The sequence below is a fragment of the Bubalus bubalis genome, chromosome 2 (genome assembly GCF_019923935.1).
Source record: "Bubalus bubalis isolate 160015118507 breed Murrah chromosome 2, NDDB_SH_1, whole genome shotgun sequence".
Lineage (NCBI taxonomy): Eukaryota > Metazoa > Chordata > Mammalia > Artiodactyla > Bovidae > Bubalus > Bubalus bubalis.
Window position 1 is genome coordinate 24,452,679 of NC_059158.1, and position 67,422 is coordinate 24,520,100.

Sequence of the window (67,422 nt, forward strand, 5' to 3'; positions counted from 1 at the left end):
CATCAGTTCTAAAGCCTCTCTGGGTTCCTCCAGTAGTGTCTGCCCTGGTAAAAAGCAGGGCCAGGAATGAGGGTGAGGAACAGAGGAAGTCAGAGGGGCAGGTGGCCACGTGGTGATGACCTTCGGTGCAGGTTCTGGGCTCTGCAGCTGGCTGATACTTGAGCAGGGGAGTGGCCTGACTAGAGCTGACTTTTTCAAAGGTTTACTATTATAAAATACACATAACATAAAATACACCATCTTAACCATTTTAAGTGTACAGTTCAGTGATATTAAAAACATTTGCGTTGTTATGGAGCCATCACCACCATCCATCACGTAACTCTTTTCATCTTGTAAGTCTGAAAGCCTATACCTTTTAAACCATACCTCCCGGTTCTCTGCTCTCCCCAGCTCCAGCTGACTTAGGATGGGCTGGAGGAGATGAGGCCTGTGTGTAAGAGGCTGATCAGGAGATGGCTGGAACCACCCAGGCCAGAGGCCATGAGGATCCCCGTGTGAGAAAGAAGGGCACAAACAGGAAACAAATTTAATAATTAAACAAAAGCACCTCCCTGTGCATGAAACGTGTACTGTGCCAGGCCCCGAGCAAGCATCTGAGGAGTCATTTCCTCTCCAGGTGACTTGTCCAGCTGGAGTCAGCAGCCCACAAATCTGAAGCCCTTTTCTGCACCCATTTTTCATATGACTGAAGCTTCTCCATTTTCAAAATCTCCCCCTTGGCTCATTCATATTTACTCTCCATCAGTCCCATCTCCACTCAGAGAAATCCTTTTTTTTTTTTTCTAGAGGTTAGAGTGAGTTGTGGGTTTTTTAATATTTATTTATTTGGCTGAAACTTGTCTTAGTTGCAGCACGCTGGATCTGCAATCTTGGCTGTGGCCTGCAGGATCTTTAGCAGCATACAAACTCTTAGTTGTGGCACGTGGTATCTAGATCCCTGACAAGGGATCAAACCCTGGCCCTCTGCATTGGGAGCCCGGAGTCTTAGCCACTGGACCACCAGGGAAGTCCCTGTACAGACCTCCTTGACCAGGATATTCTGTGAGTGGACAGAACTAGAAACCCTGGCATGTGGCCAGTCTTCCCGAGGGCTGGTGTGCTCACTGTCAGGTGTGACAATCTGGGCTCATAAGAGTGTCTTCTGGATGTGTTCACCAGTTTCCTGACAGCAAAAGGGGAAAGCCAACCTAGAAAGGGGTAGAGGGAATTCCCGGGGGGTCCAGTGCTTAGGACTCAGCACTTTCACTGCCAAGGGCGCAGGTTCAATCCCTGGTCGGGGAACTAAGATCCCGGAAGTACCCAAAAAATGGAAAGGAAGGAAGGGAGGTAGGAAGAAAGAAATAAAGAGGTATAAGCAAGCAATATGGGACATCTTTCCAGTGGAATGAGAGGAACATAGGAGACATTTGGTCTTGAGGGAGAGAGAAAACTATTAGCCTGGCTGCTGGTCTTCAGATGACATGAAAGTGGGTGAAGATGAACTTGTCAAAGGAAGGATTCCAGGTGGTGATTAAGCCATGGGAGCTGGAGAATCCCGCTTTCACCTGCTCTGTGCAGTTTGCCCGCCTTTGCTTGCTATTTCCAAATGGTACCATACCTAAGTTTCCCCCTCACTGGCTGTGACCTTTGGTAAATTACCTAACCTTCCTGAGCCTCAGTTTCTTCTCCTATAAAATATAAATAATCAGAGTAAGTGCATCCTAGAATTGTTGTGAGAAGTAAGATGACCCTGTAACAGGTTTTGTTCATGGTATATATGTGATAAATCAATGCCATTATTGAAAATGTGCATAAGTGAAAAACATCTAAGAGAACAGTTTAAGGAATGAACTAGTTCAAGTAGAAGCCAACTCTCCTTTCTTGATCTTGGGATAATTCTCTTGGGTATAATTCCCAGGGGGAAGCATCACACCACACTCAACAATCAATTGTGATGTCAACTACAGACACTGCCTTCTCTGTGATGCCAGCAGGACCTCCTGAACTGAGACGACATCCTGCCTTCTAATCTTCACAAATGCTCCATTTTCCAGTCTCTATTATACTTTATTATTATCTTAAACTTCATAACAACCTTGTGAAGTAGATTGGGCATCTGCTTTCACCCCATTTTACAGATAAGCAAACCAAGGTCTGCAGAGACAAGTGATCAGCTAAACTGACACAGCTGAGAGAGCCGTCCAGGCACATGGAAGGGGAACCTCATCTTCCAGCTTCCAGACAAGCACACTCTACTATGGGACCTTCCCTCCTGGGGCAGAAGAAATGACTTTACTCCAGTCACCACTTCCACCAGTTAACCACCAATAGAAGCATAATGGAACTTCCCTGGTGGTCTAGTGGTTAAGACTCTGCCTTGTAATTCAGGGAAGTAAGGCTCTGACAAACCTAGACAGCATATTAAAAAGCAGAGACATCACTTTCCTGACAAAAATCCATATAGTCAAAGCTATGGTTTTTCTAGTAGGCATGTATGTATGTAAGAGTTGGACCATAAAGAAGACTGAGTGCTGAAGAATTGATGCTTTTGAACTGTGATGCTGGAGAAGACTCTTGAGAATCCTTTGGACTATAAGGAGATCAAACCAGTCAATCCTAAAGGAAATCAACCCTGAATATTCACTGGAAGGACTGATGCGGAAGCTGAAACTTCAATACTTTGGCTACCTGACGCAAAGAACTGATTCATTGGAAAAGACCCTGATGCTGGAAAAGACTGAAAGCAGGAGGAGAAGGGGACGACAGAGGATGAGAAGGTTGAATGGCCTCACCGACTCAATGGACTTGAGTTTGAGCAAACTCTGGGAAATGTGGAAGGACAGGGAAACCTGGGGTGCTGCAGTCCACAGGGTCGCAAAGAGCCAGACACGATTCAACAACTGAGCAACAACAAGAAGCATACAAATCAGTACATGAGCAGCAGCTCTCACTGCAAACCTCAGGACATTTATTATATCACAGATTGCTGGCCAATCCCACTATTTTAAATAGCAACAGCTTAAAGCAAAGACCAGTCCAACAAAGCTGACCACAGCTACCCAGGACCCTCCATCAGCACCGAATAGTAGACAAAGTCCACTTCCTCGGCTCTATGTTACCCTGTCAGCCTTGGCTCACTTCCCTATCTGGGCGTCAGTATCTCCACCTGTATAATGGGCCAGCAGTGCCAAACCAGTAGAATTGTTTTGGGGATTAGCTGGAGGGTATTGTGAAAGCATCTCATCCGGAGTCTGGCACATAGCAGGTACTCAATAAAAATTAGATGGGTTTTTGTTAATTGCATATTATACCTGAACACTCCCTGGACAGATAATAAGAAATATTTGGTTTGAGTCACTGACTCTGTCACATGCTAGCTGTGTCACCTTGTGCAAATTGCTTAATCTTTCTGAGCCTCAGTTGCTTTATCTTACTTACAACACCTTCCTCAGAGTTGTTAATGAAGGTTAAAGAATGGAATGTACAGGGCATTCCAGACTGAGAAGGGCTTTGTTGGGGAGATGTCAGTGAGGGTCTGGGAAGGGCACGGAGGCAGTCCAGATGCTACTGGATGGGTAGCATCTGGGAGTCTGCCTGCAGGCTTGTGGCTCAGGAATAAAGTGGAAGTAGAGAAAAAACAGAAGTCGGAGAGAGTGTTGACTCAGTGTTTGCTGAGCGCTGACCTTGGTCCAGACGCTGTCCATGGTGCTGGCAGTTCCTCAGTGAACCAAACAAAGCCCCTTTTTGGCCGAGCTTGTGGGAACAGAGGAGGGGAGTGCTGACACAGAGTTTAAAAATCCCTAACAGCCCAGTAGTTAAGACTCTGTGCTTCCAATGCAAGGGGTGTGGAATCGATCTCTTATTGGGGAACTAAGATCAGTCAAGCCATGGTGTAACCAAAAAAATAAAGAAAAGTGCAAATAGAAGTGACTTAGAAGGAGGCGGCCAGAGGGAGGGACAGAGAGAAATGAGACCAAGCCCGAAAGAATGAACTTGGGCTTGTGGAAGAGACAGGTGCTTAAATCAGAACCAGAATCGCCTGCCCCAGCACTGGTAGAAACTGAGAGTCTAGGGTGGGGAAAGGATTGAGGGAAGAGGTTGATGTGATAGAGGGTCGTGTGGTTAGTGATGGGAAGACATGGGTGGACACCAGGGATTGCACCTTCTAGAAACCTCATCACCCCCACCAACTTCTGTTAACTTCCTTCTGCACTTTCTTAGAGTGAGCCTTCATCACCGCACTCCAACTCCTGTACAAGGATGCAGAGCTCCTGGGAAAACCAGAGGGAGGGCAGTGTGACCAAAAGAAGAAGCCATGTCATCACGTGGGACTAAAAGCATCAAACGCAGCCGCAGGTGGCATTGTTGGCTCCACATTTCTCTGTTCCTGTCCCTTCTCCCTTTCTTTCTTCTTCTATAGAGATCTGACCTTTGTTCAGCAAATGCCCTAAGCCCATGATTCTTTGGGGCACAATGTACCAAGTGATGCATGTAAGGGAGGAGATCAGTGCCTCCTTCACTTCCAAGAACCATGACTTTCTGGGAAGAAAGACAAGTGCAGACTAAATGACTTTCTCTGACCCTCTGTGTCTCTGAATGAAAGGGCATTCACTCCCCACTTGGACCTCATCCTTCCCTCCTGCCACAGGTGCCATCCCAGTTAGTCCTGCTGCCCCTCCTCCCCCTTTCAGAGTCCAGAACAGTGGAGCCAGCTCTCCCACGTGACCCAGGTGAGACCATGAGGCCCTACCCTCAGACACCTGGGCTTTGATCTCTTGCAAAGGATGGGGATGAAAAGAGAGCATCAGGAGGACCCTGGGGGGACATGGAGATGACTAGAAAATGGGGATGGACAAAGCTCCAGTTTGCACCCAGAAACAAAGACACTGAGAAGGAGTGGATTCAGTAAGTGCTGTGTTTTATTGGAGATCAGTGCAGGGAGAGCAGGGAGGCAGTGACAGTGGGGATGATGCTAGAAAACAACTGATAGGGTCTTGATTTAGCTCATGCCACAAGGGGAGGGAGCCGGACTTCCTCCTCTGACTTCTAACTGAGGTTTTCCCCGCCCTGTCACCCTCCTAACTCCACTGTGACCCAGGGTTTTGAGGACTGGGGAAGCCAGCTGGGATGCTCCAAGAGGAGCCAGGAGGACGAAGAACTCTGGGAGGAAACTGATTAATACCTGGGTATAGAGGAATATTCCCCCAGCTGGTACTTGGGTATTGATGAGTGTTACCCCAGATTCCCACAGGGTATGGCATGGGCCTTGTTCCCCATCCACTGCCAGGACCTCCACCTCCCCAGGATGCACTGGGATTCAGGGTCCCCCAGGGGTGACCAGGCAGAAGTGGCCGTCGTACTCTGTTGATGAGAGCCCAGAGTGGGGATCGGGCAAGGATGTCTCCCGGGGAGCCCAGCACATTAGGACGGAGTGGCCGTCTAGACTCAGAGTCCCGGTGGAAGAGTGAGGACTCAGGTGAGGGGTCTCCGGGGTGTGCAGAGGGCCCTGCAGGCCAAGGCCTGCTGCCCATGGGGAGGGCAGCCACCCTAGAAAGGTAAGACAGTTCTCCGGGCAGCACTTCCCCGACGGGGTCCTCAACCGCAGCTGCCAGCATCGGCCAAGGGTCTTCCGAGGGCCAGGAGTCCATGGAGAGCAGCCCCCCAGAGGGGGGCCACCCCTGCACCCCAGGACCTCCTACAGGTTGAGAGCCATGCGGTGGAGAAGGATTGGGCTTCAGAGCAGCCCTGGCCAAACCATTAGGCCCAGGGGCTGGTTTGGGCTGAGGATGCTCGGCATTGGAGGGGCCGGTCAAGGGAGATGGTCCCAGCAGAGGCAAGCTGATCGCCAAATCTCGAGGAACTTTCTCCTCCATCACACCGATGCTCCGGGCAAGGAGGCCTGGGGGAAGGGGAAGAAGAGGCAGCCAGTGGACCAGATGTTTGGTCCCAATGCCCTCCACTGCCTGATTCCCTGAGCCCCTTTGTTTCAAGTCCCTTCACTTTCCCTGAGCCAGCTCTTACCTCCTCAGGGACCCAAGTGTACAGCCTCCCACCTTTACCCCTTCCCTCAATCCCAGTTCCCCTGAGGCCCCCCTGTCTGCTCCTGTCCAAGGAGCGGCACAGCCTCTCTACCTGGGAGATGAAGACAGACCAGGAGCAGCCCCAGGGGAGCCCGCTTCCCCACCACGCGGCCCTGCATCTTGCTCTGCGTCTCCCTCAGCCCCTAGACATCCAGTCCTTTATCCTGTCAGTGGGGTGGGGGACACCAGAAACAGGCTGAGCCAGTGGTTATGGAGACAATAAATCCCCACATTCCACCCTCATTTCTAATTCATTCTGTGGCAACAGGTGCCACTTGAATGACCCAGGGAAGCTAGGTGTTCCCACCCTGCTCTTTTCCTCAAGCTCCCCACCCCTTCCAAATCCAGGTGTTCTGGCTTGCGGCTCATCGCTGGTTGCCAGCCGTAGTCTTCCTGGTTCCCTATGCCAAGCACATGAGGACCTTTACCCTTGGGGTCTCCATCTCTTCACTTCTTAGCAATAGAAACACTCGATTCTCTTTCTGTTTGGGATCCAGATTATGCCTTCCAGCACTTTCTCATGTATCCCCAAAGCTCCATCCTCGTGATCTCGAACTGCAGGAGCTTCTGCGGTACAGAAGTGGCCCCCATCTGAGGGGCTGCTCCTAGATAAGACCCTGTGTCTTGGGAAATAGACCTGGTTCCCATCCTTAAAAGATGGTGGTATATTGGCTTCCTACGGCTACTATAACAAGTAACCACAAACTTAATGTCTTACAACACAAATTTACTATCTTACAGTTGTGAAGATCAGAAGTCCAGGTAGAGCCTTTCTGGAGGCCCCCAGGGGAGAATCCATTTCCCTGCATCTTCCAGCTCCTAGAGGCCACCCGGGCTCCTTGGCTCGTGGTCCACTTCCTCCATGTTCAAAGCCAGGAGTAGCAGGATCTTCTCATACTGCGTCAGTCTGACCTCCTCTTCTTCCCTCTTTAAAAATCCTTATGATTACATCGGGCCCACCCAAGTAATCCCAGATAATCTTCCTATTTTAAGGTCATCTGACTAACAACCTTAATTCCACCTGCAAACAATTTCCCTTTGCTATGTAACCTCACATACTCTAGTTTTTAGGCATCAGGACATGGACATCTTAGATGATGGGGAGGGCACCATTCTGCCTACCTCAGATGGTCAAATATGTCCACAGAATACAAGAGATACAGTGAGAAAGAGACAGCAAGAGAACAGATATTTCCAGCTAAGCAGGAGGAGGGCATTGATATGCTCTTGTCAAGTAACCAGGAGTTGATCATTGTTAAGGCTGAGTGATGAGAATACAGGGGTTCATTAACTATTTTGTCTACTCTTAAAGCTGCTTGATATTTTTACAATAAAAAGTGTTTAAATGCCTTTGTTACTCTATTGCTTGCTTCCAGGACACACCCAGACTAGGCTTCCCTTGTTGCAGGAAGTCTAAATATTAGCTGCTAGACTTTACCATTTCATGACCCCACGGGCTACAGCCCACCAGGCTCCTCCGTCCATGGGATTTTCCAGGCAAGAGTACTGGAGTGGGGTGCCATTGCCTTCTCCAAAATATTAACTGCTAGACTTTACCGTTTCATCCTCATCCCCAGGCCCTGCTGGCTGACTCCTGGAAGAGCTTCTTTCCAGATCTGGTCGGTGGACAGCATTGTAAGTCAACTATTTGTTGTTGTTTAGCCACTAAATAGTGTCTGACTCTGTGACCCCATGGACTGTAGCCCACCAGGCTCCTCTGTCCATGGAATTCTCCAGGGAAGAATACTGGAGTGGGTTGCCACTTCCTTCTCCAGGGTATCTTTCTGATTTTCCAGGCATTGAACTTGAGGCTCCTGCCTTTTCAGAAAGATTCTTTACCACTGAGCCACCAGGGAAGCCCAAAACCTGAATAGCCTAATGTAAATATTAGTAAATATTAATAATGCTTAATTTTTTTTAGCTAGGAACTATATTCCAATAAAAACTTTTTAAAAAAAGAAAAGATGCTGATCTGGCCAGTGGGTACAGGACAGCAGCCTTTTGGGGTGACATCCATCAGTTTTACAAAACTTTTTGACCTGGATCACACCAGAAACCAGAGGTCCAGGTCAGAGGCCGCAGCCCTCCCACAGTGGTGGTCAAGGGTTTTGACTCCTGTCGTCGGCTGCAGTCCAGGTTATAGTAACCAAGGGCAACTCCACAGTGATAACACAGACAGCACTATTCTGGAGCCCTCCTCTGTCTTCAGTCAACCCTGCAGGTTGGCTCACTGCTCCAGGTCACTTCTAAGCAATATAACATATTTCTGCTGGTTCAGGAATCTCAACAACAGTTCTAAATTTGGGGCCAGCTAACACCATCCTCAACTCAGTAGACATGAGTTTGAGTAAACTCCAGGAGTTGGTGATGGGCAGGGAGGCCTGGTGTGCTGCAGTCCACGGGGTCGCAAAGAGTTGGACATGACTGAGCAACTGAACTGAACTGAATACCATCCCAACAGGAGAGAATGAAGAGGCTCCTAGGGCAGGGGTCAGTTCCTTTGCAGCCAAGCCGAGGCTCTGGGAGGTGCCCTGTGCTTCGGGTTGAGGCCCTTCCTGTAGGGATAAGCACAGTCCACTGTCCCCTCCTTGGGGTGTGAGAGCTGCCTCGGCCTTGGCGTCTCCCCTGCTGTCTCCAGGACATAGTCACATGGCCCTCGGTACATTCTCCACAATCTTGGTGTTCTCTGGGGGAGGCCACCTCTCCTTCCCACTGTAGCGCTCCCCTCTCACCTCTCCAGCTCTCACCGTAGACCCACAGCAGAGGCAGCAAGAGAGTGAAGGCGGAAAGGACACTGCTGGCCGTGTTCTACCCCGGCTAGGGCCTGTCGCCGTAGGCCGGTGAGTCACCCTGCTGGGCTGCACACCCTGCGTGCTGCCGCACTCTCCGTCTTTTACTCTCTCCACCCACGGCTCCCAAAACAGCACCCGCCTGGGCTCCTACTCAGTCCCCAGGAATCTGGTCTGGGCTGTTGTGTTCCAGCCTTCCCAAGGCTCCAGGTGTCCCAGAAACCCAGGAAATCGATGCTCAGGACACCCAGAGAGGATGGCGTCTGAAAGATGAGGCCAACTAAAGGTAGAGGAGAAGACCCGGGGGTGGGGCGGGGAGGGAATCATTAGGGCTCTTCGTAAGGAGAGGGGAAGACCCCCCGGTGAATGGGCAGTGGAGAGAATGGATTTCCTGTGGAGTGCAAGAGAAGAGACGTGGGAGGAAAGATCTGGGAGACCAAGGTTGCTTGACCTCCTGCTTTCAGTTCAATAAACATTTATTGTTTTCCTCCTTTGTGGGAGGAGATGTAAGACGTAAGAAATACCAGGGCCAATTTACAAACGAAAGTGGGGGACACAGGACCTTTAGAGGCAGAGGAGAGCATCACCCAGGTCCTAAGAGGAAACCCTGGACACCAAGAAGGCGAAGAGTCTAATCTAGTTCTCACAGTTTATTGAAACATCTGTGCTGGACCCAGTGAGAGCAAGGAGGCTGTCCCAGTCTCCGCAGAGAGCCTGGTATCTCCCCAACACAGGGCGCGAAGCATCTGAGTGCTAGACCAAGATGGAGACTGAGAGACAAGGAGGAGTGTTTGGGAACTCACAAAGGGCATGGTGAGCTCTATAATGGAGGGCGGGAGTGGAACTGGGAGTGTGAGAACCCAATAGCATATCTCGCTGGTTGACCAGATGGTGGAATGAGATCAGTGAAAAATGGTCATTGTTTTCAAATAATCGTTTGGTTTGTGCTTTATTTGGCAAAGCAGGGATGAGGGTGGGGAGGGGATGACTTTTCCGGGCATCACAGTTACTCTAGGAGATTTCGGGGGGTTCCCAGTTAAGAATCTGAATGGGTAGGGGTAGCCAGTAGACTATACCATCTCAAAGAAATGGCAGAGGAAATTCTGGGGAATGGGAATCTGGCAGAGGGTGGGGCCCTGCAGTAGAAGGAGAGAGAATGAGGAAAGGGATTTGGAGCCTACAGTTTGGGGAGGTAAAAAAAGAAGAGGTGATAAGGGAGAGTCCGCCACTCTGGGGCGATGGGGGAAGTAGGGGCAGCTCTTTTGGGATGGAGGAGGGGAAATTGAGCTACCCCATGCCTGGACTACCCCTGAACTTCTCCCACTTGGGAGATGGAATGTGTGTGTGTGTGTGTGTGTGTGTGTGTATGCCTGCACACACGTGGAGGCAGAATCTGCTTTATGAACTGTTAGGTAGATCTCCCTGGGGTAGGAAAACTTCAGGGTCAGCTAGCTGGGGCCCCAGAGGCTTCACCTGGGCTAGGATGTCCCGGATGGAGCGACAAGGGGTCTTTCCAGAGTTGCCAGGACCACAGGGCTTGGCACCAGCTGAGGGGTCAGGTTGGGGAGAGCCATTTGGGCCCCCACTCAGTGTCGAGGAGGAAACAGAAATACAAGGGTGACCAGGAGCGCTGGACTTGCTGCCACAGGGCTGAAGGATGATTTTGCCACCAGATAGGGAGCTAGAGCTGCCCCTGAGGGAGCCAGTGCCTGGTGGGGAGCAGGGCCCCTGAGAAACACCACCACAGGGATGGAAAGATGAACTAGAACTGCTGGAAATGCTGGAACTGCTGGAGACTCCAGAGCTGGAGAGGGAGCAGGGCCCCTTAGAGCCCGAGGAGCCGACCACACAGGGCTGGACCCCACCAGAGCCCACTGGCTGGAACACCACAGTCGAGGAAGCTCCAGATTGGTAGATATTGGAGCTAGAAGAGCTGTGGCTGGGGATGATGGGGTTGCCAGAGAAGTACTTGCCCTCAGAGACGGGGGGCCCGGCAGCAAAGGAGGGCACCCCTGGAGAGCCTTTGATGGGGCCTTCTTTAGTGAAGTAGCCCACCGGGTAGATTTTGCCCCCACTGTAGGTCATGCCTGGGACCAGATAGCTGTTGGAGGAGCCACCCACCACCTCGTAGCTGCCATACTGGTCCACAGAGGTGATGGGGGGGCAGGGCTTTCCTGGAGGGCCTCCGTTGAGGCAGGGGACCCTTTGACCCACTCCGGGGCCACCAGGGCCACCAGAGCCATGCTGCTCCACCACCACCACTACTGGCCTCTGACCCCCGGACACAGAGTGGGAGCTGGAGCTGTAGGAGCCAGAGTGTGAGACGATGGGCCCCCCGCTGCAGGGAGAGTCAGGGATGTCGGGACCACAGGGCCGCAGCTTGGAGCTGACCTTCTGGCCCCCACTGCTGGACATCCAGGAGGTTTGGGAACCAGAAGAGCTCAAGCCTCCTCCTGACGAGGAGCTGATGCTTCCTGACGGGAGGGAGCTCGATGCACCTTGTAGAGTAGAGCCTGATCCAGAGGAGTAGCTTATCTGGGAATACCCTGTTCCTGGCTTAAATAATGAAGATCCAGAAGAACCACCATGGGCAACAATGGATCCGGTGGAGCCACTGCCGGAGGCACTGCTGGAGACACCGCTGGAGCTGCCACTGGGGCCACCACTGGGGCGACCACTCACGCCACTGGAAACACCACTGGAACTGCTGGAACTGCCACTGGGGCCACCACTGGGGTGACCACTCACGCCACTGGAACTGCCACTGGAGCCACTGGAGCTTCCACTGGAACCACCACTGGAGCTGCTGGAGCCCCCCTTCCCCAGGAGACAGGGGTCATTGGGGGAGGTGATACGTGTGGGGTCCTTGCAGGGGTCTAAGAAGGTCCCGATGCTCTTGGCCAAGGTCCCTGGTGAGGAAAGCAGTAGTTAGTAAGGGCCAGAGAGACTGGGCTTTCTCCCTCCCCTCCCAGGCCCACCTCAGGCATCTGACACTCTGATCTCTCCCAAGAGGAGCCCAGGGAGAGAGTCTGGGGTGGAAAAGGTAGAGAGAAGTGGCTTTCATAGCTGAAGAAAAATGAGGTGGCAGCTTATTCTGGGAGAAGAGGCAGGAGGGAAGCCGGAGATCGACCAGAGAAAAAGAATATGAGACTCCAAAACGGGAGGCCTCAGAGGAAGATGACAGGGAATGAAGAAGTGGCAGGAGCAAATAGGTCTAAAAAACAGAACACCAGAGAGACAGAGAGTGGGGGAGAGTGAGGCTCTGAGAGGTGGGAGAGATCTCGGGACCAAACAGAAGGAGAAGAAAGACAGATGACGGAGGACTGAGAAGCGAGGGGAAATAGCCAAAGGGACGCTGAGGAACAGGGAAAACAGGGGAAAGGAAGCAGGGAAACAGGGAAAGGAAACAGGAAAATGGGGAAAGAGGAACAGTAGAAAGGCAGAGGGACTGCAGTAAAGGGCAGGACATGCGGGGACCATGGTTCAGTCACCCGCTTCCCTCAAAAGGCCAGGCTCGGGTGCAGGATAGAAACCCTGCTTCCCATCTCAGCATGCCATGCCAGCAAGCCTGGGCGGGGGCCAGACATGGGGCCACGTACTGTTGCTTCAGAATCTGCTGGTACCCACGCAGCAACAGGACACTGCACCCGAGCCCAGCCCAGGGACACGGAATGAAACCCTCCCCAGGCCTCTGACCTCCATCAGTACCTCGGGCCTGCCTGCCCCCAGGCCTACATCCGACTGTCTTTCCAGAACTGACCCTTTGTTCCTCACCCCGGCTCACCCTCCCCTCATCCTTCATCTGCTCCCCTCCTCGACCTGCTCGGTCCCGAGAGCCACGTGCTTCAGCTTATATATTTGGAGAGGCCAGATCAGCCCTGCCTTCCTCACAGCGTTACTGTGACCACTGGATGTGATCATCTATTAGAAACTGCTTTACAAAAACAGACAGCATTATCCATGATTTATTACTCCTCCCTCAACCCCCATGATTTATTACTCCCCCTTCAACCCCCACCAAAAACCAGGTCTCCACAATTCGTGCAGTCCCCATTCTCTCCTAAAAAAGAAATTCAACACATCCACCTTCACACCAACCCCCGGCTCTGCCCCCTCCACTCCACTGCACCAATCAGCCAGCACCCCACTATCCTCCCCTGCTCCCCCATGCCACACAGCTGTGGTCACCCAGTAGAGAGCCCAGAGTCACCCAGCCTGGGGTTTGGAGCCCAGCTTAACTGCCTTCTAATTTGTAATCTTGAGCCAGTTTCCTCAGCTCTCCAACCTCTGTGTCCTCCTTTGCAGAGTGGGAATAACAAATCTCTCACACAGTTCTTCTACTGATTAAAAAAGCTAATGTACTTAAAGTGCTAGTACATGCAACTTCCCTCGCAGTCCACTGGTTAAGACTGCTGTGCTCCCAACGCAGGGGGCACAGGTTTGATCCCTGGTCAGGGAATTAGGATCCCTCAGGCCTCGCAGCATGGTTAAAAAATTAAAATAAATATAGTGCTAATAGTGTCTGGCATATAAAAGGGCCTCTATGAATGGTAGCAATTATGACTACTAAATATCCAATCTTCATCTTCTAGCACCCCAATAATAATATAATTACAACAACATCCATCAACATATAACCGTCTAGAATTTCCACAGCAGTGTCACATGCATTACTTAATTAGAGACTCAGAGAAACTAGAGCAAGGTGTTAACATTAAGCTCATTTTTAAACTTTCAGAAAGGGAGGCTCAGAAAGTTTAAGTAGCTTGCCTGAGGTGCCAAGGCAGTGAGGAGCAGCCTCTAGACTCAAGCCTCAGGTTCCAGAGCCCCAGCCCTCCCCCCAGTCTCCCCTCTCTGAGTCCTCTCCTGGACTCTCATCCCTCCAGCCTTCCCTGACCGGTTGTCTGCGCGCCTGAATCTCCCTCCTCTCCCCACTCTCCCCACTCCCAGGGCCCCAACCTCCTACCTTGCAGGAGGAGACCAGCCAGCAGCAAAGCCAGCACCCCTCGCCCTCCCACACACCCTATCTGGGATGCTCGTGAAGAGCCCATCTTGGACCGCGTGGCCTCCTGACTGACAGCAGCTCCTGGACACCCGGGGCCTTTATGCCAGGGCAGGACATTCTCGGGACAGGAGTCACTGTGGGGAGGGCAGGAGGGGCGGAGGGGTAAGTGCCTGGGGGAAGTTGGTGTGGCCGGGAGGAGCTGAAGCAATCAGTTTGAGCATCTGCCTACTCAGCAGCAGGGCCGGCTGCAGTGTGTGGAGTGTGCCGTGGCCGAGGGGCCAGCTGGCCGGCCGGCTCCGGCTCCTCGTTGCCTAACCCGGAACCAGGCGCTCTGCCCCAGCGGCCGCCCACTCTGGGGCGGCCACTCTCACCACGGGGCCCAGTCACCTGGCTCCCTCACTCTCCTGCCTTCCCCAGTATTGGCGTGTCTGACACCCCATCCTCTCTCCATGCACAGATGTGGGCATTTCAACTTGCCCTCAGGTACCAGCTGCAGCCCCTGCCCCGCCTGGGATCCCACCCACAGCGCCTGGATCCGGCCCTTTCCTGGGGACCCATCACTCAGCTTCCAGTCTCCTCCTCCCTCCCCACCTCCTGCTGTCACAGCCCAGGTCCCATGCCTGCCACACTCCTATTCTGTGTTCCAGCAGTGAGTGGGCCTTTGAAGTCTGCACTCCAAAACCAGCCCCCTGATCTCTCCCTTCTGGGGGGCTCCAGGGACAGCACGTGGGCGCTGGACACCAGGGCCTCAGCCTGGGGACCGGCCTGGGCTGGGGACCCCTGTCATAGCTGGGCCTCGGTTACTCACAGGCCACTCACAGCCCCTCCTCCAGGGGTGACCCTGACTCCAGTGGGTGAGCAAGAGGCTAATAAGACTAATTGGGAAGGTGGTGGCCCTGCCGCCCATTAACTGGCTGCCGGCCTGAATGAGCGAACAGGAAGCAGCTGGCTCGGCCTGGGTAGGATCCTGGGTAGGACAAAGAAGGGTCACCGGACTCCCGAGTCCCTGAAGATGAAGGGCAGGCCTGGAGGAGCAGAACTCCAAGGTCTGCTAAGAGGGGGGCGGTCCCTCTCCCCTGTACTCCCCACCCTCTGCTTTTAACCCTGGCCCCACCCCAGCCAATTAATTGCTCACTGGTATTGCCCACAGTATCAGTATCGGAGGGAGGGACCTGGGAGTCTGGTCAGGTTCTCTGCCTCTGTCCCAAGCCCACCCAGCCCTCTCCCGGCCCCCTCCTCTGGACCCTCAGTCCCACACTACCCGGTCTCCTCACAGAGGCAGCTGTTCCCCTGGAGCCCCGGGCTCCTCTGTCCTTTTCTCTGTCTCCTGCCCTGGTCCCGACCCAGCCCAGCACTGTCTACAGAATCTTCTGCAACCATGGAATTGTTCTGACTCTGTGCTGTCCAAAACGGTAGCTACTTGCCAAGTTGCGGCCACTGAGCATGTGAAATGGGGCTACTATGATTGGAGGGATCGAATCTTTTAAAGATTGATTTACTGTTGGCTACGCTGGGTCTTTGCTGCTGTGTGCGGGCTTTCTCTAGTTGCAGTGCGTGGGCTTCTCATTGCAGTGGTTTCTCTTGTCGCGGAGCATGGGCTCCAGGCACGCAAGCTTCAGTAGCTGCGGCACATGGACTCAGTAGCTGCGGCTCCCGGGCTCTAGAGCTCTGGCTCAGTAGTTGTGGCACTGGGCTTAGTTGCTCTGCCACACGTGGGATCTTCTCTGCCCAGGGATGGAACCTGCGTCTTCTGCATTGGCGGGTGGTTCCTTACCACTAAGCTGCCAGAGTGGCCCTGAATTTTTAATCTTAATTTAAATGTAAATAGCTACATGTGCCTAGTAGCTACAGTCGGTTGAATCTAGCCCTTGAGTGTCTGCCAGTACCCAAAATGAGAGTGGAAGGGAGGTGGGCTGTGGGGCTAGCGAGACAGCAGTCCCTGAAGAGGGTTGATGCAGTGGGGAGGGAAAAAAAAAAAAACCCCACTGGTTTCAGAATCAGGATGACCTGGGTTCAAGTCCCAGCTAACCTCCCAGCTTTGGGCAACTCACCCAAACTCTCTGAACTTCAGTGTGCCCATTTGCAAAATGGGAGTATTTTAAACGATGCCTGTGTCCTCCACCGGGGGAAGGCGACTAGGCTGGGCTCACCGACAGCCCCAGGCTCTCTCCAGTCCAGCTGACCCCTAGGAGTCTCCTCTCTGCCCCCTTCCCCTCCTACAGGGCAGCAGACATTGCACACAGGGGTGCTGTTGAAAATGCTGCTCCTTCCTAGACTCTCAGGCCCCACTGGCTCCAGTTCCAGCGGGCAAGGAGGGAGGGGGCCCTGGGAGCAGAGAGGGGAGCGGCCGAGAGAAGAGGAGCCTCGTGGGTGGCGAGAAGAGGAGGAACAGCGGGCTCTGTGGGTTATTCTGTCCTAGCGCAAACAGAGGTGGTGGTGTTTGTCCTGTTTTTCCCTCCCGTGCCTCCTGACCTTGGCGGGGCTAGGGCTGGAGGAGGCACTGTCTCTCTGGGCCTCTCGCCAGATCTCCAGCCACCCACACGACACAGTGGTGTGGCCACATTCCTCCTCCCGACTGCTGTCCTCCTATCCACGCTCCCACCCCATCGTGCACCCACGTCTGCCCCATCCCTCCACCGCCTGCCACACGTGGGCCCTCTGAGCCCTTTCTTACTGAAATCAGCCCCGACGTGGTTTACTTTGCTGCGTCCCCGGGTCTCCCCATTAACCCCTCTCTCAGCTCAGGCAGCAAAAATCTGAAGCTGATGGCAGCCAGGAGGGCAGGGAAGGGCACTGACTGAGAGTGCCCAAGCCAGGGCCACCTCAGGACGCTGACCGGTGAGACGAGGCCCACGTGGCATAGGTGGGCCCGCTGTGTTCTCCAACCGCTGAGTCTACCCCTCACCTGCCAGCAAGTGCCCTGCCCAGTGGAAGGAGTGAGTGAGAGAGTGTGCGAGGCAGGGGACAACTGCCCACCAGACAAGGTCAAGCTTAAAGCACGTGCCGCCTGTAGGGTCCCTGCCCCGTATCTGAAGAAGGCAGGCTGCGTCCACTCCAAGCCTCCCCAGGCTCCCCTGTACTGTCATGTTCTGCATGGGGCTCGGGTTCAGTGTCCACCGTCCTAAACTGCAACGCAGGTCGGGGATGATGACCCGTCCTTGCCCTTAAGGAGCTGCCATCCAGCTGCGAACTCACAGCCTAGGAGGAAGGCCGGCCTGGAGAAAGGGGGAAGGCACTTGGCTTTGAGGAGGTGGCAGGACTTTCCCTGGCCCTTGAGGAATGAGGAGAAGAGAGGGAGCAGGCGGCTCAGACTCGGGGCCCTGGCGGCGCTGAAAGAATATTTAGAAGGTGCACTGGCTTGAGTTGGTGTGGGAAGCATAGACACAGAATAGCAAGCTGGAGGAATGGACTGCGTGGACCTGCAGGGTGGTGACCATAACCAGGTTAGAGGAGGGCGTGGGAACTGAGGGGTCTGAGTGGGAACAGCCTGGGGAGAGGAGGTTTGGAGTAGAGAACCACGGTTTCCCGATTGCAGACTGTGGGCCAGACATGGTCCCACAGAGCCAACACCTGCTCTGTTTAATCCTCACAACAGCCCTGTGGATGAGTGTTTTTTCTCCCCCATTTCACAGATGACAAAACTGAGTTTAAATTATTTGCCCAAACCAGCTGATAATAAGCAAAAGAGTTTGGAAAGGACTCAGACGCAGTCCACACAGGTCTCATTTCTTCATGCAGCTGACCCTGTGCCATAAATTAACGGCAGTGGTCCATGGAGAGGCTTCAGCCAATCCTTAATCCCTGTAAGAATATGTGCAAATTCCTCTGCCATCAAAGTCTCAGAAGCTAAATCCTGAGTGAGGAAGTCCCTCCCACTCAACCTTTTCTTCTCTGCATTTCACCCATGGGCCTGAAAGTCAGGCCAGCAGTCCTAGAATGAGTGTTCCATGCAGCGGTCCCCAGTAGAGCTAAGGCTTACGCTTGAGTGGGGAAAAGGAGTGAGAAAAAAAAAAAAATAGGGGACTTTCCTGGTGGCCTTTTGGCTAAGACTCTGTGCTCCTGATGCAGGAGGCCCGGGTTTGATACCTGGTCAGGGAACTAAATCCTGCATGCCACAACTAAGAAGCTTGAATGCCACAACAAAGATCAAATAAATAAATATATATACTGTTTTAGATAGGAAGAGAAAAAGCCTGAAAGAGGAGGTTATTCCCTGGTGGGGAGAGGTGGAGAGGCCAGCAGGGCCACTCTGGGCTCCAGTGCCTGTGGGCTCTCCCCTCCTTTGCTCCAAAACCATGTTCCTCCCCTGCTGTTTCCTCCTCTGGCCTGGTCAGCACCTGTGGAGGACTTGAACTTGGCTCTGACACAGAGCCACTCAGCCCTGCTTTCTCATGGGCCTGTCTGTCCCGCCCTCATTCCTTGTGAGTGACTGGTCCCCTTGAGCCTCTCTTCTCTCCCATGGATGAGCTTTTTCTTCTGCGGGACGCAGCACACTTCCATTAACAGAAAGCAGAGGTCACGTGGCCCTGAGGAGGAAGTCCTGGGATTTCCCCCTGAACAAGGATTCATCTGATGCTGGGGTGGGGTAGGCAGTGCTGTGTCAGAAAATCCCCTAGGTGACTCAGGAGAGCTCACCCCTACGTGAGAATCACTGCCCTGGAGAGTGGTCTTCAAAATACATTCCATGGGGGATTCCTCAGTGGTCCAGTGGCTAAGACTGCTTGCTCCCAATGCAAGGGGACCAGATTCGATCTCTGGTCAGGAAACTAGATCCCACATGCAGTAACTAAGAGTTCGCATGCCACAACTAAGATCAGATGCAGCCAAATAAATAAATATTGTATACATATATATATATATATTCCACGGTGTGGTCCCTACTCAGCCACACCCTCCCTTCTCCCCTTGGCAACCTGGTCCATCACTCTCTCCATTAAGACCGATCTGGAACTTGGCCTGGTTAGCACGTCGGCATCCCCTTTTGCTCCTCTCGGCCCTGTTCTCACCCTCCTGGCAGCTCCACTCTTCAAGAGACTCGGGTACCAGAGCAGGGACATGGGAGTGAGGGCTGGGGTCAGAGCCAGGACTTCAGCCAGTGAATCCCACAGAAGAACTTGGCAGGTGGGTGCTCTGCCCACCAGGATATCTGTCCCCCCCAGCCCCATTCTTTCCCCTTCCTCCTCCTGCCCTCCTGCATGAATCAGGGAGTCAGCTGAGTGATGGTCATGCTCCTTGAGTCCAAGACTTCACAGCTCTGTTTAAGCCACATCTGATTTGGCCACTGGCCCTCCTGTCTTGTGAGGAGGTGAATGTGGAGGCTGTGATTAGCTCTCGGAGTAACAACAATATTTTTCCTCTTCTCTGTTCTGTGGAGCAAGCGCTAGGGAAACCAGGGCTCATCGTCCACTCATTACGCTCAGCTATTAAATAGTCATTCTTTCCACTGTTGCCATTCATGCATTTTATTGTTATTGGTCACCCAGAATTAGAGACCCAGCTCCCTCCGGATCCAGCAGGAGAGGGTGAGAGAGGGGACCTCGGAGCAACCTGAGTGTGTATTCGGGTGAAGCTGAAGGATTGTGTCAGAGGGATGTCTAGGCAGGATGTGGCCCTCGGAGTTTCCAGGGTGGGATCTGCAGCGGCCGCTCTTCCCTCCTCCTTCCCACTGGTCTCAGTCTCTCACACTTGGAGCTCCTCCCAGGCAGGGAGCATCTCTTCCCCCACAGTGTGCCTCTGGAGCCTGAAGTATCACCCGCGCATGCAGGTTAGCACAGCAGGAAACACGGAATCCCATTGGAGAGGCTGGCATCTCGTGTCCAGCTCTGTTCTTGGGGCACCAGGACTAGAACCAGAAAAGGACACTGACTCCTCCCTGATGGCGTGTAACAATCAGCTCGTCACCAACATCTGCACGTGCCGGATTTATCTTAATTCTCTGCATGCTCCTAGGAGACAAAGTTTATTGTTTATCCTTTGCAGCTGCAGACACAAGCTCAGGGTATTAAGATGATGGCTACTACCAGAAGCTGGGGACTTTACCTGGAATCCTGATGCTGTAGCCTATACTTAGCACCAAGCTAGTTTTTCCTCTTCTCCCCGGATATTTACATGACCTGGCAGTGTCTTCTCATTTCATTCGGTCCTTTGTGGCCTGCCACCTCCTCAGAAGCCCTCTCTTTTTTATTTAAAATTGTACTCCCGCATCTCCATCCCCACACTCAAGGCCCATCATTCTCTATGTGCTTCCTCTGCCTTCATTTTCTCCATAGCTCTTCTCAGGACATGATTTCCTATCACATACATCCTGTATGATCTGCTCATTGTTCACTTCCCCCACTAGAAAGTAAGCCTCGTGAGGGCAGGACCCTCCTTTCTGATTCACCACTGTTTCCACAGCTCCAGAGCACCGCCTGGCTCATGGAGGAAACTCAGTTCATAATGAGAGAAATAGATAATGAAGGTGTGGACCCCTAGGGCAAGCATCCTGGCCTGAATTTTCCTGAGGGCCCCCGTGCCTACCTCATTTAACCTCATGTGCCTGACTCACCTTAAAGGACTCACCTTGGCGACTAAGAGGGCATTAGTGGGGCCGGACAGAGGCGGGGGCAGTGGTTGATGTTCAAGGAAGAGCAAGGAAGACTCTGGAGGGAAACACCTTGGAGGAGTCTCTATGCTGCCCTCCAGTGGCAGATTGTGGAACACCACAAAGGAGGAATTGAGGCTCTCAGCCTTGCGCAGAAATTTACAGATTACTAAAGAAATCCCCTAAAGTTGCATCCAAGTGCCACGCAGAGATCAAATGGCAGAATAGGAACAACGAATCAGATCACAACACAATGCTCTCACCACTACACTATCCTGTTTTACCTCCACCACAGGAGTTGAGGTTATGCCATAAAAGAGAAGGATATTAGCTGGAAAAACCTTTGGAGGTGGATTTGGTTTAATTCAACAAGTTATTGCCATGTGGGAGACCTGGGTCCGATCCCTGGGTTGGAGAAGGAAATGACAACCCACTCCAGTACTCTTGCCTGGAAAATCCCATGGACACAGGAGCCTGGTAGGCTACAGTTCATGGGGTCACAAAGAGTCGGACATGACTAAGCGCCCTCACTTTCTTTCTTTCTAACAAGTTATTTGAACCAGACGCCTGGTGGGCATTTAATTAAAGACTAGAGGGATAAAATGTACAGCAAGAAAGCTTAGGAGGAGGAGGAATGTGCTTAGTTGTGACCAACTCTTTGCGGCCCTGGGGACTGTGGCCCACCAGGCTCCTCTGTCCATGGGGATTCTCCAGGCAAGAATACTGGAGCTGGTTGCCATTTCCTCCTCCAGGGGATCTTCCCAACTCAGGGATCGAACCCACGTCTTCTGTGTCTCCTGCATTGGCAGGTGGATTCTTTACACTGAGCTACCTGGAGAACTACACCAAAACAAGTCATCAATCAAATGAGTGAAACATGAAATTGGCAGAGGAGTTAGGACTTCCCTCCTGGGCTCGTACCTTATTCATTTAACTTTCATCACATTTTATTGTCATGATTTACACCGTAGTTTCCTCTTGAGATGCAGAGCTCCTTGAAGGCAGGGAGGACTGAAACGGGATTCTCACCATCACCTAGCACCTCACACAGTACATGCTCAATAAATAACCACTATATGACTCATTGGAAAAGACCCTGATGCTGGGAAAGATTGAGGGCAGGAGGAGAAGGGGACGACAGAGGATGAGATGGCTAGATGGCATCACCGACTTGATGGACATGGGTTTGGGTGGACTCCGGGAGTTGGTGATGGACAGGGAGGCCTGGCATGCTGTGGTTCATGGGGTTGCAAAGACTCAGACACAGCTCAGTGACTGAACTGATCTGATATGGACAAATGGATAAACAAATGAATGGTTTGGCATTTCCAGGCCTAGAGATCTTCAAAGAAGCGCACACAGCCATTTCTCCTGTCTAGTCCAAACACATCATTTGTCTGCCCAAAGGCTGAGGGCTGCACCCAATGCTTTCTCAAGGTAACTCAACTTCTATAATTAGATTATATCATGATACTAGTTCTAGTTTCTTTTCTCTCATTGGCTAAGCATTTACTGACTACTTGCCATGTCCAAGGTACTGAGCCATTGTTCTCTGATTTTCTGATCCTATTCTATTATTTCATTCTATGACTCCATGTTGACATAAGATGTAATAGTGTCCCCACTGCATTCACTCCTAGGTGAGGTCAGCCAAGGCAGGTGGGGAAGAATCAGCATTGTCTAATTTGAATGGATAAACTGGCACAATGGGTTCCCCTGTGTTAATATTCCATACCATCCAGTCCCACTCAGGCCTCCTCCCAGCTAATAAACACAGCATTCTTAGGTGACAATATCTGCTGCCTAGTAACAGGAATTACAATCCCCAATTCCTTCTTGCTTTCCCTTCATTCTCCCACTCATCCACCTGTTGGGTCAAATTAGGAAGAGTTGGTTTGGAGCCTACATCCAGGGTTGACTTTTGCACGTGTGTTGTTTTGGAAGGTGAGCTACCTCTGTCAGCAGCAGTTTCCTCATCTGTGAAATGGGCTAATAATTTGCTGAATTGAACACCTCGTGGGCCAAGTACTAGAAGAAAAGTAAGGCATACAAAGACAGACCAGACGCAACCCTTGCCCTCAAGCTCGCACTTAACGAGGTGAGAAAGACATGGAAACCAACATGTGCAAATGATGCAAAGAGCCTGAGATCCTTTCCAGGGACTCGGTTTTTCCACTCACTTTCTGTTTTAAGAATGTTTTTCTCTTTCCATTCCCAACGAACTTCAGTACACTGGCTTGGGAAGTTGCTGAGAGTCAGTTTGAGGGGTCCAGACTTCCTTCTTCCCTTCCATTCCATGCCTCCCTGCCACCATACACCAGCCAGGTATGTGCACCTCCCTACAAAGAACACAGATCTATCCGAGGAGAAAGGCTTTCAGATATGAGCTCCTGAGCCGGGCACTGCTACCATCGCTAGTGCCCCTCAACCTACCTGTCCCACAACTTCGCCCTCCTCTCCAGGCTATAAACCCTTCACTCTGGCAGTTCCCTGGTTGCCTAGTGGTTAGGATTCTGAGCTTTCACTGCTTCAGCTGGGCTCAATTCCCAGTTGAGGAACTGAGATCCCATAAGCCGCATGGTGCAGCCAGCCAGGAAGAAAAAATTATATATATATACATACACACACACACACTCACCATTTTCATCTACTCTCCACTCACTAGTGAATTCAGCCATTCATAAAACATGTATGTTGATGATATAATTTTATGTGTCAGTTTGCCTAGGCCAGGGGACTTCCTCAGTGGTCCAGTGGCTAAAGACTCTGCACTCCCAATGCAGGAGCTCCAGGTTCGATCCCTGGTCAGGGAACTAGGTCCCACATGGAGTGCAGCTAAGACCCGGCAGCTAAATCAATATATTTGAAAAAAAATTTTTTTGACTGGGCTAAAGAATGCCCAGAGACCTGATGAAACCTTACACTTCAGGTGTGTCTGTGAGGGTGTTTCTGGAAGACATTAGCATTTGAGTCAGTAGACTGAGTAAAGAAGATTGCTCTCATCAGTGTGGGTGGGCATCCATCTAAGGGCAGAATAGAACAAAAAGGAGGAGGAAGGGCAACTCTGCTCTCTGAGCAGGACTCCCATCTTCTCCTGCCCTCAGGCATCTGGTTCTTGGTTTTTGGACTCAGACTGGGATTTACCCCCATCAACCCCTTGATTCTTGGGCCTCTGCACTCATACTGGAACCATTGGCTCCCCTGGTTCTCAGGCCTTCAGACTGGGATTAAATTGGTCCACTGGCGCTCCTGGTTCTCCAGCTTGCAGACGGCAGATCATGGGCATTCTCAGCCTTCATAATCCGAAGAGACAATTCCTATAGTAAATCTCCATGTTGCAGGAGACCTGAGTTCAATCCCCCAGGGAAGATCCCTGTGTCAGGAAGATCCTCTGGAGAAGGAAATGGCAATCCACTCCAGTATTCTGGCCTGCAGAATTCCATAGACAGAGGAACCTGGCAGGCTACAGTCCATGGGGTCACAAAGAGTCGGATGCAGCTGAGCGACTTTCACTTAACATGTGTATTCTATTGGTTTTGTTTCTGTGGAGAACTCTGACTAATACAATATATTAAGTGTTCATGCAGTCCCAGGGAGTTAGATGACTAAAGAGATGGGATAATGTAGTTAAAATCAGGACAGACCTCAGTTCAGATCCCAGTTTTGCCATTTCCCCCAACCCGCCCCCTCCCCCCCCAGGTGTGACCTTACATGAGTCACTGTACCTCTCTGGGCCTCTTCTGAGAAACGGTGATAACAATAGGGTTATTGTGCAAATTAAGTGAGAGCTTAATCTGTAGCCTCGGGCAACAGTGCCCCTACGGCACATGCGCAGTAAAAAGTAGCTGCAAGGATTTGTAGCAAACCTTAGTGTCTCAGGTGGGATGTCCCAGAAGCAAATCCTAAAACAAAAATTCATGTAAAAGGGATTTATTGAACAGTTATGGGGACTTCCTGGCGGTCCAGTAGTTAAGACTCCCTGCTTTCACTGTAAGGGGCACAGGTTCAACTCTTTGCAACCCCATGGACTGCAGCATGCCAGGCCTCCCTGTCCATCACCAACTCCCGCAGCTTGCTCAAACTCATGTCCATCAAGTCGGTGATGCCATCCAACCATCTCATCCTCTGTCATCCCCTTCGCCTCCTGCCCTCAATCTTTCCCAGCATCAGGGTCTTTTCCAATGAGTCGGTTCTTCGCATCAGGCGGCCAGAGTATTGGAGTTTCAGCTTCAGCATCAGTCCTTCCAATGAATATTCAGGACTGATTCCTTTAGGGTGGACTGGTTGGATCCCCTTGCTAGGTTCCATCCTAGGTGGGGGAAATAAGATCCCACAGGACTGGCTGCTTAGCCAAAAAAAAAAAAAAAAAAAAAAGCAAAGTTATAAGGGTGGGGAGGAGGGAAAGGGAGGGGGAAAGTGGGACCAGGAAGGGAAGAAGGCCAAGCAACTGCGTGGAACCGAGTGAAGTCTGACGCAGGGCAACCTGGGCTCAGCAGACTAGAGTACTGATACTCCTGTTTGTCTGTCATCCATTAAGGGCTGCGGGGTGGGAGAGCGAACGATGCCGGGGAGAAAGGTTTCCAGGCATAGGTAGGCTACTGCCAGTGCACTGCAGTAGGCACCAAAATGGGCCGAGAAGAAATGCGCGGAACAGTCTCTGCCCAAGGGTCTCAGAGCCTGGGAGGGGAGGGGAGCTGGCAATAAACACTGCCCCCCCCCGCCCCGCTCCGAGATCCGTTCCAGGCACACCTGCACCGCATAACTTAGCTGGTGAGGGTGGGGAGCAGCGCGGGAGAGGCGTCGCGGAAGATAAACGCACCTGGGTGGGGGAGAGGAGGACTATTCCAGGCCGCGGAAACAGCACGCACACCGGCGGAGGCTCAGGGCGGGTCCCGGAGCGAGTGGGCGTGGGGCTGCGAGGCCCGAGCTTCCGCGCCTGCTCCTGCGCCTGCAACTCGCGTCCGCCCCTTCCTGGCGGGTCGTCCCTTCTGGCACCAGGCCTTCCTGCCGCGCCCCGCTCGGGGCCTCCTCCTGGAAGCCTCCCCTGACTACTCCAGCTGCTCCAGGGCGACTCTCTTCTGAACTCATGGCGTTTACTGCCAAGGCTTTTTACTATGATGCTTACTCATGTAATTATGAAGTTAATGCACCCTTACAGTCTGTGACATTGTTATTTAACTTTGCATGTAGATTCTGTCTCCCCTGACCTAATTTTGGCTTCCTGAGAGTGGGAACTGTATATTTTTATTCATTGTATTACCCTGTGGCACCTAACATTGGAGGATATATTGAGAGTATGAGGTAATGATTGAATGGGTTGAATCTAGTCTACTTTGAAGCTTATTAAATTACACACTCAACCTCTACTGTTCTTACCAGTTTTAAGACTATTTCCAAACTCTCAATTTAGATGGTCTTTTGTTGTTTCTGTTTTGTTTTTCGAACCAATCACATGTAGGTTTTGATGGGAATTATCACATAAGCAAACTGAGTCCTAAGGGGTAGGTTTTAAAGTCAGGGAACCCTCATTTCTTTTAGCCCCTCTTCAATCCCACCCAGCCAGCCACTTGACTGACCCTAGGCCTTTGGGATCTCTAGGCCCCACCCCTTCCAGCTTTCCTGCTCAAATACACTCTGAAAGAATTTGGGGAAACTATGTACCCTTTACACATTTTAAAGTCAACAACTAACATTTTTAATCTTAAGTTTAAATACTTGAAAGGGCACACTTTCTGGGGAATTGTAAATATTTATATATTTAGAAAGCCATATTACTCTTTTAAATCTAGTTCATGGAATATAACACATAGCCCTTTCATGTTCATTAACATCCTTTTAATAAGTGAAAAAATCCATTAGCAGAATTTACCTCATTTGTTTTTCATTTTAGTTCCTCTTTCCATTTCATTTCCCCTATAGTTTTATCCTAATGAAATATTTTTTTCTCCATTGCATCACATTTTTTGTATTTTAGTGTGTTTTTGGAAAGTCTTTTATTGTATATCTCTAACAAAAATATGTACATAAATTTAAATTTACTTTGTGTGACCATAAGACTGTAAGTATTGAAAACAATTACTCTGTCCTGGATTTAAAATTACAATTATTAAAAGATGCAATGGATCAAAACTCAACAATTTTTATGAAATTAAAAGACTCTTCCTCCTTGGAAGAAAAGCTATGACCAACCTAGACAGCATATTAAAAAGCAGAGACATTACTCTGCTGACAAAGGTCCGTCTAGTCAAAGCCATGGTTTTTCCAGTAGTCTGTATGGATGTGAGAGTTGGACTGTAAAGAAAACTGAGTGCCAAAGAATTGATGCTTTTGAACTGTGGTGTTGGAGAAGACTCTTGAGAGTCCCTTGGACAGCAAGGAGATCAAACCAGTCAATCCTAAAGGAAATCAGTCCTGAATATTCACTGGAAGGACTGGTGCTGAAGCTGAAACTCTGGTACTTTGGCTACATGATGCAAAGAACTGACTCATTGGAAAAGACCCTGATGCTGGGAAAGACTGAAGGCAGGAGGAAAAGGGGACAGCAGAGGATGAGATGGCTGGATGGCATCATCGATTCAGTGGACATGAGTTTGAGCAAGCTCTGGGAGTTGGCTTGCTGCAGTCCATGGGGTTGCAGAGAGTCAGACACGACTCAGCAACTGAACTGAACTGAACAAATATTGACAGTGATTAAACAAAAAAGTAAATTTTACTGAAAACACATCTCTTAATGAGATGGAAAGGGCTGATTCTTGTTTTCCATTGACTTCATTTACCAGCTCCAGAAAGAGCACTGTGGTCTACTTCACAGTAGGTGAGAGAGCTCAACCTTCTTCTTTCTAGTGGGAGAACAGTTAATAGAGGCAGGTGGAAAACACAGTTCTCAAGAAGATTCATTTTAGGAAGGAACACATGTGTTCGTGGAAATTGATCCCCCTTAAAATCTGGTCGCCCATGAAAGCCCATGGAGAGTTATCATGTTCACTCAGAGTAGGCAAACCGTCAACTAGAGACTTAACTTGGTTTCTCATTCTCCAAAATAGGGATATCAGAATGGGTCTGAATTTCCTTGTATCTCTTGATAGTTGCATTTCTAACCTTCCTCCTGCTGAATCCCCATCCTTATGCATATGGGCAAGACAGGAACTCAGATGACTTCCAGATCTCTGTAGGTTTGTGGCTGTGGCAAGTGCATCTGAACATTCAAAGACCTGCTCATTGGCAAAGAAGCAGCCTAGAGTCAGAATTAAGAAATCGTGGTATTTTATTTTTCCATTTCATAGAAGCACCATCGGCTCCTGACAGTTCCCAGTGGTTGGCCACCAGGTGGCAGTAGAGAGAACATAGTGCCGCCGGCCCTGCCTCTGCGTTCCAGGGGTGGGGAAGAGGAGCTGGGAGGTGGAGGTAGGGATGTTCTGCTGTCAGAGAAAAAAGGAGAGGGAAAATGGGGCTTAAATCCCGATCTCAAGAGGGGACAGAAAATATGCACAAAATCTTCAGAATAAAACTGAAGGAATGAGGAAAGGAATTAAGGAGTTAAGCTAAATTGGGGAGAATTCAAGGGGAATCAGAAGGGTAGAGATGGGTTTGAGAGCAGAAGTCCAGGATGCCTCTGGGGGCCCGTTATCTGTACTCCTCCTTGGGTGGGTCAAGGTCTGGCTCCTCGTGAGATCCGTGGTCCACCTCAGGGGCAGGTGGCCAGGGGTTTTCTGGAGGCTGGGGTCCTGCGGGCCAGGGGTCGTCAGGCCGAGGAGGTTGAGGGGGATCAGTTCTGGGGGGTTCAGGAGGCCAGACTCCAGAATCAGGCAGGTCTCTCCAGGGACGATTGGGGCCTGGAGGTGGAGGATCCTCAAAGAGCGGGGGTGCCCCTGGCCAGGGGTCACCAGGGATTGGGGGGCCCTGAGGCAATGGTGGAGGGCCCTCCTCCTCTGAGATCTCTCTGGATGAGGGGGAAGGCTGGTCTCCACTGCCTGAGATGCCTGTAGAAGGAAGGAGGAAGGTAAGAGGTTGTGAGGGACCCCCTCTCCCAGCAGGTAGGACCCAAGGAGCATCGCCTCTCTGCGATGGACCACAGCCTGAGCTGATCTCACAAACAGAACTCAAAAGTAACTCTCCACGCATTCGCAGAATACTAACACAATCTTAAAATGACATGAAACCCTGTCCTGAACTACTGACTGGACCAACTTTAAACACATGAGCTCCCTTCCCCCACATAAGCTCCATCCAACCCTGTTTGGGACACCCCACTGGGAGGACCCCTATACATGTCTGAGGTCCCAAAGCTGTCTACACCCTGGCCCCATGTGGCACCCAGATCCCATCTCTACAATGACCTTCTCCCCCTTAACAGAGACCCCAGCTCTGATGAACACTTGCCTGCACACCTGAATGCTGATCCAAATCACCACATGGAGCTAAAGCCAAACCAGCAAAGTCTATTCTGTACTAAAATGAACCTACTCACATCACCTCCATCCCCTCACATGCATCTCCCAGGATCTCCTAGAATCTCCCTTTCCTTACACATCCATCTCAGCCTCGCCTCATCCTGACTGTCCTCCATTACCCCAAATCACACTCTGGGTTTCTGTTCCCAGCTCACCTCCAGCAAACAGGCAAAGGACCAAGATCCCCAGGAGTTTCCAGTTGAGCATCTTGACTATCTCCTGGCCCCCAAAGTCAGGGGTCAGCTGAGTCTGGGAGCCTGGGAACCCTAAGAGGCTTTATAGGGGAGGAGGGAGAGCAGAGGCTGATCTCTGGGGAGGGGCCGGCCCTGTCACACAAGGAACTGCATCCAAACCGGACTGGTCAAACCCGTCTGGAAGGCCATGGCTGATGTGTAACCACTGACGGTGGCGTCCCTCATTTTAGTCCCCCAGCTCGGGACCCAGCCACCCAGGCTTTATCGATGACCTAGACCTTGGTCACCCCACCCTTGTTTTCATGTCCCCCTTCGTACACACCCTGCAGTGAACCCTAATAACAGGGACTTCTACCTCTCATCCCTCCAGGTCCCGGGAAGCCAAGGAATGGGAGCAAGCATGCGTGGGGAAGCAGTGTAATTACAGGGGCTGAGAGGCAGGATGCAGGGCAGAGGGCGGGCAACTGGGGGGACAAGGAGGCAGAGGATGGGCGGGGGTGCTCTCTCAAACACCTGGGACACAGCCAGGGCCATCTCAGCTGGTACATCGAGCCTCCTCCACCCGCCCCAGGGTGAACCCTCTCTTGGGGCTCAGTTCTTCCTAGAATCTGCACTCCCCAGCATACACCTTCTCCAGGCACGAACAGGGCCTCCCAAGTAGTGACACATGAGGAATTTCATCCAGGAGCCACCTGGGCTGACTGCAGGTGAAGGAGGAAGTACAAGACATCCTGATTCCTTCTCCCCATGCCAGGGCTGGTTCCAGTCAGTCACACCCAGAGGCTCTGGAAGCAGCTGCCTCAGCTCCCCCTGGCACCTCAGCCTCTTCCGCCTCCCTCTAGCATCTTCACCGCCCTTCCCCTGGTCCTTGGTGGGAACTCTCTGCGCCCCCCTTCTCTCCCCTCATCCTTCAGACGTCAGTCTGTTTGGTCTGAGTCGCTCCGAGATGTCCCTTGAACTTTTCTGCAGCAAGGACTCCTGTGAGGATCTCACGAGCCACTCAGAAGCACATGTCCAAAACCGAACTCACTTCCTCCACAACCTGGTCTGCTCCCCAGTGGCCAGGATTACCACTGTCCCCTGCGGCTCAAGTTTTCAAAGACTTCATCCCTCTCTTTCCTCATCCCGTGCCCCCAAACCCGTCCTCCACAGCCAGTTGATGGGTCTCTTAAATATGTAAATCAAATTGTGCGGCTGTTCTCAGTTTAAAAAGTACTCCAAGGGCTATCTATTTATTTATTTACTTTAATTTGGCTGGACCAGGTCTGAGTTGTGGCATACAGGATCTTTAGTTGTGGCATGTAGAAATCTAGCTCCCTGACCAGGGATCGAACCTGGGCCCCCTGCTTTGGGAGCGTGGAGTCTTAGCCACTGGACCACCAGGAATGTCCCTCCAAGGGCTTTTTATTGACTTAAAGTAAAACCCAAGCTCCACCAGGCCTGGCCTCTCCCTGCGGCACCCTCCCTTGGCTCCCCACAGCCTCAGGACCTGTCCGTCCTGGTGCTTCTCCCAGGTGGCCGCACAGCCCGCTCCTTACCGCACTCCGGCCTCAGCAGCACATTCCTCCTGAGAGAAGCCCTGCCTGTCCCTCATCTAAAGCCACCCCTCCCCACACAGCTAGTTTCTATCATGTCACTGTCATTTTTTCCTCTTCACAGCACTTGTTTGAAACATTCGTTTGTTCATGTAGGTACCCGCCCGTCGTCTTTCTCTCCCACCAGAAGGTAAGTGTCTCGGGAGCAGGGACCCACCCATTAACCAAACCCACCAGTGGCCCCCCAAGGCAGGATGCTGCCTGGCTCTGTGAGTCCTGCTGAGCACGTGAATGTTCTATCTGCCTCATGCCCTTGCCCTGACCATTTTCCAGAGGTAGTTTTAAAATGAAAGTTAAGAATAAAACAAAACCTGGAGCTTCTCCAAAAACCTCCTGGGCACCTAGGAAAGGGGTTTTGAAAAAGGAACCATCTAGAGGAAGAGCTGTATGAGGGGCTGGTTCTCACATTTCCCGGACAAGACAGGCTACGGGGAGAAAACTTCCTTATATTCCAGAGAATTGACCAAACCATGACTCCTACTGTTGTCATCTTTATTGAGCCACGGGAGAATTCATGACATCTTGGCGGCAGGTATCCCCAAGGGCGGCTGGAGGAAGTCCCCTTCCCGACCCATTCCCCTTCCATCCTCATCCTCCTGGTCCTCACAGATGGTCAGAGGCAGACTGAAGAGGAGGTCTGGCTGTCCCCTTCACAAATGGCTTCCTCTTTGGAAATGGCCTCACTCAGGCCCTGCAGATCGTCGAGCAAGACAGAAAGGGATCCTGGAGGGATGGGAGGTGGTCAAGGGTGTCAGTCACAGTGCCAGAGGAACAGCGCTGCTACCAGATGTGGGAGACTTATAAGGGAGAAAGCTCTTGGCCCAAGGCAGGCTGTGGGCCTCCAGGGTCACAGAGAACAACGCTCAAGCCCTGCAGAGTGCCTGGAGGAAAGGTTCCCAGGGTCCCCCTGCCCTCCGTCCCTTACCTTTGATGGACTCCTTGGTGCAGAGGGCCGCTGCTGGGGGTGTGGGTGCTGACGACTCTGAGGGCTTTGGGCTGGGCTCCGCAGGTACACCCTTATCCGACGGGGAAGGAAGAACTGCCAACAGTCGCTGCTGCTTGTAACGGGAGAGGAGACCCTCCTGCTGCAAGGTGGCCTGGGAAGGAGAGGGTTAAATGCCACCGAGCCCAGGCAGGGCCCCCTCCCCTCTCCACAGCTCTGCTCCCCAACCAGCCCACAAGGGCCCAGTCTCTCCGCCTCCTACCAGCATGAGGTTCTTGTCCCTCTCCAGCTCCTTCAGGCGCTGGGTCAGCCGCTGCCCCTCCTCCTTCCGGGCCTCATCCTGCAGGCGCCGGAGCTCCTGGTTCCGCTCCTTTTCCCGGGTGGCTTTGCGCTGGATCTGGCGTAGGGAGACCACTGCAGGAAAGCCAGGTAACAGAGGGGATGGGTGTTGGCAGCCTAGAGGCTGCGAAGCACTGAGAACACAAGCCTAGAAGGATGGGGGGCACATGGGGTCCCCAGCTCTGTGACTCAGGGAGCCATGGATGCTTTGTGTTATTCAGTCTCTTCTGTACAGACGAAGGGGTGGCTGATGCTCTAGAATCTTGTGAATCTATGAACCCAAAGTACCTCCCCCATTCCTGAAGCTTCCTGGACGACAGGAGGGGAAATCTGAATAGGGACTGGATATCAGATTTTGTGCAATTCAAGTTCATTTTCTTGAGGTGTGACCATGGTATTGAGGTTACGTATGAAAATATTCTCCTTGTGGGAGATGCAGCTGAATAGTCAGGTTGTTTGCAGCTTACTCTCAATAACTGCCCCCCAAAATGTATATATATATCAGTATGTGTAAATATACAGATAGACAGGAAATGTGATCAAAGGTTATGAACTGCTGCTCTAACGGGAGAAGGTAGATGAGTATCCATCACATGATTCTTTTAACTTGGCTAAGTGTTTGAAATTCTTCCCAATAATAATTGGGGGTAATCGGTATGTCATGTTGCCTCTGTGACTGGGGGGTGACTGGGAGGAGCTGGGGGGATCTGGGGCTGGTCAAGTGCTATTGTTTGATCTGGGCACTGGCTATATAGGTGTGTTTACCACTTGAGAATTCATCTTCCTTGATAACTTCATGACTTGCACACTTCAAAGAGAAAAAGCTTTCAAAATAGTTTTGACAATAATCTCATGCCTCAACACCTCCTCCTTCTTGGAAGCCCACGTGCCTCCCAGCCACTCTCACCAGCCTTGGTGTGTTCCCTACGAGCCTCGTTCAGTCTCCTCTCTGATTCTGAGAGCTGTTCCCGCAGCCGACCTTCCACTTCGGCCACCTTCTCCTGCAGTGCTGGGGTGGAGGTGCACACAGCGTGTCAGGGGAGCCTGGGCTCATGGTTCCCACCGCTCCCGACCCCGGGACTGCCCCTGTCCGCTCCTGCACACCTTGCCCGTAGATCTCCTGCTGCTGGGTCAGCTCCTTCCGGAGGCTGGCAGCCTCTGCCGTGCTCTCCTGCTGGCCCTGGCGAGCTGCCTCCAACTGTAGCCCCAGACTGGCCAGGGACTCCTGCGTGCGCTGCAGCTCCTGTTCCAGCTGCTGGGCCACCTCACTCAGCTTCTGCCGCTCCGCCTCCCCTAGGAAGAGGAAGTGCCCACTCAGGTTCCTCCCTGCCCTAGACCCCAGCTCTTCCCTCCTCCTCTTTCTCCCCAAGGCCCCCTGACTCTGGCCCCCGGCTCGTGCTCGCTGACTTGCAAGCACCAGGCGTACCTTGCTCCCGGGCCCGGCCCACCTCCTGCTGGATGATGTGGGCACTCAGCTGCAGTTCTGCATCCAGACGGTTCCGCTCCTCCCGCAGCTGCTCCAACTCGAGGCTCATGTCTGTGGTTGGTGGGGGTGGCGGGCAGCTGAGACAGGAAGGGAAACAGAGATGGGGGAAATCACCCAGCTGCCTGACCCCCAAGCCCTTATCCTTCCTCTATCCTCGTGTTTTTCAGGTCCCAGCAACCAACACCCTAAAGCCCCACTCCTGCCCCCCAGTAAATCTAAAGTGGCCCGGACTTCACCTCTCCTGGCGCAGCTGAGCAAGGGCCACTTTTCGAGCCATCAGGCCTGGGGAGAAAAGGCAGAGAGTGTGAGAGGTGCGTTTGCAGAGGGGAGGGGAAACAGGGGCGTAAGGAGATGCTCGGACCGGGGAGGAGGAGGCAGGAGGGTAGGTGTAGGATGAGAGAGCTGGTGGGGCAGGGGCAGGGGCAGGGCGCGGCTGGCAGTCGCCCTACCCACCCCGAATGGTGTGGACCTTGCGGACGGCGTAGCTGACTCGGCTGCTGAGGCTGGGCAGCCGGGCTGCAGCGCGCTCCACCTCGGCCACGGTGCCCTGGAGCCAGGTCTGAAAGCTGGAGAGGACACGAAGTCACCAAATCCTCAACCCCACCTCATTTCCAAAAGGACTGGACCCCCTCTATCCTGTGCTGCTACATACATGGAGAAAGTAGGGAAGGGGGATCAGCCCAAGGGGAAGAGAAGCTGAAGCCGACATCCAAAGCCGAGGAAGGGTTGTTACCTATGCAAAGAAACCTGCGCTTCTCAGCAGTCTAGTTTCTAAAGGTTCTACAACAAAAGCTGTGAAGGAAACACCTAGGAAGTTGGTATGAGAGACAGGCTTGCAACTGATTAAAAAGGAAACTGGCATACGCTTTATTAACAGATGGAATATCTAGTAAGCAAGTAGAGGCAGACCTTGGATATACCGTGGGTTTAGTTCGAGACCACTGCAACAAAGTAAATACGGCAAAGCAGTACCGCAAAGCAAAAGTCGAATAGATTTTCTGGTTTCCCAGTGCTTATAAAAGTTATGTTTATGCCACACTGTAGTCCACTAAGTGTGCAACAGCACTATGTCTTAAAAAACAACTAAACATTTAAAGACAGCATTAATTTGAAAAGAACACTGATGGGGAAAAATAGTGCCAATAGACTTGCTTGATGCAGAGGTGCCACAAACCTTCAGCTTGTAAAAAATGCAATATCTGCCAATGATAAAGCAAATACAATAAAACAAGGTATGCCTGTGGGTCTTCAACTTTAAAAGAAAAAAATAGGTTAAATTTTTTTCCAACTCAACAGGGCATGCCTGCAAAATTTTAAAGAAAGAAAGAAAGATCAAGTGTCTATACTCCCCATCTTTGGGCAGTTCTGAAGGTGGAGACCCTCCTGTGCTATACTAAGTCACTTCAGTCGTGTCTGACTCTTTGCAACCCCATGCACTGTAGCCCATCGGGCTCCTCTGTCCAAGGAATTCTCCAGGCAAGAATACTGGAGTGGGTTGCCATGCCCTCCTCCAGGGGATCTTCACGATCCAGGGATCAAACCCGCATCTCTTACATCTCCTACTAGGTGCTCTGTTTAGCTCAAGCTGTTATTAACTGCAGGAGGAAGTTAACCTCATCTCAGCCAAACATGCAGTAGGTAGGAGTCCTAACAAGTGACCCTGGTGAGAATGTGGCAAGGTGGTGGGGTGGGGGGAGGGGGTGCCCCATAAAAACAAACACAGACTTTACAGGGCCAGATACATCCAGCCCTGCTTCTTCCAGACGACCAGCCTTCCAGCCCCGCTTGCCTGAGGCTCTTAAACCTCAAGATGCCCAGGAAGCTGGGGAAGCAGGAATGCTATTCCACCCACCCTCCACCCCAGATACCTGCTGACAGCATTGGCCACAAGCCTCAGCTGCTCCTCCGCTGGGGCCACCTGCTGCTTCCTCCGGCGCCGGGCCTCCTGAGTGCGGCTCAGCTCCATCTGCAGGGCCTAGGAAGGGTGAGGTAAAGAAAGGGGTCCCATGCCTGGGGTCTCCCTACCATCCCTCAGCCTCTGCCCATCTCAGACGCTGACCTTGGCGCCCATCCGCTCCACCTCCACCTCGGCAGCTTTGTCCTGCAGGGAGCGCTGCAGGATGGCCTGCTCCTGGCACTGGGTTTCCACTCTTTCCTGGAGCTCTGCCACCTGGGGAAGGAGAGGAGGCAGGTCCAGAGCAGAAAGCTGTAAGGTGGGGGTGGGGGAAGCATTGGGAAGGCAGGGGCAGGTGCAGAGGTCTCTGAAAGGCCACGCTGACAGACAAGAAGCCCAGTTCTTGAGAATGGAGTCTGAGTCCGGGTTTCCTTCCAGAAGCATGCTCCATGTGCCCACACCTTGAGGAACTGCCCTGTGACCTGCCCATAAGGACCCATAAGCCACGGCCCATGCCACCCACCGGTCCTTGAACATTGTCACCTCCTGGAAGAGGCCGTCCCCGACCACCCTACCTAAGGTCGGCCCACCTCACAAAGTGTAAGCCTCACGAGAGCAGGTCTTTGTGGACCTTTGCTCAGGGCTATGCAGCCAGCACAGGGGAGCCACCCAAATATCTGGTGAATAAACGCCATCCCTTCCGCAAGGAGCAGGGAGCTGGGGGAGAGCACTGGAGGAAGTGGGCTCCGGGCAACCTGTCCCTTCAGTCGCTCCACGCATTCTCTGTGCTCCAGCTCCTGGGCCTTCAGCTGCACCATGAGGGCAAACACCTTCTCCCGCCAGCGCTTCAACAGGGACTGGCACTTCTTGGTGAACTCAGGCTCCAGGCAGTCTGAAGGCTGAACCTGCAGATGGAGGAAGCAGGGAGAATGGGGGCTCCTGGGGGACCAGAGGAAGGTTTCTCCTATCTTGCCCTGGCATCAGGAGCCACAGCAAGGAGAGGTGTTCAGGGGAAGAAAGATGTCAGCAGGTTCTGGGAGTGGCACACCAACCCCTCCCGTGCACAGGGGCCGAGGGGCCTGGGCCAGGGGCCTACCTTCCGGGCCAGCTCCTCCTCCTGCATGCAGAGGATGTGTGTGAGGCTCTGCACACGCACCTGCAGCAGCTCGGTGGTGGTGTGCAAGCTGTCCCGGTCCTCCTGCAGGTGCTGCGGGTGGGGTGGGGACAGAGGGTAGCCACCTCCGTCAGGTCTGCCAGTGGCCCTCAGGTGGGCGCCCAACCTGTGCACCCCTCAATGGCACTGCCTTTTCTCCTGAGGACTGTGTTCTTCTCCAGGGGCCCTTGCCCAGGATGTGAGCCCCCGTGTTTCATCCCAGGCCGGGCACTCTCTTACCTGGACAGTTTCTAGAAGCTCCTGTCGCTCTGATTCCCATGCCTGGCTGCGGACCTCTGGAGGGACCTGCTCCCCCACATACCTCCTCAGGTTCTCAACTAAGGTCACCTGAGCCTCCAAGTCCTCTTGGGTCTTGCTAGGGTTGGGGTGGGAGCAGAGGAGCCATCAGGGGGCCACCCTGGAGACCCACTTTTCCCACCAACCCACCAATTGCCAGGTCCTCTTGCAGTCGCCCACCCTCCGGAACTCACCTCAGCTGCTTCCGCAGCAGCTCGGCCTCCCTCTGGGCCGCAGCCAGCTCCTTGGTTTCCCCTGACCTCCGGGTTTCCAGATTATTCAGAGACTTCTCCAGGCCCCCAGCTTTGCTGGTCAAACTGGAAAGGGCCTCCTGGTGAGCCTGGGTCAAGGAGGAGAGCTGCAGAAAGAAGAGAGGACTCAGCAGGGGCCAGCTGGCCCACACCTGGGCTTTCCAAATCCACCCCCTGCTTCATCATTGGCCTTTACTCCCACTTCCTGTGACCCTGGACAATCACCCGAGAAATCATCTAACTGCACACAGCAAAATAGAGACCATCCTTGGCGCTTCACTTCCCATCACCCTCCAGTCCGTCAGCAGTTCCTGTCAGGCCTCCCCTCAGAACACCGTCACTTCTCTCCATATCCAGGGCCACCAGCCTGAGGTAAACTACCTCATCTCTGGCCTGGACAATGGCAACAGTCTCCTGACCGGTCTTAGAATCCTCCAGTGGCTTCCCACAGTGTTCAGACCAGCTTCTTCCCTGGGTCTGTGATGCCTGTGTCAGGCCTCAGCCTCTGCCAGCTCTTGGCCTCTGAGCTCACATCCTGTCTCTCCACTGCCCACTCTGCTGCAGCCACAGTGCTCTCTCATCATCCGCCCCCTGCCCCAAAAGTCTGCTCCTTCCCACCTCAGAGTCTACCCAGAGGCCTGCTTCCCCCAGCTCCTCAGATCTCCATGATATTGCCTCCCAGGGCCGCTACTCCCCACCCACCACCACCCAGTCCTGTCATCTGTTCATGCCCTACCTGCACTTATCATTACAAAATGATCCTGCTTCTGCACCTGCTTACTATCTACTTCCTGCCATCCGGAAGGAAGCCCCAGGAAGGCAGGGAGCTTGTCTCTTTCTCACAGCACCTCCAGCAGTGGTAAAGGTATCAGATACACTGAAGGAGTCATGCTGTGGCGGGTGAAGGAGTGGAAGTGGCTGCCCTCACTTCCGGCCTGCCTGCCTCTAGCCCTATCTCCGTACTACAGTCACTGTGAGCTTTTTGGACATGAATCACAAAACTTCTACATATAAAATACAAATCTGATTATGTCATTTCCTCCTTGAAACCTTTCAGTGGTTGCCCACTGCTCTTAAGGTAAACTATAAAGTTGAACAGGCCCAAGGCCTCACCCTCCAGCACAGCCCCAGAGGCCGTCTTGTCGCTTGTGCTCAAGCCTCTCTGGCCCCCTCCCATGTACATCTACATGCACCAGCCCCATCGCCTCCCCCCAGGCCTACCCACCAGCCAACTCTGATTTAACACAAATGTCGACTGCTTATCATTAATTATCTTTCATGAACTGAAAAGAGTTTTCTTTTGAATGACCTCTTCTGTCCATTTTCGACTGGATTGCTGTCTTTCCTTTATTGGTTTCTAGGCACACATTACATAGTAGGGATATTAACTTTTTATTGTCGTATGAACTGGAAATATTCTCCCCCAGCTTATCATTCACCCTTTTGTTGTTGTTTAGTTGCTAAGTCGTGTCTGATGCTTTGTGACCCCATGGACTGTAGCCTCAGGTTCCTCTGCCCATGGGATTTCCCAGGCAAGAATACTGGAGTGGGTTGCCATTTCCTTCTCCAGGGGATCTTCCCAACCCAGGGATCAACCCCAGGTCTCTCGCATTCCAGGCGGATTCTTTACCAGCTGAGCCACCAGGGAAGCCCATGATTTACCCTCTGATTCTACTTTGTCATTCCTAAGTTTGGTATTATAAAGTCAATATATATCAATCTTTTCTTTAATGGCTCTGGATTGATTCACAGATAGAAAGTCTTTTCCATTCCCAAGTCACAAAGGAATTCACCCTCATTTTCTTTCAGTATCTTTATGGTTCCATTTCCGAACACTTCGACTGGTTGGGTGGCCTTCCCCAGCCCCTAGACCAGTGGGGCTTCTTTGTTCTCCTTCATGGTACTTCTCCCGATCACAGTTATTTAATTGTAGTTAAATAAGGCACTGAATGTGTGTGTCTTCCACTGGGTTGTCAGCTCCACCCACGAGGACAGGGAGTTGACTGATTTGCTCACCCCAGTGTCCCAGCTCTTGTCTCAGGAATGGCAAAGAGGGAGCACGGATATATGCCTGCTGACTGAATAATCTCCCCTTCCCAGTCCACCTCAGGACCCCTCCCACACCCCTCACTCCCCTTCCCAATGCTCCCAGATGAACTGGGTACCTGGAGTAAAGTAGGAAGACAAACTACTTCCCCCTGGAAGAGGAAGCAGGGTTTCAGGTGATGGGACGTCACCTGAGTCTGGAAAAGGGCAATCTGAATAAGACCAACACACCCAAGTTCTCCCTCTTTCCAGGTCACCTGTATTTTTTTACCTTCACCAAACACCTCATCACTCTTTTTGGCAAAGCCTGCTCTTTGCTGGGGAGCTCCCGCCCAGCCCCCTACTGGGCAGCTGAGCCTTCCCCACACCCACATTCACCTGTTCTTGGTGCAGCCTCTGAACCTCCTCCAGCTCCCGCTGGCTCCCTTCTTCCAGGTTCTTCCGGACAACCTCTGCCCCAGCCAGGGCGGCACGCAGGCCCTCAGCCTCAGCGCGGCCAGCCTTCTCCGCCCGTGCCAGTGCCTCCAGCTCCACGGCCTGAGCCTCCAGCTTCAGCTTCTGCTGCAGCGAGGTCTCCTGTAGCACCCGGACCTCTTCCTCCAGCCGCCGCAGCTCTCGCAGCTGCCGAGAGATCAGCTCAGCCTGCTGGCTCAGGGCCTGTGACCCTGCCAGTTCCGTGCACCTTCAGAGACAAGTTAGCATAGGTGAGACAGGTTAGTCTGGTGGTGAGAGCGGCCAAGGCATAAATGGAGACAGGAGAAGAGGAGAGGATTCCTCTGCTCTTATGTGGAGAGATGGCAGGGAACGAAGCTGGGCCATGGGCATCTCTGCATTCTGTCACCATCATCATTCAAGGCAGCCCTACTAAGCATATCTGGGTCCACAGGGCCTGAAAAGCTAGCTGAGTCCATGGACCATAACCTCTCTCGAAGGCAATATACAGACAGATGTGTATACTGACAGACACGTGCACATCATTAGGCTACGCATTCTGAATTGGAGAAGTCTGAAGGACACTGAGACTGCTGAATTCTGACTTAAGGGCAGGGAAAAGTTTGATGGAGGTACAAAGAGAGGTGATGGTTTCCAGTGTCAGTATGGCAAGGCCAGGCGCCAGTTAAGATTATTTAACTGTTAGATATCCTGTATGAGAAGTCTGAGATGGCAGCACCTCAATAAATCACAAAGTCCCAACCTCTAGAGAGCTGAAACCAGCTTATAAGATGACTCTTGATACAGTTCCCTCACTGAGGCCCAGAACAAAAGCACTTAAAAAATTTTTTTTTTTGGCTGTGCCGTGCAGCTTGTGGGATCTTAGTTCCCAAAGCAGGGACTGAACCCATGTCCTTCTCAGTGAAAGCTTGGAATCCTAACCACTGGACTCCCCAACACTTTTTTTTACAGGATCTGTGCTGCTGCTAAGTCGCTTCAGTCGTGTCTGACTCTGTGCGACCCCATGGACTGCAGCCTACCAGGCTCCTCCATCCATGGGATTTTCCGGGCAACAGTACTGGAGTGGGGTGCCATTGCCTTCTCCCACAGGATCTGTAGCTTACAGAAATTAAGTGACTGGACAAAGGACCCCTAGAGGGTAGCCAAACAAGCCACAGAGAGTCTCCATCCCCTGACGCTTTCACACTCCCCCTTCATATCCTGCTTCTTTCCCTTTGACAGGGTCCAAGGTAGACCCAACTGCAATCCTACTCAAGAACAAAATGGCAGAAAGATGGCCCAGTACATTTGGGAAAAGACTCACACGAAACATCAAGAATAAGAATTTTCATAGACAACACACTGACAGAGAGCATGGCCAGCTCCACCAGATGAACTCATACTACTACAGCACCCAGTCTGTATACCAGCCCACACTTCTTCAGCCTGCCTTATACTACGCTTAGTACAATCAGCTACGGGTCAACCAATTTCTTCCCTTAGGATTTAAAATTCTTTGATATCAGGATCTCTTATTTATTTTTGTTATCTTTGTCCCTAGCATCTAGCACACTGCTATTATTTATGCATTGTAGACACCAACAATTGCTTCTAGAAAAAATGAACAAATTGTGGAACTAAGGGTTGAAATAGGGTAAGGACTCTATTACAGTGAAGAAGGTTCACTGGCAAGCAAGTCCAAGAGAACAGTTACATTAGATCGTACCTGCCTCTCCACTCTGGTTCCTGCCCCTTGCCAGAAACTTCCTGTTCCCACATGGTCACTTGAGGTCTCTGGTTGTCTGGCCGCCTCTCTAAGACATCTTGATGGGTTGGGCGCTGGACCAGGGGAGTGTCTGAGACCCATGTGGGAGCCATTCTTGGCAGTGTTGGAAGGGGCCGAACTTGGAAGTGGGATGGGGGAATCAGCCCAGTGGAACCTAAAGAATCATAAGGACAAAGGTACTCAGTTCTCCAGGGAGACACAATCACCAGTCCCCATGCCAGATCCCACTGACCTGAAGGTCGAAACATCTCCACATTATTTGAAGTCTCTAGAGTCGGTGTACAGCCATCTATGACCCCCTGAACAATAGGAGAAACAAGGACACTCCAATTCAATTTTCAGGCCTTCTTCCAAAGAGAGAGCCCCTACAATAACAAAGTCATAATCCTTAAATAACAGCCAGGTCCATCCGACTCGTAGCTTTTCTTATCCTATTTCCCAAAAGAAGCAGGAAGTACCCCAAGATCCCTTGCTTGTCTCAGTCTGGTTCCTGACAGACTATGGCAACAGCCATGAGATGGAGAGAATTTACTGAGACAGGCTGAGGGGCTGTGAAGTTTTACTCATACTTTTAGAATTCTGGATAGTGCCTTTACCCTCCTCCTTAAGTTTCTATGGTCTCTGCAGTTCCTGAATGAAGGTGACAATTGAGGTATGCGATGCAGGGGCTGTGAGCCCAGTCTCCAGAGTTCTCTCCATGGCTCACCAAGACCTTGGGGAAGCCCATCCAGACACCACCAAGCCATGACTCCAGGGTCCTTCCCTATCAAAGCGCTGGCCCAAGGCCTGGCCCCTGATGAATGTGGCCACATGTAGCACAGGATACCTCCCCAGAACCCCTGGGGGAATCCAGGCAGCCTAGACTCCTTAGCAGAAAAGCCAGCTAGTTTTCGACATCTCATCCAAACCGTGCCAGCAACTTTCCACTCATTTTCTCTCTATCGTCCCTTCAGCTTCCATTCCTGCCTCCCACCTGCCTCTCCAGAGTCCTAGAGCAGAGAGAGGGCTTGTTAAGATCTCCCCACCCTCCCACCCGAATTCATCTATTTTTCCTCCCAATCTGGGATCCCTACTCCTCCCTACATCACTATTTGCTTTTATCCTGAAGGAATTATGCTGGCCCCTCACCCTCTCATGTCTCAGTAGCCTACACTCCCTCCCTCCTCTCCCCCAGATCCTCCTGAGTCTTCGCCCTGCTGGACGCTGAGCTCTAAGGCTGTTCTGACCACCTCATTTGTTCCTTTACCCTGCCCTTACACCCCTCCGCCCACCCCCTCTCAGCCCCTTCCCGCCCCCAACTGACTCTTCCCGAACGCCCCTTACCCAGCGCTAGAGACCCCCACAGCCCTTTGGCCACACCCCCTACACCTAGCTCCCGGTCGCCGCTTGGGTCCCTGACCGCGCCTGCGCAAAGCGGGCAGGTTGGCGGGACGCTCTAAAGCCTGTAGGGTTACCACGGAGGCGGGGAAAAGGCGCACGCAGGCGCAGTAGTGTCTAAAGCCAGGCCCAATTAAGGCGTCAGGGGCAAATCCGCGCCCTGGCGGCTCCTCCCAACTCCGGGAACCCGGGAAAACTTGTGAACTAATCAGAAAAAGCGAAAGGCGGGAGATCCCAGAGCGTCGCCCAATGGAGAGAAGGAAGGCAAACGAGATGGCCAATCAAAAACGGCTCGGGGGACGCGCTTACTCCGCTCGAAGTCCGGACCCGGGAATTCCGAAGGCGGAGTCAGCGATGCCCGCGCGCGGAGGCCGCGCCCCTCCTGGCCCTGGCTTCTTCGCTGTCAAACAGCCGCAGGAGCACCAACTCCGGCCGGATCCCGAGGGGTCCTGGGCTGCGGCATAGGCTGGCATTGCCTGGAGCGGGAACCATTCCGAGACTGCACAGCGCGGTAGATACGAATCCGGGCTGGGGCGGGGAGGGAAAAGGCTGGATTTGTCTTGAATCATCCCGGGAAGCCCTTTCCTCTGTTTTTATCCCACCTGGAGAAACCAGAAAGCAGGGGTTTAGCTCCACCTTGTTGGACAACGTAGAGCCCCGTTTGCACTGCTTTTGAGAGGTGACTGAGTACGCTTCCCACTGGGGTTCAAACTAGCTAGTTATGAATGAGGGATTGGTTTAGAAGAGTGAAGCGTGAGCTAGCAGGAGGGTTACTCTATTAGGAAAAGCAGGTTTGACAGGAAGAAGCTTCTCTTCTCCAAATTACACTGAAGTGGCAAGTTAGTATATCACACAGAAGCAGCACCCCTCCCCCTCCCACACACACACCTACAGTTCTAATTTCCCTAGAAACTGCCTAATGTATTGTTGACTTGCCCAGATTGAAGGCTCCTGGAATATTTTGCGGCCTGAGGACCCGATTCAACTTCGTGCCACAGGACGCCTTCTATTTTGCACTACACTGGAACTTTCACCAAATTTTTTCAGTTGCAAAGCTGTTGACAGCCAATTTTACATCGCATCCTAGGCTCCCTGCACCCTGAATTTGCCCTACTCAGGGAGTGTGCTCAAAGTTGAACTTGCACAAAACATAGCTCAAGTTTGCATCAGACGGAAAGTGAATTTAGGCCAGCTGTGCACGGCCCAGGGAGTGGACAAGGTGATGGATTCCTGAGGTGAAGTAGTGGTGCCGAGGGGGCCCCGCCCATGCTGCCCTGCTTCCAGCTGCTGCGCATAGGGGTCGGCAAGGGTGTCGATCTCCACACCTTCCACCCCCCCAGTGGGGCTGGCTGCACCTACCGCTTGGGCTGCAGGGCCGATCTCTGTGATGTGACCCTGCGGCCACAGCACGAGCCAGGCTTCATCTCTGGGGTCCACGCAGAGCTGCATGCGGAGCGCCAGGGTGATGACTGGAGGGTCAGCCTGGAGAACCACAGCAGCCAAGGTGAGGAGTGAGCAGGGCAGCCTTATGCCGGGGCAGTCGCAGTTCTGGGCTATAATGAATTAAGAGACCCAACAGGGACTCTGCCGGCCTCCCAAACTCCCCATCAGGTTGGATGGACGGTTGTCATGCAGACTTCTGTCTTTCCACCAGAAATGTGCAGTGTCAGAAGCTCTTTGTGGGGCTGATCCTGTTTAGCTCATAGAGGGGGTGGGAGGTAGATCCACGGACTGGAGCATCACAGTGGGGTTGTTCTGAGACCATGGTGGACGGTGAGGGGGCAAGCTTAGACTTCAGTTTCTAGATTGTTTAGACATTTGTTCTTGCCTTAGGGCAGTTGTGAAATCTGTTGAATTATCTTAATTATCTGGACATGTGCCTTACTCCCTGACTTGAGGCAGTTAGGCAGCCTCAGAAGGCCTGGGTTTACATGAGTTCTGCTGTTGGCCCCTGGTAACATCACTCAGACCTGCCACTCCACCTCTCTAGGTCTTAGTTTCCTAGAATATGTCTTTGCGAGTGAGGAGTGTTGTGGGGATTGGATAACTTCACCTGGCCAACATTCATTTCCTGTTTATTATTATGAGCCAAGAACTGTTTTATGTGCATTAAATATAGGTGAGCACAAATGCCCCATTTTACAAAGAAAATGAAACATAAAGAGGCTGACTTGTCCAGGGTCACTTGACAGGTAAATGGTGGAATTTGAACCCAGATAGTCTGAGCTATGCTGGTAAGTGCTGAGTTGGAGCTGAGTTGAGCATCTCTGAGACCCAGACCTCAGTGGATTGAGGGAAGTTCATTCCATGTGCCTTGAGGGTGAGCATAAGGAAAAATAATAATAATAATATTCTTAGCTCACAAGGAGTTTCTTATCTGATGACACCTACTACTGAGGGACTTAGAATGTGAGGATTTCATGACATGCATGTGTTCTTCCTCGTATTCCCCAGAAAACCAGACAGGACCAGATTTCTCCACTGCTGACCAGTCGTTTGTTTTTGTCATTCTCTGTATCTGTCTGGTGCCCCACAATCAACAGGGACTTTGGTCAATAATGTCCGACTCCCAAGGGGTCACAGGCTGGAGTTGAGTGATGGTGATCTTCTGACCTTTGGCCCTGAAGGGCCCCCAGGAACCAGCCCTTCAGAGTTCTACTTGTTTCAGCAAGTCCGAGTCAAACCTCAAGATTTTGCTGCCATTACTACCCCACGGTCTAGGGGAGAAGAGGGAACCGGGATTGGTTTCCGGCCCATGCTGCCCTCCCAGGGGGCTCCACAGCGTCCCCTCAGCACCCTCTCCCCAGCCCCCAAAGCAACCCTGATCCTCAACTCCATTGGCAGCCTCAGCAAGCTCCACTCCCAGCCCCTCACCTTCTCACGGAGTGGGGGTGGGCCACAGAGTCTGCCTGTTCCCACTCCCACCGAGGAAGTGGGGACTGCCCCTTCTGCCCCACCCCCAAGAAACCGGAGGAAGTCAGCTCACCGCGTGTTGGAAGAACTGGATGATGAGAGAGAGGCTCCCAAGAGCCCCTCACCAGTCCTGCCGGAGCCTAGGAAGAAACTCCGTGTAGAAAAAACCCCAGTGACACCCAGTGGGTAAGTGAACTTGGCTTTATTTCACTGCCGTTGGTTTTTTTAGAGCCCTAGGCTGAGATGTACCTATCTGCTTGGGTGGTGGGGGTGGGAGGTGGAACACCTGTTGTGATGACAGAATCTGGGTTAGCTGTGCTAGCCAGATTCACCATTAGTCTAGTGAATCTCTATGGGTTCCCTCTGCAGTTATCTAGGGGGGAAGTTCCAGGCTTCTGCAGGTTTCCAGTGACCTTGGTTTTTGTGTCCCTTTCTTCAGAAATCGACGCGGGCGTCCTCGGAAGCACCCACTGAGCAGCCCCAGGGCTCCCCCTGCAGTTGGGGGCGGGGAGCCCTGTGCAGCCCCTTGTTGCTGCCTACCCCAAGAAGAGACAGTGGCCTGGGTTCAGTGTGATGGCTGTGACATCTGGTTCCACGTGGCCTGTGTTGGTTGCAGCATTCAGGCTGCCAGGGAGGCCGACTTCCGGTGCCCAGGCTGTCGTGCAGGCATCCAGACCTAAGGCCCACCGCCAAAGCACCAGAGGACAGAGCCAGCACCTCCAGGCCAGGGGTGGACAGTGAGGGTGCCAATGGGTCCTAAGAGCTGCCCTCTTCTATCCTTGCCTCTCCAGGAGGGAATGACTCAGGAGAAGGGTCCACTCCTGTGGATTATCAATTCAAGGCCTGGAGCAGGGCCTTGTGGCCAAGGTGACAGAAGAGACGGCTTCCTGCCAAAGATATTGCTGCCTCCAGGAAGTTACCAGTGAGCTGGAAATTCCCACTGTCACAAGCTGTAGGTCCTTGTTGTCATGGACACTAGAATGTTTGTGGTCAAGAGCATCCATCAATTGTAGAGGTCATGCCTGGGAAGTTATAAGCCCCAGCCTTGAACAAGCAAGTTCTTAATGTTTTTGATGGTATCCCTAAAGCATCTCTGGGAAAACCTAGAGCACAGACCCCAAACTTCCTTACATTGTGGGTGGTCCTGCTGCTGACCACAATGACTGTGACCTGACTTCTCAGAGCTTTGCTTCCATTTCCAAATAAAGAATGAGCAGCTTCATACACTCTAAAGTATTTACTCTTTGTGTGGGTCTGATACTCCTTGCTTTCTAGTTCTTGAGAGAATGGAGTTGGTTAGTCTGGAAAATTAATTCAGATACTTATAGGAAGAGACAAGCAAATGAGGCAGAGGAAAACAGGAATAGGGGAATCTAGGTAATTACAGTTGCTAATTTAAAAGAAAACATTCACTGCCGTTAAAACGTCATTTGGATTTGATCAAATTCATGAGGGTGGTGGAACTTCTACAAGTTTCATCGGTACTACCAAGAAGAGAAAACCTGAGACAGCAGCTAGAGCCGATGTCAACCTGGTGCAGTATCGATACAACCCACGTATGCTACACTGAGTCTCTTCTGAGTTGCACACCAAGTCAGCACAGTCAAAGCAGTGTTTCTATAGTTCTTACTAGGAAAGTCCTGTCTTGACCTATCTTATTGCAACCTGCATGTCCATCCCCTTCCTTCTCTACTTAGACTTACCAACCCAAGGTTTTTTACGGATCAAAGAAAAGCTCCAGAGGAAGAGCCCCAGTTAGGAAGTGGCAGAGTGAGGACTAAGTGTGTGTAGTGGTAGGTGAGTCACAGACAAGGCAAAAACCTTAAGTGAAAACCAAATGGACCCCAGTATCAAGAAAGCACAAAGTGGAGTTTCTGGTTGGGGTGATAGACAGAAGAAATGAGTAAAGGCTTGATTTCTTAGCACATAGCCACTGAGGACTACAGAGTAGAATGGGGGAAAGCAAAAAACCAGATCCTAATAGGGAATGGACTATGTAATAACTGCATCTTTGGGCAAAGATGTTCATCTCCAATTTCCGCAGGACCGCAAGTCAGAGGCTCCTAAGAACTAGCTCACACTTATAAAGAGCCCTATCCATATAAACTTGGGATCCAACCCCACACCTCCCTCTGACATTGTGATTGCGCAATGTAAACAGCAGCCTTTGTTTCGGGGTCATTTGGATTGGAGAGCTATTAATACCCACTATTAAATATCCTATCTCTTCAATAACTAGAGGATAAACCAAAGACAAAAATATCCACCTACTAGGTCCCAGGCTTCTTTATTTAAGAACAAAGTGATGAGTGATGTGGGGATTAAAGTCAAGAGCATCATTGAACTTCACCTTCCCTCCAATCAGTTTCCCCAAACTCCCTGCCCCCACACCCATTGTGTTCCCAATTCCTTTCTTAGTGAATGAAAAACTTAATCCCAAAGCCCTGGTACAAACCCCAGGGTTCTCTCCCTAGCTCTCCCCTTCCTCTGCCCCCCATTCCTGGGGTGAGCAGGCACCTCAGTTTGAATGCATAGGAGAGCCCAGAGCGGTGACAGACACCGAGGGAAAGGTCTCACCCTCAGGGAATGGGACCGAAGAGTACAGCGTAGTGAAGTGAGGGCCCCCGTAGCCTGGGGTACCAAAATGGGGCCCTGGCGCCAGAGGAAAGGATACGGGTCCCCCTGCGAAAGGAGACCCAGTAGCCTCAAAATCCTCGCGTTGGGAGTAGTCACTGCTTGATCGTTTGCCCTTCTGGCGACGGTTGCAGAACCACACTCGGACCACCTAGGAGTGGAGAACACGGGAGGGGCATTTGGTCCTGAGATCTGGGAGGTGTGACCGGGGAAGAGGAGACGGCGCACACAGGGACAGGGACGGGCGCACTCACGTCCTTCTCCAGCCCGAGCTGCTGGGCGATGTGACTAATTTGCTGCAGGGTGGGCTTCGGGCACTGCAGGAACATGCTCTCCAGGTTGCCTCTCACTCGGTTCTCGATACTCGTCCGCTTTCTCTTTCGGGCCTGCACAAGGGTCTCTGCCTTGCATATCTGAGCAGGTGGGGAGGAGATGACAAGGAAAGAAATGGGCGGGCAAGCCCCAAACCTGCTCAGGACCAGTATCAGGGGGGCAATGACTCAAGAGCCAATTATTCAGGAGCACCAGCCAGTTGTCACCAGGGCCAGGAGGTATGAAAAAGATCCTGGAAAGATAGGTTTAGACAAGTGATCCTGGACCTTCTCTCAGCAGAACAGAGGAATCACACTTCATGCCATTGAGGGCCACTGGCTCCCAGAGGGCGCGCTGCCAGCCAGAGATGAACGCAGTGGAAATGAGACTTGAGATAGGGCCGTCCCTGGGCATCACTCCCACCCTCACCTCCTGCAGATTCTCGTTGTTGTCAGCTTCCTCCACCCACTTCTGCAGCAGGGGCCGCAGCTTACACATGTTCTTGAAACTGAGCTGCAAAGCCTCAAAACGGCAGATAGTCGTTTGGCTGAACACCTTTCCTGGGGAGGTGGGTTGGAAGAAGCAAAGTGAGGTAGCAGGTAGGGCCACTTTGCCACAAGACCGACACAGGCCTTGCCACCTGTTCCCACCCTTCCAAGACCCCACACCAGCTATTCTTCCCAGAGAACTCAAAAGTCCATGTCAAGTATCTTCCCCCCCCACCCCACCCTCCACCACTCCCTTGGTGGGGAGGAAAGGCCCCAATTCAGGGATGTTCGTTCCAGGGCAGATGTAGTCTGTGTTTTGTGGGTCAAAACATGCTGTAGGAGACTCACCAAAGAGAACCCCCAGGGTAAGCCCCACATCGGCCTGGGTATATCCTAGGGTGATCCTCTTCTGCTTTAGGAGCTTGGCAAATTGTTCAAGGTCTTTCTGAAGAGCTTTGATGTCCTGGGACTGCATTTTAAAAGGCAGAGGGTATGTAAGAACATATGACAGCTATCCACCTCACCCCCTCCTTCCACTGGGGCCCCAAGGTATGTGAGAGTATCTCTGCCTCTAGGCTGCCCACCTAACAACCAGAAATAACACAAATGTCATCTAGCCCAGAAAGCAACACATCCACCAGATGCAGAGCACCACTCAATAATGCAAAGAGAAGCCCTAACCTCAATGAGGACACATGTCAGGTTAGGAAGGGGGCTCCTGCCTTTTAGTTCTTTAGTACTCACAAAAGCTTTTGACTCAAGTATTAACCCCAGTTTGAGGAAGTTTTGCATCTAGAGAAATACAGAGCACCATGTCTCTGATTCTCTCCAGATTACTTTGAAGGTCCCACAGACCACAACAAGATACACACATTCACAAACACACGCTCACTACAAAACAGATGTCATACGAGGTATGAATAAAGTGTTTTTTATATAGTCAGTGCTCAATTTTTTAAAAACCTGATTATCCCTTATTTTTAAATATAATATTTTTATTTCCTTGCAATATAAAAGCATCCTCATTGACAAATTTCACAGATTAATTAAGCACCTTCTGTAAGCCAGTGGCTACACAAAGTAGACCAAAAACCCTGGCCCCATGGAGCTTTCATTGTGATGAAATAATTCTTATTCAGTAGGTTAGAAGTGCTATGGGCAAAAGTAAAGCAGAGTAGGGAATTATGGGGAAGGGGACAATTTTGAATAAGACAGTCAGAGGTCATGTTTGAGCAAAAGGAAGGAGACAAGTGGAAAGGCCCTGAGGTGAGCAGTAGCAAAGTCAGCAGCAAGGCCAGTAACAAAGCTAGCATGGCCGGAGGAGAGTAAGAGGACTGAGGAAAGGGAAGAGGAGCTGATGCGATCAGAGAAGTGAGCAGGGCAGATCCTGCAGCTGCCACCATGACTAAGTTTTACTCAGAGAAATGGAAAGTCGCTGAAGGGTTTTGTGCAGGGAAATGACCTGACTCTTGATCACTCCAGTTGATGTACTGGCCACAGAGTAAGGAGGCAACTGCAGCAGTCCCAGCATAGATAATGGCAACTGGGACCAGGAAGGCTCCAAGGACCAGGATGTCTATCCAAGGTAAAGATCGCGGTATTTCCAAAGGACTGGATGTAAGGATGTAAAAAGAATGAGGATGACTAATTTGAGCCTTGAGTTTCTGGGTAATGGACAGAGGGGGCAGTGCAGGGAGCCATCCCAGAAGGAGACGGAACATGTGATGGTTATGTCTAGAAGACATTTGAGTCTTGACAGTGGATGAAAAGAAAGGTAGACAGAGCAAAGGTGGATATATGGAGCCTCTCCAATGCAGGCCTGTGGCCAGAAGATGGAGAAGAGTAGCCAGGCCTCCGTGCAGTCCTAGAAACCTAAAGAAGTATTAGGTTGGCCAAAAAGTTCATTTGCACTTTTCCGTAAGAGGTTATGGAAAAGCATGAATGAACTTTGTGGCCAACCCACTATTTGATGGGATGTCAGTCCCCTCAAACTCAAAATAGGCCAACTTCTGCTCAACCAATGTTGCAAACTTGTAAATGTCAGCTCTTCCCATCTCGGCTTTTCTGAATCATATTTTGGCGATTTGAAATAAGATAAACCTCAGTTCAAATTCTAGCTTCACCATTTAGCAGTTAAGACCCGTGAAACAGGCTCATAATACCTCCCTAGGAGATTTTGTGCCGGTTAATGAGATAATGATGTAGAAACTGAGCCCACAGCCAGGCACTTAGGAAATGGACCACAATTGGCAGCCATTATTATTCAAGGCTCAGCAGTCGCCTCCAGCAAAGAGCGTCTAGAGCTACTTGGTCAGCTGAAACCAATCACACCTCCTCCGGAGAGGTCTAAAGGCTTAGTACTTGATCTCTAATTGCTTGCACTTGTCTCTTCCTCAGACTAGAAGATACATCCTTAATAGTCCCCAGCGGGTTAGATGCAGAAGACTTCAGTCCCTCAGCAAACCCTCCATTTGATGAATGGCCTGCAGATGACTTGTTCCCCTTTTCTCCCCCTGTTCACTGCTTACTTAATTACGGCTGAAATTGGTGTTCCAGCTTTCTTATAAGGGGGTGTCAGGGTGTGTGCTCTGCCTGACCGTGACTCATTGGGCACAAGGCAGAGGTCAAGGGAAGACAAGCCCTAAACTTGATGGAAGGAAAACCCAGACTCCACACATCCACACAGCCCAAACAGGAGCTTCTATCAGAAACTAGTCACACCCTAGACTCTCAGGAACAATAACCCTGGGATAAGCACGGTTTTCACCCTCAGGCCACACTTAACCCTAAGGCCCGAGATCCCGGGTCTGATAAGGAGCAAATTTCCCAGAAGCGATCCGGGTAGAAGGGGCTCAGACCCCAAGCTAGGTCTGGTGCTGGCTGGTAATGAGCGACCCGACCCAGGTCAGACCTAGGAAGTGGAAGGACCTACTTGACAAGGGCCGAGGGGGGAAGCAAGGCCGGCTTCCGACTGCCCCAGGCCGCCCTGCCCTCACCTGCGGTTCTCTCTTAAATTCCGGCCCCTGGTTCCCACCTGGCTCCAGCTCAGAGCGGCCTGCAGCCGCCACACAGCGGTCCCTGCCCCGGGGAGCCGCCTCCGCCTGCTCCCTTCCTGGGTCCCCGACCACCTCCCCTCGCGTGGCCGCCCACGGCCTACGCGGTCACCGGCCCCCCGCCCCCTCACTCGCCTCCTCAGGGTTCGGCTCCAGCTTCTCCTTGTCCAGCTTCGCGGCGCCTGCGGGTGCGGCGCAGGGGTCCGGGGAGGCCCCCTCGGAGTTGCTCTCCACCCCGGCTCCCGCCTCGCCCTCGGGCTGAGGGGTCTCCAGGCCGCCTGGGGGCACTGGCCCCACTCCAACCTGCGGCGCACAGTAGGCCATCCCTCCACACAAGTCATAGGGCGGGGGGCACGAGGGAAGCCCCCACACCTCGGCGCCGGGCACAACCCCCGGCCCGATCCCCGACCCACCGGGAGGCCCTTGGAAGCTCATCCAGGTCCGAGGATCAACCCAGCCCGGCTCTGGCCCTCCCGGCCCATCGCCTCCACCGCCCGGCGGGGGCGAGAAGGCGAAGTCAGAAGCGAGGTGTCCCGCCATGGGGAAGGAAGGCACCCCGAGCCGGGGGCCTAGGAAAACGAGGGATCTCCTAGAGACTGCTCAACACCTCTCTCCCTCCCCAATCCCACCCACTAGCCTTGACCTCTGGCCCCGCCCCCTGGATGGGTGGGGGGAAGGGACGGTGGGGGTGGGAGAAACTGAGGCGGAGGGTGTTTGCCTGCTGGTGGCGGTGGTGTCTGGAAGGGGAAAGCCAGGGATCTCCACCCAGGCGCCTCTCCAGGCCCCAGATTCCTAGGCTCTCGGTGCAGGTACCCCATGCGGGCCTTCACTTCCAGCTCCCAACAGGCTGCCCAGCCCTCCCCAGGCTCACATACACCAGGGGTGAGGGGTCCCTTCCATACCCCCTGCACGTTCTTCAGGACCCCTCTCCAGACACCCTGGCACCCGAGACCAGCCACCCTCTCAACTCCTCAAACATTTATGCTGTATGTGTCAAGTCCCACTGGGGCTACCCCTCAATTCTTAACAGGCTCCTTCCCCATTGTCCTCCAGCATCCCAGTCCAGGAACCTAGGCAGTTCCCATTTAGACAACTGGCCAGATTCGTTTCCCTGGTGGCTCAGATGATAAAGAACCTGCCTGCAATGCCAGAGACCCTGGTTGTATCCCTGGGTTGGGAAGATCTCCTGAAGAAATAAATGGCGACCCACTCCAGTATGCTTGCCTGGGAAATCCCATGGACAGAGGAACTCGGCGGGCTACAATCTGTGGGTGAAAAAGACTCGGACATGACTAACACTTTCACCTTTCAAAACTGTGATGCCTGGCACCCCTCTGCCCAGCCTGCTAAAATCCACCCCATCACCAGGGGCAGGCTGCCAGACCAGCTTCCATTCCATCCCCAGCTTTCCTGACTCCAGAGGCCCCTCACCTACCAGACCCAGGGATGGAAACCCTACTTTCGGGGCTGGGGTCTGGACTGACCAGGCCTGAGTCTCCCTACCTTTGTCCAGCCAGAGGGATTGGACACACCACACCACGGGTCCCTCACTGTGGGTCCCATGCATCAAGTTCCTTGCCCCCCTCTTCAGAGACCCAAATATCTAGAACCGCAGTTTAAGATTCTCCCTCCCCCTCCTACCACCCCAGACCTCCAGCCCTAGGCCCTGGGTGGGGAAAGCCTAGGAGGTAGAAGGGGAGAAAAAAAATATCTGACTTCAGGTTCAAAGGGGCTTGGGAGGGACCGGGGGAAGGGGCCCGGACAATGGCCTTGGCTGGACAATCCTGGTCCCCAGAGGGGGCAGCTCTAACCCTAAACAAGTGCTCAACCCTTGAATGGGCCTGGATGGCTCCCCTGGGGACAGCTTCCTGCCCCCCAACCCCCAGCCCCAATCCCCTCCCAAGAATCCCCCTCAGAGCAGCTAAAAGAGCTCCTGCAGCAATCACCCCCCCCCCCAACCCCTCAAAGACTGTGAGCCTCAGACAGGGCCGCCCACTGGGGCCTAGGTATCCCGTCCCCCTCTAGAGGACGCAGGCATTCAGGCTTATCTTCTACCCCTCCCCCAGCCCCCCAGGCCTTTGTTTAGGGGGGCTGGCAAAAAAATGAGGAGGAAGAGGAGAGCGACTTGGGGTGGAGGTGCAAGAAGCCTGCCCTAAGCTCTCCCACAGGGTCTGGGCTGGTCCTGAGGGCTCACACTGAAGGCTTAGTGCTTATTCTCTGTTTGCAAGAGAATAGCTTTCAGATTGCCTGTCTGCTAGGAATGATGTTTGTCTGTCTGCTCCCCAAACTTGCCCCAAATGAAGGCCCCGAGGTGAACTGGGGGGACTCCGGAAAGGCTGTGAACCAGAGCTCCATACACCTTGGAAAGCCAGAATCCTGAGCCTGGAACATGGACCTCTGTCGACTTAGACATCTCTTCATCCCCGCCCTGTCTGAGGCTATTTGCTCAGCATCTGCCTTCTGAGGTGCTGGGGGTCCTCTTGACTGTGGCCTGCTGTCTTCACCTTGGTCGTATCTGGGAATCCTTTGAGCCTGTTTTTTTTTTACTCTCTCCTAAATTTGTATCACATAGCCCCAGTTCCAGCTCATCTGTGAGTACTTTTTGGGCAACTAATATATGCATGCATTTCAAGACTTCCCATAGGTATGATGAAAGAGCTACAGGGCAGCGAAACTGGAGCTATATTTGCCTCTAAGCCACTAACTGCCAAAAAAAACCTGATAGATTAAGGGACCTGGTGGGGGTGGGGAGATATGCTTTGGACCAGGAGGGGCCCCTCCCCAGCCATCTCCCCAACCCCCAAGACAGAGCCATCAGGGTCCCTTTGTCATGCATCTATCTGCTGTCTGCCAAGAAGACAGCCTCCCAGAGGAGGGGGAGGGGCAGACCTAGGAAATCTATAGCAATGCTCCTTGCCTCGCTCGCCACCCTCTATGCTCCCAGAATCCCTTCTCCTCATGTGGCCCCTGCACCGCTGTCTTCCCAGCAGCCCCTAAAACACCTTCTGCCTTTCCCCCCACTCAACAATACCCTTTTGAGATTACAATAAGTAATCTGATTGCTCTAAGTGGTATGTTTCTTGGCAAGAGTCCCATACCAGAGGGAGAGACCGGAGGGGAGGGTGCCTGGGTGCCTGGTTGGCTGGCAGCCAGACATCTGAGCCAGATCAGTCCTGTGCTTGCCTGGAGTCCGACCCAGAACCTTAGTGGAAAATTAAGTTTGTCTGCACTTCCTTCCAGCTATGTCTTGGGGTGCTGAGGCTGGCAAGGCTGAGGCACCCTCCCCTCCCATCCCCACCCTCCTGTTAAACCTGAAGGGTAGGCAGCTTCACTTCTGCCCAGACCAGCTCTCTGCAGGCCCAGAGGAGACTGCAAGCCAATTGAGTCATCAGACCTGGCTCCTCCACTCTCTTGGGTCTTGTGCGTGCATGGTGCATGCTCAGTTGCTTCAGTTGTGTCCGACTCTGCGATCCCATGCGGTCCCAGGCTCCTCTGTCCATGGGATTCTCCAGGCAAGAATACTGGAGTGGGTTGCTATGCCCTCCCCCAGGGGATCTTCCCAACCCAGGAATCAAACTTGAGTCTCCTGCATTGGTAGGCAGGTTCTTTACCACTAGTGCCACCTGGGAAGCCCTTCTTGGGTCTTTGTGTGTGTGTGTGAATCGCTCAATCGTTTCTGACTCTTTGCAACTCCAACTATAGCCTGCTAGGCTTCTCTGTCCGTGGATTTCTCCAGGCAAGAATACTGGAGTGGATTGCTGTTCCCTTCTCCAGGGGTTCTTCTCCACCCATGGATCGAACCCTGGTCTCCTGCATTGCAGGCAGATTCTTTACCATTTGAGCTACAGGGAAGTCCTCTTGGGTCTTAGGGAGTCATTAAAAAGCAAGGCCTCCAAATGAATTTAGAGCTGGGCTAACAAACTCTCCACATAATCCTTTATTATGAGTGCAATGTCTAGAACCTGCACAAAGACAAATGCAGGCATCTGGTTATAGAGCGTGACCCAGGGAGGGCAGGTGAGGGCCACTACTCCCTGCCAAGTGTGGCTGGCCTGGCAAGGTTCCCTAAAGGTGTGGTGGTGGTCTTGCTGCTCTCAGCCCAGCCATCACCTCACTGGTTGGGAGAACTAGCTGAAACAGCTGATGGGGACCAATGAAGTCTTGCTCTAAACCACGGTAGCAAACCACCTATTTTAACTTCTGGCTTCTGTCAAGGCAGAAAGAAGAAAGGGAAAGAATGGAGGGCTGAAGAGAGAAGGGTTCAGGCTTTGTCCAGTTTGGGAAAATATCCCCCTGTATCTCAATTTACTCATTTTCCACTGCTCACAGTAAACCAACCCCCTTCTTCTCAACAACTGACCCTATGACCTCTCCTGTGAGGTCTGCAAACTGAAATCTTCTTTTCCCAAATCCAGATAGTGTTACCTCAAATCTAGGAGTCAGCTCTCTGCTTGTAGTCTGCCGGGAGATAGAGGGTGAGAGGAAGAGGAAGGGGAAGCCAGGAGAAGAAGTTGAAAAGCAAAGGTAACAAATATATTCTGTTACCACCACCAGGAGGTAACTGCATTAAGTCTGCACTATATCCCTCCAAATGTTTCTTTAATGACATACAAGCATGTGTCCACATATCTGAGGTTTTTTTTGTTGTTCTTCTTTTTACAGATATAGGCTAATACTGTTCCTGTGTTCAGTTGCTCAGTTGTCTCTGACTCTGTGGCCTGTAGCCCACCAGGTTTCTCTGTCCATGGACTTTTCCAGGCAAAATACTAGAGCAGGTTGCCATTTCCTTCTCCAGGGGATCTTTTAGACCCGAAAATCGAACCTGAGTTCATTAATAATATGAACCTACTGTTCATAATAGTCTGCAATTCCTAGATGTCCCTCTGTATATATAGATTAAACTCCTCTTTTTAATAACTGCACATCAGTCTATAATATGGGTGTATCACGATTTATCAAGTCTTTCACCTGATGAACATTTGATCTGTTTCCAGTTCAACACTACAAATAAATCTACAATAAACATCCTTAGATGTTCTTAACATGATATCTCTATAGGAGATATTCCCCACTGTAGATTGCTGGGTCAGAGGGTGGTAGGTATTTTCATTTACATTGTCAGATTATGTTTACAATTAAGGAAACTGTCTCCAGTCTCCAAAGTTTCCATTTTAAAGAACACCCCTGTCCCTGTGTTTTTATCAGCTGTAGATGTTATGGCTAATCAGTTGAGTGATCTTTCATGGGTCTGTAGACCATTTGGAATTATAATTAAAGCTTTTAATGAGGCTGAACTGCCAAGTTTATCTCTGCCTCAAAGGGACTTCACCTCCCCTAGTAATTCAGCCAGGATCACTGCTACTTTGTTCCTCAGTAGTCTGGTTCTGCAGCTGGCTAAGGTCATGGTACCCATGCTGAACACCACAGAATGTAGTCAAGGGCTTTGAGAGGTTTGGAAGAAGGTTGGACCTACAAGTGTGAAGTGTGGGTAGGCAGTAGTAACTAGTAGAAGTGACCTGGGCCTATGTCCTTGGGGAATGGTCTCTTCACCTCACCTGTCTTCCTTGTTCTGGAATGAGCTTGCTCATCTCTCAGGAAGCCTGAAAAGAATTCAGTCAGAAAGACATTATTTACCTGTGTCCAGACTTGAACTCCAGTAGAGTTCTGGAACCTATCACACCCTCTGTGTCAGCTCTATCCAGGTGACCTTCCCTGAATTGTCCCTGTCCTCCCTGGTGGCACTAGTGGTAAAGAACCTGCCTACCAATGCAGGAGACTCAAGTTTGATCCCTGGGTCAGTAAGATCCCCTGGAGGAGGGCATGGCAACTCACTCCAGTATTCTTGCCTGGAGAATCCCATGGACAGAGGCTCCTGGTAGGCAACAGTCCATGGGTTGCAAAGAGTCAGACACGACTGAAGATACTAAGCACCCTCCCTTCAAGGATAGGGATGGCACCCAATTTGAACACAGAAGATTATTGCAACCTTCTCTAGTGTCTTCATTCCCCCTAGACAGTAAATTCTTTGAGAACAGGAGCTGTCTTACTCCTTTGCTTAGCCCCAGAGACAAGCACAGCTCTTGGCACTCAGTAGGCACTCAGTTGTGAAGTGGATGGACCAGTGTGGGGCATAAAAGGTGGAAAGGCAGAGACCCCAGGAGGAGAAGGGCCCACAAAATGCAAGAGCAATTTCTTCTTCCTTCCTTCCCAGTTCTAGCCATTGTAGAGAGTGGGGTGCCGGGTGAGTCAGAGGAGATGAGTTTAGTTCCTTGGAGGGGATGGGGGAGGGGAGAGAGGAGGCTTCTCCACTCTTTCTGTGCATATGCAGCTGATTCATTATCCCCAGTCTCACCACCCAATTCAAAGTCTTCCTCCTTTGGGGTCCTGAGATGGGATCATGGAAATAGGACAGGCTTGGAGGGACTTCACTTTGACTTTTCACTTTCATGCATTGGAGGAGGAAATGGCAACCTACTCCAGTGTTCTTGCCTGGAGAATCCCAGGGATGGGGGAGCCTGGTGGGCTGCCGTCTATGGGGTTGCACAGAGTCAGACACGACTGATGCGACTTAGCAGCAGCAGCAGCAGCAGCAGCAGGAGGGAGGAGTCCTGGGTACCCATCCAGCTTTGCTCCTGGGCAATGTCCTAGACTGATTATTTAAACCCTGGAATCTCAGGTATAGATCTCTGAAATGGAAAGTTCCTCTTCACAGGAACACTGTGAAGATTAAAGGAGACAGTGATCTTAAATTCCTGGTAGGGAATTCCCTGGAGATCCAGTGGTTGGGACTCCTTGTTTCACTGCCAGGGTTGGGTTTGATACGGGAAATTAGGAAATGGCAGGCATGCCTCGCAGCACAACCAAAACAAAACAGAAACAATTTTTTTTTAATTACAAACACATGTAAATGAGGTAGGATTTATGTGTTTATGAATAGAACACTTCAGTGAATCTATTGACAATTTTTAACAAATACATGCAGCTGTGTCATCCAGAGCCCTATCAAAATATAGAATGTTGCCTTCACCGTTCTATAGAAAGCTGAACATCCCCTTTGCTCCCTTTCATTTTCCCTGATCTAGTGACTGTCACCACAGAGTCGTCTTGCCTGCTTTAAAACTTCATACAAATGCACTCACAGAGTATGCTTCTCTGTGTCTGGCTTTTTGCATCTGGCATAACATCTCTGTGATCCATACATATTGGAGCCATGTTGTTATAGGCATCGGTAGGTCTTCGCTTTAATTGCTAAGTAGTAGTCCCTTGCTGGGCTTCCCAGGTGGCACTAGTGGTAAAGAGCCTGCCTGCCAATGCAGGAGACCTAAGAGACATGGGTTTGATCCCTGGGTTGGGAAGATCCTCTGGAGGAGGGCATGGCAACCTACTCCAGTATTCTTGAATGGAGAATCACACCGACAGAGGAGCCTGGCACACTACAGTCCATAGGGTCACTCAGAGATGGACACAATTGAAGCGACTGAGCACAGTATAGCACGTTCCTTTGCAGACTGGACCACGATTTTTGGACATTTGAGGGTATTCCCAGTTTTTGGATACTACAAATAAAGCAACTAAGACCATTCTTATATATGGTTCTCAGGGACATATATCTTCATTTTTCTTGAGTAAATACCAAGGAATGTAAACACTGGCCATAAAGTCTTTGTTGTTTTATTTTCTTTGAAGATTCATAACTTAATTTCTAAAGTGATTGTTTTATATTCCTATAGGCAATGGATAAGAGTTCAGGTTATTTCACATTTTTGCCAACATTTTACTTTTAGCTTTTCTGATGGGTGTGTGGTGCTGGTTTAGTCACCAAGTTGTGTCTGACTCTTGTCACCCCGTGGACTCCAGGCTGCCAGGCTCCTCTGTCCATGGGATTCTCCAGGCAAGAATAACTGGAATGGGTTGCCATTTCCTTCTCCAGGGGATCTTTCTGACCCACATTGCAAGCAGATTCTTTACTCACTGAGCTACAGGGAAGCCAGTGATTTCTAAGTTTTGACTTTGTATTTTCCCCTGACTTTTTTTTTTTCCTGAACTTTTTCACATACGAATTTCAATTCATGTATCTTTATTATAAGCCAGACACAGAGAAGGCCATACTCTGTGAGTGCCTTTGTATGAAGTTTAAAACAGGCAAAACGACTCTATGGTGATAGTTACCAGATGAGTGAAAATGAAAGCGAGCAAAGGGATGTTCTAAGGTGAAGGCAACAGTCTTTTTTTTTTCTTTTCTTTTTTTTGGGGGGGAACATTCTATATTATGAAAAGGGCTGTGGATGACACAGCTGCATGTATTTGTTAAAAATCATCAATAGATTCACTAAAGTGTTCACTATACTTACATTTGTAAAGTCCCTATTTAAGTGTTTTACTCATTTGTGTTGTTTTTGTCTTTTTATTATCAAGTCATAGAAGTTGTTTATATACTCTGGATACAAATCCTTTGTCAGATACTCGTACAGCAAACATTCCAGCAAAGACTCCCCCCCTTTTTTTTTAATGCTTCAGATACGCAAAATCTACTGATTTTTCACACATTATTGAGAAAAATGGCCCAGAGCGTGAGTTTCTAGCTAGCCCCCAGGAACTTCACATTATTGTCTTTGTATTCAGAAACCAGGCCGAAGTACTTCATTTCTCTGAGGGACCCAGGAGCTATTGGAGGAATTCATTCTTCAGTTTGTAAAACCTATTTCAGAAGATCTCTCTGAAGATTGTGGAAAGAGCTAAATAAATGTTAATTCCCTTTCTCTAGGCTCTGGATCCAAAGAATGCTCAGAATCCAACCCCGCCTCCCAGTCCTGCCTGCCCCACCCACCCCCAGAGTTTGACACCCAAGGCATATTATTTGTGCCTGTGGTCCTTACTTCATCCTTCTTTCTTGGTTTCAGTCACTTCATTTGGTTTCTGCTCACATTCCTCAAGGAAGTCCTTCCGGTCAAGGTCACTAACAAAGTGTTGTTAATTCTAGTGGAGATGTCTATGTCCTCATCTTTCTTTACCTCTCATCAGCCTTCCCCACATTTGGCAACTCTTCCCTTTATTTATTTTGTTCAGTTCTTCTGGATTTACTCCACAATTTTTTTAAGTAATTCTAGTTGGAAGAATAGAATAGAGAAAGAATTGTAAGAAAGTTTTATAGAGTCACCAGGTTTGTCAGTTTGTAACATTTTTAATATTACTTGCTATATGTGATATACATAGTAAACAGTAGAAACTTATGCAGACAGTCTTCATTTGTGGTTTTGATACTCAAGTTTCAGTTAACATTTTCCTGGCCAGTATGGCCTGGGATGTGTGTGTGTGTGTCTTGAATTTGATGTATGCTTTTATCTTACTAAGGACTTTTAGTAAAAAGGATTTACTAAATCCTTTTGTTTGGCATGTTTTAAGACTGGGGAATTTCCTGGTGGTCCAGTGACTAAAACTCTGCTCTCCCAATGCTTGCCAGCTGAGAGTTTGCCTGTTGCAACTAAAAAGATCCTGCATGTGGCAGCCCAGACCCTGTGTAGAAAGACTCTGTAAATTGTTTCTTGTTAATCTATCATTCTGTAGCCTACTTTTTTAGTTAACATTGTATATGAGATGAACCATGCTTATACGAATAGTTCATTTGTTTTCATTGCCGGATAATAGCCATGGTATGAATGCATGCTCAGTCCCTCAGTCGTGACTTTTCGACCCCATAGACTGTAGCCCGCCAGGCTCCTCTGTCCATGAGATTCTCCAGGCAAAAGTACTGAAGTAGGTTGCCGTTTGCTCCTCCAGGGGATCTTCCCAATCCAGGGATAGAACTCTTGTTTCCTGTGTCTCCTGCACTGGCAGGCAGATTCTTTACTACTGAGCCACCTGGGGAATGGTATGAACATGCTACAATTTATCTTTCTTTTTACTTTTCATTGACTTTTCCTTTGTTTTTTGTTTTTTTTTTAATGGCAGATCTGCTGCCTGCAGTGAGCTTTTATCTCCTTGGCCCCTATGTGTCACGCTAGAATATGTCTGTAGGAGTGGAATTATTGTACATCTTTACCATGAGATGCCAAATTGTTCTCCAGAGTGATTGTATGAATTTATATTTATGATCCAACTCCCCACCCCCACCCCATGCACCCTTAAAGCTATGACATACTGTTCCAGCTTTCTTCTTACCACACTGGCTATTCCTTCTCAATCTCCTTTGCTGGCTCCTTTTGCTGTAAATTTTGGCATGTTTAAGAGCTTTACCTGGGCTTCTTATTCTGTTCTTACTAACTTCCTAATTGCTCTAGTTCTATCCAGTCCCAGGATTTTAAATATCATCTATACACAGATGGCTTCCAAATATGTATCCCTGCATATTTCCATGGGCTTCCCAGGTGGTTCAGTGGTAAAGAATCCGCCTGCCAATGCAGGAGATGCAGGAGACCAGTGTTCGATCCCTGGGTTCGGAAGATCCCTGGAAGAGGAATTGGTAACCCAGTCCAGTATTCTTGCCTGGAAAATTCCATGGACAGAGGAGCCCAGCCGGCTACAGTTCAAGGGGTCGCAAAAAATTGGACTCAACTAAGCACACACACACACACACACACACGCATTCTCATAGTTTAAAAAATAACCATACCAAACAGGTACTCAAATATATTACAGATGGGGTTGTAAACTCGTAATGTTTTCTCAAAGGGCATATGACAATCTCTGTCCAAGTTTTTGAACCCCATACACCCAGCAGTACCACTTCTAGGAATATATCCAAAAACATACTGGCATATCTGCAAAATGACTGTATTCAAAATTATATGTTATTGTATTCACTTTAAAAGAAAAAAATTCAGATGCCTACAAGTAGGGAACTGGATAAGAAACACTGCATATCTATAAATAAAGTACCATAAGAAATTTTTTAAAAAATAAAAGAACTTCCTTGGAGATCCAGGAGTTAAGACTCTCTGCTTCCATTGCAGGGGTTATTAGTTGGATCCTTAGTGGGGGAACTAAGATCCCACATGCCTCCTGGTACAGCCCAAAACAAACAAAAAAGAACAAAAAATGAAGACATAGGAAGCTCTTGTATATTCATGGTATCTTGTTAAACATAAAAAAAGGCAAGTTGCAGGAAAGCATATATTAAATCTTATATGAAGGGGGAAAGAATACATATGTATAGAATTCTGTTTGCTTGCATATGCATGAAATGTCTTTGGAGGAATAAACAAGAAATTTGATCAGTGGTTGCCTGTTAGGAATGGGACAAGAGTGAAAGAGACTCCTAGCCTTTTTGAAGCCTTTGAATTTTGAACTAAATCAAAATATAAAGTAAAAATTCCAAAGGAGAAAAATGGAACTGAGAAAACTGAAAAATAAATTGAAGAATTTTTACCTTTATTAAGGTTTTTATGGGAAATAGATGGGGAAACAGTGGAAACAGTGTCAGACTTTATTTTGGGGGGCTCCAAAATCACTGCAGATGGTGATTGCAGCCACGAAATTAAAAGACGCTTACTCCTTGGAAGGAAAGTTATGACCAACCTAGATAGCATATTCAAAAGCAAAGATATTACTTTGCTAACAAAGGTCCGTCTAGTCAAGGCTATGGTTTTTCCAATGGTCATGTATGTATGTGAGAGTTGGATTGTTAAGAAAGCTGAGCACTGAAGAATTGATGCTTTTGAACTGTGGTGTTGGAGAAGACTCTTGAGAGTCCCTTGGACTGCAACGAGATCCAACCAGTGCATCTTAAAGGAGATCAGTCCTGGGTGTTCACTGGAAGGACTGATGCTGAAGCTGAAACTTCAATACTTTGGCCACCTCTTGCGAAGAGTTGACTCATTGGAAAAGACTCTGTTGCTGGAAGGGATTGAGGGCAGGAGGAGAAGGGGACAACAGAGGATGAGGTGGTTGGATGGCATCACCAACTTGATGGACATGGGTTTGGGTAGACTCCAGGAGTTGGTGATGGACAGGGAGGCCTGGCGTCCTGCAATTCATGGGGTCGCAAAGAGTCCGACATGACTGAGTGACTGAACTGAACTGAATTGAAGGTTTTTTAATGTCTCAAAATTACATCATTCTCTGATAATCATTTCATAACATATGTAAGTCAAATCAGTATGCTCTACATCTTAAATGTGTACAGTACTACTGTATGTCAATTATATCTCAATAAAACTGGAAGAAAAATAGTTTAAGGTATGAAAATAGATATATTATTCCTTGAATTATTACTACCATTTTGATTATGTTGTTTTTCTTTTAGTTGCATTTTCTTTCTTTACATATCTGTCTTTCATTCATTAAAAGGTAAAATAAGGGCATGATTAATCATCATATGAAAGTTGTTTGGTCAAGGAAATTGGCTATTTTATTTTTATTCTTTTGGCCTGACTGTGTGACTTGTGGCATCTTAGTTCCCAGACCAGAGACCCTAACCAGCCCACAGCAGTGAAAGCACCAAGTCTTAACCACTGGTGAAAGTGAAAGTGATGGTCGCTCATTCGTGTCCGGCTCTTCGCGACCCCAAGGACTGTAGCCTGCCAGGCTCCTCTGTCTCTAGAATTCTCCAGGTAAGAATACCGGAGTAGGTAGCCATACCTGACCCAAGTATCAAAGGTGAGTCTCCTGCATTGTAGGCAGATTATTTACCATCTGAGCCACCAGGGAAGCCCCTTAACCACTGGACTGCCAGGCAATTCCCACTTTAAAAAATTATTATTTTTATTAATAGTATTTGTCAAATTTTTGATTTAAGCAGAAAAGCCCAATCTAGGAGTTTCCCAGGTGGCTCAGTGATAAAGAATCCTCCTGCCGATGCAGGAGACCCCGGTTCAATCCCTGGGTTAAGAAGATCCCCTGGAGGAGGAAATGACAACCCAATCCAGTATTCTTGCCTGGGTTCCCACAGACAGAGGAGCCTGGCAGCCTGGCAGCCTCCTGGCAGAGTGGGACATGACTGAGCATGCTCGTCGAGCCTGCAAAGCATTCTTTTGGTGGTTGGACCAACACCTGTAGTTTCAGCAATCTCAGATCGCCCTCTAGCGTCCATGTCAAAGTCTCAAAAATTAGATAAATCACTTTGGTGTTTCTCTTGTGTGCTTAGTCGCTCAGTCATGTCCAACTCTTTGTGGCCCATGGACTGTAGCCTGCCAGGCTCCTCTGTTCATGGGGGATTCTCCAGGCAAGAATACTGGAGTGGGTTTCCATGTCCTTCTTCAGGGGATCTTCCCAACCCAGGGATCAAACCAAGGTCTCCTGCATTGCAGGCAGATTCTTTACCATCCGAGCCATCAGGGAAGCCCAAAAGGATGTGAACTCGATCAAGATTTGAAGCCAGGACCTCTCACACCCGAAGCGAGAGTCACACTCCTAGACCAACGTGACTCTCTGGTGTTTCTCCTAGGACACCTGACTGATGCCATTTGCCAACACTTTCAGGGCCCTCATTATTAGCCCATTCTGTTAACCTGTAAGTTTGTCCATGTCTGTCACCTTATGTTACCCTGTCTGGATCAGAAAGATCCAGACAGAGCTCCTCTGTCATCAGAGGCCCAAACATTTGAGGTAGAGTAAGAGGAAGGCCTGGAGGTCAGTGTCCTGAGGGGTGAGGAAGGACCGGAGGGCGCAGGAGCCAGCCTGTGGAGCTGAAGCAGCCCCAGGTGCTGAGTGTCGAGCTCTGCTTCCCGGGCACCCTCTCTGACCTTCACATCTGGTCCCTTCCTGGCTGTTTGCAGCTCCTGTGACCCCAAGGCAATCAAACACTGGGTCACTGGGGTAGGCGTGTGGTGCCAGGGTGGGTCAGGTGTGGTCTGGTTTATTCCATACCTCATAACTCCCTTCTGATATTAGAAACCAAACTAGACTCATAAACCCCTTGCTCTTCCTGCAAGAAAGTGGTTCTAGTATAGTTCTCAAAGTGCAGACCCAAAACAGGCTACACTGGCATCAGCTGGGATGCAGTTTTCAGGACCTATCCCAGACCTACTGATGGGAACTCCAGGGGTGAGGGCCCAGGGCTTTGCATTTTAACAATCCCTCCAGCAGAAATTTCCTGTTCAAATCCAGCCCCGCCCTGCCCACTCCTCATCTCAATATTTAGTAACTGTGATTCCTGAGCAGTCAGATGTTGGGCGCATACTTTCTCGCCAGGAAAGAAACTGGCAAAGCTCCCCAGTCAGCTTAGTCTGAGTCCTGTCCTGGCCTAGGCAAAGGAATGCATGTCCTGGATTATGAGTCTTGTTCATTTGTCCTGGGTGTCCATTGGGTTCCCACTTATACTCAAAATGCAGCTCATATGCTGTCTCTTTTATGAGGTTTTTGTAACTCCTTGCTCAAAGCTGCCACTACATATATGTCCACAAGGCACCTGTGCAGGTTGCCCTTACCATTTGTGTTAAAACTTCCTTACCCATGTTAGCCTGAGCAAGGCTGAGCCAACCTTGAGTGCCAGGAGAGTGAGGTTCCATCAGCCCCAGTTCCTTCTAAAAGCAGCGGCCATCACATAGTAGATACTTAGTACATGTTTGCCAAATGAATGGTCTATAATTGAGAAGGAATTGAAACTCGAAAGTATAAGCCAAGAATGGCTGGCAGGTTTTCCAAGTCCTTTTGTTGGAACCCAGAGCTCACTGGCCTTTGCTTTTGGCATCTTCTCACCTGTCTTCTCTCATCAGACATTTCCATCCCTTCCCAAAGTCCATCTAGAATAAAATATCAACTTTCAGGACTGCCTTCCAGATCAGCCAAGTCCAAATGCCCAAATAACTTCTGTCCTGGATCCACATGCTCAACTACAACCCTGAGGGTAGTTTCACTGAAATTTAGATTACCAATTGGGATGAGTCATTGGGTGGAGTTGGGGTAGGGGGACTAGGGTTGGCCTTAATATTAGGGAAGTTATCTTTGCATTTTTAAAGAAAAGCCTGCTTGACATGAAAGGAAGACAGAGAGAATATAGTTTTAGTATGTGCAGGAGTCTTCAGGTGGAAAACTGTAGACACCTCCAAGAACGCTAGGACCCACACTCCATGGCTGAATGACTCACTCATCTGTCACCCAGGTGGTGCCTAGGTGGGCTTCCCAGGAAGTCCAGAGTCATCTAAGTTTCAAGGTCAACATTTTCTGGGAATCCAGGCCACACATTTATTATCTCAGGGACTCAGATTCTCAAGCTGTGAAAATGAAAGAATCCATTCTACCCTCTCAAGTGTGGTGAGATTAAAATTATGTAACAATCACTAATCAATAGTTGATGGTAAGATCTTATGAGTGAGTGAAAATCTCTCAGTCATGTCCAACACTTTGGGACCCCATGGACTATAGCCCCCCAGGCTCCTCTGACCGTAGAATTCTTCAGGCAAGA

General features: G+C 50.9%; 6 protein-coding genes and 1 long non-coding RNA gene across 11 annotated transcripts; 1 reads left to right on the plus strand and 6 right to left on the minus strand.

Moving 5' to 3' along the window:
- Nucleotides 1-4,883: 4,883 nt before the first annotated feature.
- Nucleotides 4,884-9,344, minus strand: C2H6orf15 (chromosome 2 C6orf15 homolog). Of its 2 annotated transcripts, none has more exons than XM_006052306.4 (2): nt 6,802-9,344; nt 4,884-5,881 (listed from the first exon to the last, which is right to left on the minus strand). In XM_006052306.4, exons 1-2 carry the CDS (start codon nt 6,869-6,871, stop codon nt 5,061-5,063), a joined length of 891 nt encoding a protein of 296 aa, XP_006052368.2. In that variant the 5' UTR covers nt 6,872-9,344; the 3' UTR covers nt 4,884-5,060. The 2 variants fall into 2 exon arrangements, with proteins under 2 accessions (XP_006052368.2, XP_006052369.2); XM_006052307.4 differs by lacking the exon at nt 6,802-9,344 and adding an exon at nt 6,115-6,781.
- A 429-nt stretch (nt 9,345-9,773) lies between these two features.
- On the minus strand, nt 9,774-13,967 carry CDSN (corneodesmosin). Its single transcript, XM_006052305.4, has 2 exons — nt 13,818-13,967; nt 9,774-11,760 (listed from the first exon to the last, which is right to left on the minus strand). Exons 1-2 carry the CDS (start codon nt 13,900-13,902, stop codon nt 10,250-10,252), a joined length of 1,596 nt encoding a protein of 531 aa, XP_006052367.4. The 5' UTR covers nt 13,903-13,967; the 3' UTR covers nt 9,774-10,249.
- Nucleotides 13,968-19,302: 5,335 nt separating this feature from the next.
- LOC123332274 lies at nt 19,303-20,499 on the minus strand. The gene is made up of 2 exons (XR_006549130.2): nt 20,418-20,499; nt 19,303-19,801 (listed from the first exon to the last, which is right to left on the minus strand). It is a non-coding gene; the product is annotated as an uncharacterized LOC123332274 (long non-coding RNA).
- A 7,186-nt stretch (nt 20,500-27,685) lies between these two features.
- Nucleotides 27,686-29,196, minus strand: PSORS1C2 (psoriasis susceptibility 1 candidate 2). The gene is made up of 2 exons (XM_006052304.4): nt 29,045-29,196; nt 27,686-28,418 (listed from the first exon to the last, which is right to left on the minus strand). The coding sequence occupies exons 1-2, from the start codon at nt 29,094-29,096 to the stop codon at nt 28,063-28,065; spliced, it is 408 nt and encodes a 135-aa protein (XP_006052366.3). The 5' UTR covers nt 29,097-29,196; the 3' UTR covers nt 27,686-28,062.
- A 1,960-nt stretch (nt 29,197-31,156) lies between these two features.
- Nucleotides 31,157-42,774, minus strand: CCHCR1 (coiled-coil alpha-helical rod protein 1). Of its 4 annotated transcripts, none has more exons than XM_044938332.2 (19): nt 42,629-42,648; nt 41,902-42,294; nt 41,538-41,604; nt 41,246-41,459; nt 39,466-39,769; nt 36,985-37,148; nt 36,734-36,869; nt 36,437-36,547; nt 36,096-36,245; nt 35,506-35,616; nt 35,315-35,421; nt 33,900-34,012; nt 33,683-33,728; nt 33,387-33,523; nt 33,065-33,253; nt 32,868-32,969; nt 31,884-32,035; nt 31,604-31,775; nt 31,157-31,401 (listed from the first exon to the last, which is right to left on the minus strand). In XM_044938332.2, exons 2-19 carry the CDS (start codon nt 42,205-42,207, stop codon nt 31,292-31,294), a joined length of 2,691 nt encoding a protein of 896 aa, XP_044794267.2. In that variant the 5' UTR covers nt 42,208-42,294; nt 42,629-42,648; the 3' UTR covers nt 31,157-31,291. The 4 variants fall into 4 exon arrangements, with proteins under 4 accessions (XP_044794267.2, XP_025152299.3, XP_006052364.3 ...); XM_025296514.3 differs by having other exon boundaries at nt 31,604-31,733; nt 42,629-42,645; XM_006052302.4 differs by lacking the exon at nt 41,902-42,294 and having other exon boundaries at nt 41,538-41,670; nt 42,629-42,774.
- Nucleotides 42,775-42,992: 218 nt separating this feature from the next.
- TCF19 (transcription factor 19) lies at nt 42,993-46,817 on the plus strand. Its single transcript, XM_006052300.4, has 4 exons — nt 42,993-43,193; nt 43,623-44,186; nt 45,226-45,781; nt 46,035-46,817. Exons 2-4 carry the CDS (start codon nt 43,949-43,951, stop codon nt 46,273-46,275), a joined length of 1,035 nt encoding a protein of 344 aa, XP_006052362.1. The 5' UTR covers nt 42,993-43,193; nt 43,623-43,948; the 3' UTR covers nt 46,276-46,817.
- A 1,049-nt stretch (nt 46,818-47,866) lies between these two features.
- POU5F1 (POU class 5 homeobox 1) lies at nt 47,867-52,724 on the minus strand. Its single transcript, XM_006052299.4, has 5 exons — nt 52,218-52,724; nt 49,378-49,498; nt 48,971-49,101; nt 48,484-48,642; nt 47,867-48,380 (listed from the first exon to the last, which is right to left on the minus strand). The coding sequence occupies exons 1-5, from the start codon at nt 52,620-52,622 to the stop codon at nt 48,114-48,116; spliced, it is 1,083 nt and encodes a 360-aa protein (XP_006052361.1). The 5' UTR covers nt 52,623-52,724; the 3' UTR covers nt 47,867-48,113.
- Between the last annotated feature and the right edge of the window lie 14,698 nt (nt 52,725-67,422).

Bases quoted from the DNA above. Each gene is read 5' to 3' on its own strand.
- C2H6orf15 (XM_006052306.4), bottom strand. From the start codon at position 6,871: ATGCAGGGAAATGGATTCTCCCCTGGGGGCCTCCAGAAAGGCTCTACC. The intron at 5,882-6,801 runs GTAAGATAGTAA...CCCTTCCCCCAG, and splicing joins GACTTCTGATCTTCACAACT to GCCTCCTTGCCCGGAGCATC.
- CDSN (XM_006052305.4), bottom strand. From the start codon at position 13,902: ATGGGCTCTTCACGAGCATCCCAGATAGGGTGTGTGGGAGGGCGAGGG. The intron at 11,761-13,817 runs GTAGGAGGTTGG...TTTCCTCACCAG, and splicing joins GGCTGGTCTCCTCCTGCAAG to GGACCTTGGCCAAGAGCATC.
- PSORS1C2 (XM_006052304.4), bottom strand. From the start codon at position 29,096: ATGCTCAACTGGAAACTCCTGGGGATCTTGGTCCTTTGCCTGTTTGCT. The intron at 28,419-29,044 runs GTGAGCTGGGAA...TTCCTTCTACAG, and splicing joins CCTTTGCCTGTTTGCTGGAG to GCATCTCAGGCAGTGGAGAC.
- CCHCR1 (XM_044938332.2), bottom strand. From the start codon at position 42,207: ATGAGATGTCGAAAACTAGCTGGCTTTTCTGCTAAGGAGTCTAGGCTG. The intron at 41,605-41,901 runs GTAAAGGCACTA...CCTATTGTTCAG, and splicing joins ATAGAAACTTAAGGAGGAGG to GGGGTCATAGATGGCTGTAC. The intron at 36,870-36,984 runs GTGAGTTCCGGA...CCCCAACCCTAG, and splicing joins CTGCTGCGGAAGCAGCTGAG to CAAGACCCAAGAGGACTTGG.
- TCF19 (XM_006052300.4), top strand. From the start codon at position 43,949: ATGCTGCCCTGCTTCCAGCTGCTGCGCATAGGGGTCGGCAAGGGTGTC. The intron at 44,187-45,225 runs GTGAGGAGTGAG...CACAATCAACAG, and splicing joins GGAGAACCACAGCAGCCAAG to GGACTTTGGTCAATAATGTC. The intron at 45,782-46,034 runs GTAAGTGAACTT...CCCTTTCTTCAG, and splicing joins ACCCCAGTGACACCCAGTGG to AAATCGACGCGGGCGTCCTC.
- POU5F1 (XM_006052299.4), bottom strand. From the start codon at position 52,622: ATGGCGGGACACCTCGCTTCTGACTTCGCCTTCTCGCCCCCGCCGGGC. The intron at 49,499-52,217 runs GCGAGTGAGGGG...TTTAAAATGCAG, and splicing joins TGGAGCCGAACCCTGAGGAG to TCCCAGGACATCAAAGCTCT. The intron at 49,102-49,377 runs GTGAGTCTCCTA...CCACCTCCCCAG, and splicing joins TACCCTGGGGGTTCTCTTTG to GAAAGGTGTTCAGCCAAACG.